The sequence below is a fragment of the Neovison vison genome, chromosome 13, assembly GCF_020171115.1.
Source record: "Neovison vison isolate M4711 chromosome 13, ASM_NN_V1, whole genome shotgun sequence".
NCBI lineage: Eukaryota > Metazoa > Chordata > Mammalia > Carnivora > Mustelidae > Neogale > Neogale vison.
Window position 1 is genome coordinate 95,008,142 of NC_058103.1, and position 72,089 is coordinate 95,080,230.

The 72,089-nt window shown below is 38.1% G+C and overlaps 1 protein-coding gene and 2 pseudogenes across 1 annotated transcript; all 3 read right to left on the minus strand.

Annotated features, from left to right (window-relative positions):
* Window positions 1-33,451: 33,451 nt before the first annotated feature.
* LOC122893337 (olfactory receptor 4K14-like) lies at window positions 33,452-34,393 on the minus strand. The gene has a single exon (XM_044230283.1). It carries the CDS (start codon window positions 34,388-34,390, stop codon window positions 33,452-33,454), a length of 939 nt encoding a protein of 312 aa, XP_044086218.1. The 5' UTR covers window positions 34,391-34,393.
* Window positions 34,394-45,727: 11,334 nt separating this feature from the next.
* LOC122894617 lies at window positions 45,728-46,897 on the minus strand (annotated as a pseudogene).
* A 1,619-nt stretch (window positions 46,898-48,516) lies between these two features.
* LOC122894618 lies at window positions 48,517-49,420 on the minus strand (annotated as a pseudogene).
* Window positions 49,421-72,089: the final 22,669 nt, after the last annotated feature.

Genomic DNA, 72,089 nt, shown 5'->3' on the forward strand with positions numbered 1-72,089 from the left:
CTTTATGTAAACAGATATAATCTACGTACACACTCAACCCACACATTGGCTTTGGAATGGACTTAGCAATTTTCTATCTTTGTTAAACCAGATTTCTCTCCCTAGCTTATTTTGTCTACAATATTTATATAAAATGAATTTTAATTTCCTAATCATAGTTCAGTACAGCAAGACTGTCAGTTTTTAACCTTTCAAGACATGAGACATTCAGCAGAAGCAAGCAAGTGTGAGAATAAAATGCTCTATCAGTCTTTCTCCTGGTTTTGAAAGTCGGAGAGAAGGAAAAAGACACTGTTTCAAAATCCTATTTATTTAAAAGTATACATTTTCCTGGAAATGTGTACTATACTTAAACTTTTTATTGAAAAAAATGAATGTATGCCAGTGAAATTCAATTACAGAAGTTAATTTTCACATGGGAAAAATTGCTATTTTAGGCTCAATATTTAATGGTGTAAATTGAGATATTGTGTAACAATTTAAAATGCATTGGAGTAGGAAAATAATAAAATTTAATGCATAGACTTTAAATAAACACTACATCAAATTATATCTTACAATGCTGATTCTGTCCCTTGGCAATTCCCTTAGGAAGTGTGTTTGAGTATAACAGAGTCAAATCTTATGCTGAGTTTTTAAATGTCCTTGGATCCTAAAAAGACTATTATAAGCAAGAGTTAACTTTTGTATTAACTAAACTAATGGTCAAAGAATTCAATTTTCTTGTATGTTGATTCTGAAACATCAAACGAAAGGAGAGAATTGGGCAATGATTGGGTTACTTGAGCAACCAAATGAAACTTCCAATAATTTTGGACAGTTTTTCAATAAGGAGAAGCATGCTCCTAGGTACTTCTGTTTTCTATTATGACTGTAATCTCATACATTTTCATGAACACCAGAAGAATACAGATTGAAAACTGCCTTGGGATAAATTTCTCAGGAGTTCTCTTGCTTGCTACTGCAATAATACTGAGTTTCGATTTTATAGACTTTGGAGTTGTTGAATTTTATGACCAATTACACCCCTGTATGTGAACAATTAAAGAGTTTAAAAGCTCCACTTTATTTGCACTACTGCATTATTTACAATAGCCAGCATATGGAAGTAATCTGTGTCCAAGGGGAGATGAATGGATAAAGAAGTGGTGTGTGTGTGTGTGTGTGTGTGTGTGTGTGTATACACCTTTACTGTATCCCAAAGATTTTGCACAGTTGTGGTTTCATTTTTATTTGTTTCCATGATTTTTTAAAAATTCTTCTCTATTTTCCTGATTGACTCATTCATTCTTTAGTAGGGCGCTCTTTAGCCCCCATGTATTTGAGTTTTTTCCAACTTTCCTAAATATATATAGAGATAGATGTAAAGATACATAAATATTATTCAAACATTTAAAAAGGATGAGATGTTACTCTTTAAACAAAATGACTGGACTTACAGTGTATTTTGTTAAGTGAAATATGTCAGAGAAAGTCAAATACCATATGATTTTATATGTGGAGTCTAAAAAGCCAAAAGAAACTAAAGAGAAAAAGTCTTACAGATACAGAGAACGAACTTGTGGTTGTCAGATGTGAGGGGGGTGGAGATGGGCAAAGCAGGTGAAGGGTATTAAGAGACACAAACTTCAGTTATAAAACAAATAAATCTCAGTGATGTGATACACAGCATAGGGAATATAGTCAAGAATATAGTAATGACTTTGTTAAGTTGACAGTAACTAGACTTCTTGAGGGGATAATTTCATAAAGTATAAAAATATTGAATCAATCTAATACATACTTAAATAGAATGCTGTATGTCAATTAAAACTAAGTGTGGAGGGTTTCTGGGTGGCTCAGTTGGTTAAGCCACTGCCTTCGGCTCAGGGCATGATCCCGGAATCCCAGGATCAGGTCCCTCATTGGGCTCCCAGCTCTGTGGGGAATCTGCTTCTCCCTCTGACCTTCTCCCCTCTCATGCTCTCTCTCTCTCTCAACTAAATGAATAAAATTTTAAATAAAAGAGTGGATACCAACATAGCTTTTAGGACGATGATACCTTATTCTTACATTGTTGAAGAGAGCAAAAGCAGGGTTAAAATCTGAAAGTGAAAATTTTTATTTATAAACATGCTAGAATACTGAGTGAAATAAGTCAAGCAGAGAGAGTCAATTATCATATGGTTTCACTTATTTGTGGAGCATAACCAATAGCATGGAGGACAAGGGGCGTTAGAGAGGAGTAGGGAATTTGGGTAAATTGGAAGGGGAGGTGAACCATGAGAGACTATGGACTCTGAAAAACAGTCTGAGGGGATTGAAGAGGCGGGGGGGTGGGAGGTTGGGGTACCAGGTGGTGGGTATTATAGAGGGCACGGCTTGCATGGAGCACTGGGTGTGGTGAAAAAATAATGAATACTGTTTTTCTGAAAATAAATAAATTGGAAAAAAATGCTAGAATACATTGAAATAAAAAAGGAAGAAAACATATTGTGTCTTTAGAGGTTAAATCCCATTATAAATGAACATCATGTCTATGGGAATCTATTTCATGTTTCCCTCTTAATGCCTTTATTTTAAAACTTTGCGGAGACATTTGAGTTTCCCTCTGAACAAAGGGGGAAAGAAGTGTTGGTTATCCCAACCTCCGACCCTCCCTCCTGCCCAGTAAGGCCCAGCTGGGAGGGCATTTCTGTTGCCTCTGAAATCTTGAAATAAACATCAAAAGAAACAGCATCAGGTGTCAATGTTGCGCTAAGGCAGGCAGTGGGTCCTAGAAACCTGTCTGCCAGAGCATCACCCACTCTGCACCGCAAGAACAGGAAGGGCTCCAGGCTGTGGTGGTGCCTGTGGTTAGCCAGGTGCGGGCGCAGCAGGGAGTCCGGGGCCAGGGCCGCGGGGGCTGCCGGGAGGTCCGCCAATAAAGCGTTTGGGAGGTGGTGCGGGGCTGGCATGCTTTGCTTTGGGCCTCGGTGCTTGCGTGTCTCCTGCTCCACTGGGCTGAGGTGGCTGGTATTGGTCAGAGGGCCTCGGGGCAGTGTCGGCCACTGGTCGAGCACACACCGGAGCCAGGCCTGGCTGCCTGTGTGAGACCTCAGGTGTGCCTTACTAGCTCCTTGAACGGCAGGGAGGTTTTCCTGACAAACGTGGGTGTGCTTGCCAGCGGAGACTCCGGCAACGCATGGCCTGCTTCCTGTTGCGGACTCCGTAGATGTCACCGGCCACTTGTCTGGGACGCTGGATCTGCATCAGGTAGGTGAGCCATCAGCACACTGGGGTGGAGGCGGCTCCAGATCTTGTTGAAGATACGGATCGCGTCTTCATTCTGGCCAGGTCGCCTTGTGGAAGATTATGCCTCAGGTGTTGTCCTTCTGCAGTGCCCCTCTTTGTGTGATGTTCCTGCAAGGCTCCTTCTTGATGGGGCCCACTTAGTGGCCCATCTTGAGTGTTCTCCGAATAGGCTTCTGGTATAGCTCTCCTTCCTCGGGCCCTGTAGCTGGGGCCTGTATTGTGGTGATGTCACAGCATATGCAAATAGAGAATGAGAACTTTGGATTCAGGAACTTTGTCCCAACCTTGGGCAACCATCTGTCGGGGATGGGGCAGTGATTTCAGAGTTGTGTGGGTCAGTCAGCAGTTGTGGTCAGTCTGGTCCCAAAACTGGGAAAACAAGTTGTCGTTGTTTCAGGGAGGGAGTGATGAATGCTGTTTTATAGGCCATCCTAATTAAAATGTCAAAATGGAGGGCTTCCAGAGAGTTCCTGAGAACAAGACTGAGAGAAGGGGCTAGTCTTTTAGTGTCTTCCATTTCAATTGAGACTGCATTCTTTAGGGAGAAGAATCCCATCATAGCCATTTCAGATTCTGCAGTGCTTTGTAGTGGGTTAACATGGAATTAAAAAAATAATAAAGAATAGGAGAAGTTAAAAGGAAATCTATCTGCCTTAGGATGTAATACTGATTTTTGATTTCATAGACTTTAGATGTAGCCACTTTTTATCAAAATATGCCTAATCCTGTTTATACACTTTATTCAATTAATGTCAAGCACCAGCTGTATTTCAGATTACATGAACAGAGCTTGTAGTGGACATAGAGAATTTAAGAACAGACATTCTCTCTGTAGTGGAATAAAAGCAAGGAAACGGTCACAAAATATGCTGTCAGATGATTGTTATGATCAATATAAAAATAATCTCTGAGAGCATAGGAGAGGGGAACTTAATCCAGTCCTCATGGCTAGGTAAGGCTTCCCTTATTACTTCAGTTTTTCTCTGATTTCTGAGCATGGTGTATTTGTCCTATTATCACACACACAGCATGTTTAGCACAGAACCAACCAGTCCTGTTGTAAATGCTGAAATAGATGCTAGATCCCATAAGTGTTTCTGACTTTTTAGAAGTACCCATGGCTCTTGTCTCATCCCCAGTCTCTGCTCAGGTCTCTGTCTTGCTCTGCCCAGATCCTTGAGGATGGATATGGACTCTTGTGCTGGCACTTTCAGAGTTTTGTTGTGTGGAGTGGATAAACATGCCTCCTTGATATGTTAATGAAACTTGAGTGAGTAATGTCACCAGTTTTCTGGGAACTATGAGCTTCTGTAGGTAATTTGTCATTGCCAGTGCACAGGCAGCCATAGATTTTAAATGGAGGAATTTCTTTGAATTTTGAGAAAGTGTTTATGAAACTCATTTTCCTGTTTTGAAATAAGGTAATTAAAATACAGAATAAAGTGTTTTTCAAAGTGTGCTTTGAAGACTGCTGATGCGAGCAAAACCCCTGCATCCCGCCAGGGGGTCGCAACGTAAATGAAAGAAAGGGAGCGAGAGAGAGACAGATATGATGTAACTCACTTTATCTTTATTGGGACGAGCTCCGCACCACAATCGTCGAGGTTTGGCAGCTCGTCAAGTTGTCACGATAAGGAGACGTCGCCTCACAATCTAGACAGAGAGGTCACCGCAGAAGTTGAGACTGGGAACCAGCGAGTGGTTGGCAATGAGACTGTCGGGGCGTCGGTAACACCGGCGATGATGTTCTCCCGACAGGGAACTCGCTTCGCTCAGTCCAACCCGATGCCTCTTTTTATGTACTGTGCTAAGTCTCCTTCATAAACATATTACATCACTTGTTTTTCTCATGCTTATACATCAAAACACACATAAACACGAAAACATGTTTTTGCAACATTTTTGCAATATCATTTCACTGGTCAAAATATTTGCAGCTTATTGCTCTACGTTCATCTTTATCACTGCACACACATTAGTCTTATCACTATACACACATTGGTCTAGGCTTACTTGCTATGCTTGTTTATCTGCTATAAATGTTTTTTTACTTGTTTATGTTTAGTTGGAGTAGGGGAGGCTTACTCCGTTTTTATTTATTTATTTATTGCATTTATTAATTAAAGGTTCACACTCACTACAATCCACCCCCTGACTCCCTGAGGTATGTGTTTTAGCATATCCGAAGGGGGTCATCTTATATTTCCAAAAATTTCTATAAAATTTCGTAAATTGGTTTGTATTGGGGTCGGTGGTTTGTTGTCCCACGACCCATTTTATGACAATATCCATCCAGTCACACGCAATAAAAATGCGCTTACATTTGTGGATTTTACTCTTTCCTGCAAGAAACCAAAATTTTACATGCGATACTAAAAAGAATAATCATCACTATCCAGAATCCGATCTCTTTAATCCAATGAAGGGGATTCCATCTTACAATACAAGTAAAGTCAGCTAGTACAGCTCTTCTAAATAAGTTAAAGAGTGTGCAATCATTAGGGGCTGAGAGCATATTGGGTTTTCTAGTGAGTAAAGTTTTATCAATGAAAATGTGGGTTTGTTGAATGTCTTCCTTAGCTTTGTGTAGATTTCACGTAATTTCATTATGTATCTTAAGCAATACTTTTTCGTTTTGTATGAAGATCTTATCGTTTGCCCTAATCTGTTCTTTAATGGTGTTGTAAGTGTCTTCGTCATCATGATTCAATTTGATAAAAGAGTGTAGACCAAAGGTGTGATTTGTGATGTATGTAACATGAGTAAGAACTGTCTTATTAAATGCATCAATTTTAATAACATTATTATGTATATAACATCCTGGTTCAAAGGTTTGTGTATAGTTATAAGTCAGATTAGCATGAATTCTAATTGTAGATGTGGTATCATGGCATGTTAGAATGCGATAATTACCTAGGTCTTTGAGTATGTTATTATCTACACTAGTCCATAGCAGTCCTGAAGTGGCTGTCTTAGATGGTATTAGAGATAATGCTAATACAGTGCTCTTACCTATTTCCAAATAATCTTCCTTCATGACATAATATCCCTGTTCTTTTGCTGTAAAGTAAAGGGTATCGGCAGATGGTATTACCCATCCATTGTTCACCTTTTGAGGGATAGGTTGCGTTCTATAACCAATAGAAACTTGATTTGTACTAATTTGTAGTAAATTTATTTCGCATACGCCTTGGTCACACCAAGATTCCTTTCAGGGTTCAGAATTGATAAGTAAGTGGCATGTTCTCGTCCTATGCCTGTTTGGAATAATGTCCTAATTTCTTCTGTGGCTGATTCCCATAGGGCATCTATATGTCTGCATTCTTGTAAATTTCTGTATTGATTCAGTGCCTGATTAAGGTGTTCTTCTATTGCTGTGTGTGCCTCATGTTCACTTCTAATCTGGTTTTCAATGTTAGTGATTTCTGCATGTGTTTTGTCCAAAATAATATTGATTGCATCTAAGTTGGAAGAAAGGGCAGATAAGGCCTTATGTTGCTGGATCTGTAGACCTTCAAGAGAGTTTATTCTAACTCTAAGTTCTTCCGTCATTGCGCCTGCAATAAGGGCGCCTAGGGCTGTGCCTAGCATGAAAGAACCAACTGCTGCTATTTGCAGTGGGCGTCTTAAGTTCTTTCCACCAGTAGTTTTAAAGTATAAATCTGGGAAAGTGTAGCCATCCTCCTTTCCACAGGTGTCTGATTTTCTCATAGTCCTTATGTTTAATCTGATAGAGATAGGTGTTACCCTGGGTTTTACCAAGATTCTAACAGACATATGGGTCAGTGGGGCATATGCTGGAGCCTTGTATGAGGCTGGTGCATTGAAAGGCGGATCGAGCACTGCTCGCTTATAATGCAAGGTGATCAATCCATGGGTTTCATTATAGCCACCTCTGTGTATAATGCAAGGTGTCATGGAATGTTGTGATATGTAGCAATCCTCATGTGTCATCATATATTCATAAATACCGATTGGGTCTAATTGGGTGTCAGTTTCATTTTTTAGTATGGTGTGTGCTATCATATCTACAGCGAGCCAATGTTTCCTATTCTCTATATCTGGGACCAACTTATAGTAGTAGTATGGGAGGTGTCCCAGGTATTTGACTGATTTAAACTTTTGGAAATCCATTCCACCATTTATCCAAAATCTAAGATCTCTGCCATCAGCTTCTTTGATGGAGTACCTAGCTTTAGTATCTTTCCAACCAAGAACATTACATCCTGTATTGCACCCGTCCACGCACTTTCGTTGCACTAATTCTGCATCAACTCTAGATGAGTAAAAGTCAATTTCATCGAGGACGGGGTGTTTGTAACTAAGTTTGCATACTGGATTCCTAGATTTAAGTAATTGTTGGTTAATAGGGGTATTATTATAATAGTCTGTGAAGTTCAAAATTCCATCATCTACAATATCAAGTGGTATATCATATAAATTAAGTTCTGATATAATAGATCTGTGTAGGCCATCAACTATTTTGTGTCCCATTGGGGACCAATGACAGTTTTTCCAGAGTGTATTTTGTTCTGTACTCGGTGGGGCATAACTAACATTATATTCATCCCTGTAAGATGTATGCCAAATCGAGCCTAGAGACATATTATGAACCTGCTTGCCTAATTCATTTATATTAAGTACAGGTATCATGTGGGTGAGATCAATCGCACCCTGGGGCTGGAGCGATGGGTCCGGGTACATGAAAGAAATATTTATGTGAGTACCATTTTCATTTGTAAATCCAATAAATACTGGTTCAAATAGTTGTTGTAGCCATTCTGTCTCTGTGGATGTTTCACAATTTGAGGAGTTGCCACAATTGTAGTTAAATGCATGCCTGCATGCTTTCCCTTTAAGGAGCAGGACTTTAGTGTTATTGAATATAGCTGTGGTATTAAGCCAATTCTTCATGTTTTGATCTATGCATGGGTAATCGCTGTCAGGCCTTTCAGTTAATGTCTCAGAGAAGTTTGCATGGAATCTGATACCTAGTGTCTGTGTACCTAGTGACTTGTTGTAATTGGATAGGTACTTGTGCCAATCTGCATATGTCTTAATGCAATTTCCTATATCCATAGTGTCTATGCATGTGATCTTAAGTGTGTGTCCAGTACGGTTATCCATATGCATAAGTGTAAGTGGTTGTATTGACCTCGTGGCTACTACTTGGTTTGTGATGTTAATGCATCTCTGTGTTGGTAGATTTGCTCGCAGGATTTGATTATCCTCTGGATTTTTATAATAAATTTTTGGAAGTTTCCAGCATCTATCATCTCTGATAGAGGGAAAACACCACCATCCTATATATCCTCGTGTCATTTCCTGTAATTGCCCTTCTAGGAACCATGTCCGCAGACATGCATAATGTGCAACGTTGGACACTTTATGTGGGATGTACATAGGGCATAATGTGTCCAGAACCAAGAGGTTCCTGCAGTTACTGCACTAAAATATTGTCTACTTTTAAAGTATCCTGGCACTGGAAATGACATATTGGTGGGGTCTATATATTGCTGCATATAGCGTATGTATGGATGTTGGGCCGTATTTGTAAGATTGACTACTTTGTGAATGGGCGGAAGTGTAGCTGTAGACACAGTGCCCTTCGCTCCACTAGCCGCGATGAACTTAATCATCATTTGTGTCATGACTGTCGGCACCATTCTAAGGCCTGTCACTCCTATCATGGAGGGTGCATCCATTAGGAATTGCACCAGACAGAAGGGCCACGTATGTGGTATCCAACGTGTCCCATGCAAATTTGATGCAGTAAGCAAAATCAAAGTGAATGTGGTTAGAAGCCTAAACATATTGTGTGGTTAGCGAGAAGTCCACACGTGTGAAATGTATACAAAGTTATGTTTGTAATAAGAGAACCTATTTCATGGATAGAAGTGTGAAGCGTGTATGTGGGAATAGAGGTGCACACCCTATGTTTGCACCACGTAAAGTGGAGTACTGTCCACAGGATGATGTAGAGCAGTGCTAACAGGAGTAAGGTTTTGACAAGCTTTAAAATACAATCCACTCCCTTATATAGACAGCAAAGTGTCATAATGGTGCTACGTCATCCGTTTTTGCAAGAGCTAGGTCACCTTTTCCTTTGGATACCCAAATAGTGCCACCTGTTCCTGGTCCTACTGCATCACCAATTTGAATCTTATTATCTTTCCTACTTTTAATAAATACCTTTCCGGTCCATGCGGGGCAACTGGGTCCTTCCGATGGAGTTTTGGGTGTTGCGAATTCCCTGTTGTAAACTTCTTCAAATGGTGATTGTCTATTCAATCTGGGCCTGGAATTTAACGCAAATACTGCCATAGGTAACGCTTTTTCCAGCGGTGTATCTTTTAGTAAATCTAATCTACACTTAAGTAAGCCATTAAATTTTTCTATAGACCCTGATGCTGTTGGATTATATGCTAAGTGAAAATCCCATTGAATGCCTAGACCCTCGGCTATTGTTTGTATGTTCTTTCCAGTGAAATGGGTTCCTTGGTCAGAGGAGATTATAACTGGTGTGCCAAATGTTGCACACCATTGTAATACTGCAATTATAGATGTATTCTGGTCTGGTTTCCGTGAGCTGATGGATTTTCCTAATCCAGTTTTACAGTCCACCATGTTACACAGGTATTTTCCCCTATAGGGTCCTGTGAAGTCGATTTGGACATGGTAATTAAATTCAGAAGGTTTAATATTATGTTGAAGCATTTTCCTATTAAAACGCTGTGTTGTGTTAATGCACTTTGGGCATTGTTTTATAGCCTTATTGACCTTGTGCCATGCCACCTGTATATTCCTGTCTGTGAACCACTTATGTGTTGCGTGGGTTCCCGGGTGCTCGAGAAATTCATGTACCTGTAAGATCTCCTGGGTGGTTATATCTGTTTTGCTGGGGTTAATCTTCCCGTAACCTTGGGGAGTTTGGTTTATATGTATGTTCCATTCCCCATTGTGTTTACTAAGTTTAATGGGTGGGACTTTATTCTTATTTGCTATCTTCCAATTGTCCTTTTCTTTTCTTAGAATCATGGGGCTAATGCAATCTGACGTGTGTTCCTCCTTCGCTATACTCCATTTATTCCCCTTTTTTACAATTTTAATGGGTGTTATGGCCATGCTTTCAAGTTTGAGTTTGCTAAGTTTGTCAATGATTGCGTTATGTTTTTCATGGGTTGAAGATTTACCTGTATGTGCATCTACATGTGATACCCATATTTTAATGTCATGACTGTCAATTTCTTTCCAGATTTCTCGTCCCCATACTGGTTTACCATTTATGTGATAATCAGTTTTTTTCCACTGCGCAGACCAAAGTGCTAAGCCATTACATACTGCCCATGAATCTGAGACAATATGTATATGTCGCATATTTTCTTTCAAAGATTGTTCAATTGCCAATTTAACTGCCATGAGTTCAGCTAATTGGGCTGAATGTGAAGTTCCTTCCTTGGTTATAATTCTGTTGTCACTTGGTCTGAAGGCTGCTGCCTTCCAATATGTTTTTCCTGCTATAGTTTTAGATGATCCATCGGTGTACCATATATTATGAGTCGGAGAGGCGTCACTGGTTACCCAATTTGCAATTGGTGAGGTTTTGATTTCCTCCTCCTTTTTGGGTGGGAGAATCAGAGGGGTTTGAGCAAATTCCTCAGTTAGTTTGCCTATTTTACTTTGTCCAGTGACGTTCTTATTTTGGAATAATTCCTGTAAATGCCATCTCCATTGTAATACTTTAGGATCAATAGGTAATCCAATCAATTTACTATCATCCATTTTAAGCCAAGGAAGGATCTGTATAGGTGATCTAATAATCGTGGGATTATTGCCTATGTCAAATTGTAAATTTGTGTATGCTATAAAATACACATATACATATTTCTCAAACAGAGAATACTTATTCTCTGAATATGGGAAACGTTTGCATGCAAATCCGATAGGATACCCTCTCTCTTGGAGTAGGTTCCCCAACATATATAGTTCATATGGCACAGGATATTGATAACGATAGTATCTCCATCCTGTGGTACAAAGAGATTCTTGTGGAGTAGCATCATATTTTTGGCTGTCTGAAATGCTGTTTGTTCTACACTTGTCCATTTAAAGTCTGCTGCTTTCCTAGTTATTTTATAGATGGGTGTAAGGATAGCTTGCATATAGGGGATATGTTTCCTCCAGTATCCAAATAATCCTAGTAGGTGTTGTGCCTGTGTCTTATTAGTGGGCTCTGGTATATTATTAATGATGTTAATTACCGAATCGGGAATACTGGGGCCTTCTGTTGTCCAAATAATCCCTAGAAATTTCACCTGATGGGATGGACCCTGGACTTTATCCATATTAATGGTCCATCCATTCTTGCGTAATGCATCAATAAGTATGTTCATAGCCAATTTCAATTCATTTTCCTCCTTTCCTAATATAATGATATCATCTATGTATGTTAGGACTTTAGTATTTTCTGGAATCTCGTTCCATGGGATTGTTTGCTGGATAACACTATGGGCAATAATAGGACTGTTTTTGTATCCTTGTGGGACTCTAGTGAATTGATATTGTTTGGCTTCCCATGTGAATGTGGTAATCTCCCTGCTATCTGGGTGTAAAGGTATTGCGAAGAACATGTCACTCAAATCAATAGTGACCATCCACTTCGGCTTAAAGTCTGTAATTTCTTTAGTTATGTTCTCTATGTCTGGTAATTGACCTGGCATTTTAGGGGAGTTCTTATTGATATTTCTATAATCTACCGTCAGTCTCCATTTTCCATTGGGTTTCTTAACAGGCCATACAGGGCTGTTAAAGTTAAAATTTTGTGTATGTTCTATAATTCCTCTTTTTAATAAGTTTAAAATGGTATCAGTAATTTCTTGCTTCCCTCCTTTAATGGGGTATTGCGGAGTAAAGCATGGTTTGATTTTAGGTAGGATTATGGGCTCTACTTTCACGGTTGCTAATTCTTTTATTGTGAAGCATAAATGTTCAGAGTCAGCTGGATCCATTTTAATGGGTTTTAGCCTTTTCAATGGTATCCAGTCTCCAAAGATTTTTATGATTTCTCTTATACCTAATATATTACATGGGGTGTATGCACATATAACTATATCTATGTTTATTACCTTATCATATATATACAAAGACATGTCTGTTTTATAACCCATCATTTCTTGTCCTGTTACACCTTTTATGCCCACTGGTGTGTAATATTTAAAGGTATCTTCACCAATAGGTACTATTTCTGGGCGTACTAATGTAATTTCACTACCAGTATCTATTAAAAATGTGTCATGGAATTTATTTCCATGTAGGCTGCCTGTAAGCTGTATATATGGTCTTATGTCCTTTTGTAGAAGGGTTTTCGCTGTAAAGGTAAAGATTGGTTGCGATTGCAGAAGCGGCTTATCCCTGACTGTGTCTGGCCATTCCTGTTTTGGTAGGCATTCTGTACTGGTCTTCTGAAATAAGATTGTTTTTGAGGGACTCCCGGGTAGGGGTTTTTCTGTGGGTTTCTTGGGCAAAAGTATTTCCGTGGCCCTACGGGCCCTCTGTTGGGCCCCATGGGTCTCCCTCGTTGGCCAGACGGGGGAGCCCCCATGTCGTTTTTTGTATTAGGCCCTTCATATTGCCTCCTGATGTTGGCCCATTGGATTGGGCTGCGGGGCGTTCTCCCATTAAATTGTCTTGTGTTGTTCCAGGTTTTACCACTAGGTGGCCTGGAATTACCACTAGGCGACCACCTAGTTACCCAGAAAGACAGTTTGGGAGTTTGTTTAATATCCCTCATATTTTTTAGGTATTCTATTAAGTCATGTCCTGTGTTCATCCCTGCCATAATGGCGTTGAGGGCCAGAGTCATGTTATCGGGTCCGCCTCTAATAAAAGCTTTTTTCATTGATGCTGTTAGTTGGAATCTACCTGGATGACTAGTTAAATCACCATAATAGATTATTCCTAACAGGCAGAGTTTTCTAATAACTTTAATACCTTCCTCTGGTGTTCTCCATCTTGTGTCTAGACTTCCAATATCTAAAACTGGGAATGCTTGTACCCATGCCATGGCTATCCATTCAAAAACTGTTCTAACAGTAACTTCTGTTTCTAGATAGAACTGTAGTGCCTCTGCCACATTTGGTTGATCTATTGATAAATTTAGATTTTTCATTTCCTGATTTGAGAGTCTGATGCCATGCATTCCTTTATTCCATAATTTTAATAACCATTCAGCATCATTAAGGCCATTTTGCGCGCAATCATTTCTCAAGGATGCCAATTCTTGTCTACCATATTCTCTGGTTTCAATGTCCCTGATCTGGACTTGGTCACCTGGCGTTCTCACAGGGCTAGATGTTTTAATTATCGTAACCGGGTTACATTGGGCTGTATTATTATTACCGCTGTCATGACAAGATTCTGCGAGAGCCATCTGCAGGAAGGGATTTTTTGATTTTCCGGTGGCTTCTCTTACTAGCCTTTTACCTTTGAGCCTATCATTGTTTATGTCATCGATGACTTTACATAAAATTGCTGGCACCTCTTTTCGGTGTGCCTTTTCTAATAATGGCTGCACCTTTCCTGGGTCAATTAATAGATGATCGAGTTTAGTACCTTTCCTGCACTCTGGAAATTTATCCTGTACAACTTTCTCTATATTTCTCCATGGAGATTGAGGCTTAAGTTCTCTCCAGTATTCCCTGACTGAGAGTTTCGCAAAGGCTCTTTTCATTTTAGTAAACATTGTGCCAGTCTAATTTTTAACATATATTGAAATCGAAACCAGTGCCAATTTATGTAGCTACAGTGTAATTTTTGTTCGAGGTTGTTAAGGTCTTTATGAATGCTATGCTCGAGCTTGTTTAGTCACCACCCCCTCATCTATTTTCGCTCGGCTGGGGCTCGCCTGAGATAGGCGGGTGCGTTCCCCAGGGTCCGTGGTGTCCTTTTCGCGTGCCCGGAGCTCACGGCCCACACGAAGGTGTCACCCTTCCCCTTTGCCTTGCGTCCTCCTGTTGGTTAGTTTGGGGTGGGGGTTGCCAACCTGGTTCAGTCGTCTTCTTCCTTCCCGGTTTCCAGAGGGATAAGTCCGCTGCAGTCCACTGAGTGAAGTCAGGCGTCCCAAACTTCCGCAATGGAAGGCGGTCTGGTAGACTGGGAAGGTCCAGTGTAGTCGATCTGTCCCGATGTTCTCTATCCTCTTCCTCCAGTAGTTTTAGGATCAGCTCTCCCGTCTGCCTCGCGTTCTGGAGGATCTTCTGAGTAGTCTTCAGGAGCTTAAGCAGTTGTCTTCTCCGGGTGTGTCGCTGCATCGGCTATCAGTCTCTCACAGGGACTGGCTGTCCATGACCACAAACCACAACTGTCGGTCCAGATGGCCAAACCACAACGACTGCCGATTACGCCACCTGATGCGAGCAAAACCCCTGCATCCCGCCAGGGGGTCGCAACGTAAATGAAAGAAAGGGAGCGAGAGAGAGACAGATATGATGTAACTCACTTTATCTTTATTGGGACGAGCTCCGCACCACAATCGTCGAGGTTTGGCAGCTCGTCAAGTTGTCACGATAAGGAGACGTCGCCTCACAATCTAGACAGAGAGGTCACCGCAGAAGTTGAGACTGGGAACCAGCGAGTGGTTGGCAATGAGACTGTCGGGGCGTCGGTAACACCGGCGATGATGTTCTCCCGACAGGGAACTCGCTTCGCTCAGTCCAACCCGATGCCTCTTTTTATGTACTGTGCTAAGTCTCCTTCATAAACATATTACATCACTTGTTTTTCTCATGCTTATACATCAAAACACACATAAACACGAAAACATGTTTTTGCAACATTTTTGCAATATCATTTCACTGGTCAAAATATTTGCAGCTTATTGCTCTACGTTCATCTTTATCACTGCACACACATTAGTCTTATCACTATACACACATTGGTCTAGGCTTACTTGCTATGCTTGTTTATCTGCTATAAATGTTTTTTTACTTGTTTATGTTTAGTTGGAGTAGGGGAGGCTTACTCCGTTTTTATTTATTTATTTATTGCATTTATTAATTAAAGGTTCACACTCACTACAACTGCCTATCTCAAAATCACTTGGGATGCTTTTCAGAATGCAAAGAACGTGGATCCATCATTGCTTTTCTGAATTAGAATTCTGGGAATGAATCCCAGAAATTGCTTTTTAAACTAAGCTGCTTCAGGTAATCCTTATCCATAAACATGACTGAGAACCACTGGATTATTGTTGACATTATCTATCTACAGGTGTAGTTGTTATTAACGCTTGGTTAGAAGAATTTGCTTACGTGAGAAGTCTCTCTTAATGGACCAGGATGCATTCTCAGAAATACATCATGAGGATATAGTAAATCAAAAACTGTGACCTCATAAAATATGTTGTTTATGGACAGAAGAGTTGGTTACTGAGAAGTTGCTTTGAAGTTGAAGGCTTCTAAAACATTTCTTCTTTACCTACAGTCATTAAGGGATCAGCAGCTTCTCTTTTATTTCTCTGTGAGATATCCATGTTTTTCTTTAACATCAATATTTAAATAGGTTTTAAATCAAATTGTTTTGTGTAAAGAAATGTTTAATGTAATTTCTAAATGCTAAATTCTCAAAGGGGAGCCCCCAAATTTAAGGATTTCTATTTGAAGTAAAATTCCATTCTTATACATGGGGAGATAAATTTTTTTCATTTCTCTCTCTTCTTCTTTGATCTCAGACGCAGTTTGAAGACGAACTTAGGGAGACTTTCATAGAAAGAAATGTATATCCCACCATTGGGTTTTCTGGTATTTCCCCCCCCTCCTCTATTAGGAGGGCCCAGAGGATCTTGACTAAGGAAGTGACACTTGCAGTTTTATGGTTCTGCTTAAGAAATACATTCTCCCTAGTTCATTTCTTTAAATCAATTATGAGCTTTGTTTGTATTTAAAGCTGTTTTTGTCCAGTTCCACCATTAGCCTGTAAACCTCCTGAAGTCAAGATCAGTGTTTTACTTTAGAACTTGATATAGTACTAGGCAAATGGTAGGTGTTTATTAGGGATATTAGTTAAGCTCATTAAGTACATCAGCAGACTGGATAAGTTAACACATTATTTTTTAAAAAAACACCTTATGGCTATTACTGATGATTTCTTTCTAAAATCAGATTTAATAAAAACCTAAATGTGTGTTTTTAATAATTTTTGATCAATTCTTTATTATTTTGATTCTTATCTTTTAGGTATCATTAGACAAAGCCAGTATATGGTGCAAATTACTCTGAAGGGTCTTAATTTGTCTTCCTGGTTCTCTGTATGAGTAGACCAGTGCAGCATTTTCCGCTTGCTTTCTCTCCTGTTTTATGTAAAAATCATTTTGGGAAACCTTGTTGTGCTTACAGTGACCTTTGACCCTCCTTTACATTCCCCCATGTACTTTCTTTTAGCCAGTCTCTCATTTATTGATTTGTGTTTTTTACCTTAGCAGTTCCTAAGATGATTCATGACCTGTTCTCTGGGCACAAAACCATATCCTTTCAGGGACGTGTCATCCAAATATTTGTGCTCCCTGTCCTGGGTGGATCAGAAATGGTGTCGTTCATCACCCTGGCCCCGGACTTATATGTCTGGCAATATGAAAGCCCTTCCACTACCTAACATGAGCCTGCAGATGTGCATTTTACTTCCATCTGGTGCTTGGGCTATTGGCCTCATTCATTTAATGGCCTTATTAGCTTTTGTTGCCCATTTGTCTTTTTGTGGTCCCAGTGAGATAGATAGCTTTTACTGTGACCTTCCTTGGTTTATCAAACTGGCATGCACAGATACCTACAGAATGGAATTCATAGTTACTGCCATCAGTGAGTTCGTTTCCATGGGCATCTTTTCATTGCTTATCTCCTATATCTTCATCCTGGTCACTGTATGGAAGTGTCCCTCAGGTGGTTTGTCTAAGGCCTTTTTAACTCTTTCTGCTCATATCACTCTGCTGCTTTTGTTTTATGAACCATGCATCTTTGTTTGTTTGTGGACATTTCCCACCATGTCAGTGGATAAGATTCTTTTCATTTTGTACCTTAAGATTACACACATTCTGAATACTTTTTTCTATACATCGAGGAAGAAGGACATGAAAATGGCAATGAAGAGATGGAGTTTGAAGATAATTTCCAAAAAGTTCAGGAGAAAACAAGTGGTGCCTTCTGTATGCAATACTATATGCACAAGTATTAAAAGGTTACATACTGTCTTTGAATAATTTATTTTCTTTATTTAAGCAGCTCAAAAATCTTGGATAATTTATTCCATGTTAATGGCCAATAGTGTGATTATACATGTATTTATGTATGTATGTATTAAAGTATGTATGTATGTATGTATTTTGTATTTTTTAAGATTTTAAAATTCTGAAAGTACGCTTTTTGTGTAGCTTAAATATTGACTAGTCTATAGAATCTTGGAACGTTTTATGAATTTCAAGGTGTATTTGCAGAGCTACTGGTGTAGCTGATACTTTTCTTTGTCACTGAGTTGAAAAATATTCTCATATAAAGAGAATGATTGGTTCTTGTAAGTTATTTTTGGCAAGCAAATCAGGCTTTTCTTATGTTGATTCAAGATGCTGTTATTTTTTCTTTATTTATGTTAATAGATATACTCAATTATATGAATACAATTTTGTCATAGATTAAATATTATCTCATTTATATATGCAGAAAATAATACAGTGGATAAAGAAATAGTTAAAGTTATTAGATTTGAAATCATATTAGCATGTGGTTGCTAAGAGGGCAAAGATTTCTTTTTTCCTCACAAGTTTGCTTTTAACTAAACCCTTTAAATACATAGTGACAGTAAAAGATATGAATTAAGAATTTATGTTCATTAAAGAGAGTAGAATGGTAATGGGATTTAGAAAAGTTAAATTAAAAAGAAGGAACTCCTATGCAGTATCTCTCAAACATGGATACAATGCATTCCTGAACACCACTCCATGCTTAAGCATTAAGCCTCTGCTTCTAGACTGGTGGCCCTGACAGTTTATTACCCCATGAAGCAAAACAATGCCTTTTGAAAAAGTTTACTTGCTGAATTATTTTTTGCTTATAATGAGATGGAATTTGCTTCCCTATGTATTTCAGATTGTGTTTCTTGTTTATAATCTATGATTGTGCAGAAGGAAATATCTTCCATAATTTCTCCTTTCATGGTTAAAAATTAAACATGTATATCTTCTAGCTTTAAAGATAAATATTCCTTCTGAGGGTAAAACTCTTGAGTTTTTTTAGGCACAATTCCCCAATTTGGAAATTTAATGAGAGTTATTTATGAGGCAACCTGAAATGTTGATTTAATTATCTGTTAAAATCTATTTCTTTTGGAACCTGGGTACAAGCTGATATTGCTTCCAGCCATTAAGCAGAGAAAAATATATGATAATATTGAATCATAAATGAAATTCCATTAAATCTGAAGTACAAGATAGATAAGAACATCTGAAAAAGAAATTCAAAATCTTTGACTGAAAATGACTAAAAATTTAGCAATAAAGAGTAAAGGCCAACTGAAACTCAGAGAAAAAATTTGAACAAGACTAAATTATAATATACGTTAGCCAAACTATCAAAGCAGTCCAGGTTTCATTTGATAAATGAATGGGTAAAGCAGATGTGGTATATATTACAATGGAATATTATATGGCCATCAAAAAGAATGAAATCTCACTAGTTGCAACAACATGGACAGAACTAGAGAATATAATGCTAAGTGAAGTCAGTTAGAGAAACACAAATATAATATGATCTCATTTATATATGGAATTTAGGAAACAAATGAGCAAAAGGGAAAAAAAAGACAAACCAAAAAAAAAAAATAGATTCTTTAAACTATAGAGAATAAACTGATGGTTACCAGAGGAAAGGTGGGTGGGAGATGAATGATTAAAAAGAATAAAAAGAATTAAAAAAAACCCCACAAACTCCTTTTCCAAAAAAACAGGGGAAAAAAAACAAACAATAAACAACAGACTTTACAGAATAGAGCTGGGCAAGTTTTCATTTGCTTGAAATTTTGGAGTCATACAGATGTTCCATTATGCTCTTGGGTTATTCAGGGAGTAAAATACTTAATTAATACTTAAAATACTTAAAATACTTAATTTTAACTCCAAAGTCATAGTATATGTTGCAGTATGAAACATTGTGAAATCACTCAAACTGCAGCAATTAAAATTTGTGTAAGGTTTGTCTTACTGTGAAGAAAAGGAGTGTAAAAGACACTGGTTGGAATTATTAGTTTGCTCTAAAGATGATTTTACTGGGCATCAATCAATCAGTAAGGAATCAGCTACTAGGTACCCAAAGAAGAACAGAATGGCCAAAATTACAATGAAGGATACAGGATATAAGGATTAAAAGAACCAAGAAAATGAAACCTAATTAAATATGGCAATATTTTTTTTTTTAGAAAGTTGTATAGAACCAGACAAGTGATCCTCAGTATTTCTATAATTTGAAAATGAGACAATATAACAGAATTAACATTTCAAACTTTTATTACTGTGTCAAATAAAAGGCTAGCATCTATATAATGAAATAGCTTGCAGTGAACTTGGGATAATTGTTATGTTTAGTTCCAAGGCATAGCCCAGTAAAATTTTTACATATTTAAAATACAGTATCTTCTGAGCCTCCCATCAAAATACCTGAACAACCTAAATAGGAGAGCAGATCAGATTGGCATCTGACTTCTTGATAGTAGTATACAAAGAAAGGTGACAATGGAGCTACATTTCCAAAAGATTCAAGGAAATAAAATGTGATATAAAAATTAGTGTATGTTGGACAACTGGGTGTCTCAGCTGGTTAAAACCTCTGCCTTCAGCTCAGGTCATAATCTCAGGGTCCTGGGATTGAGGCCCACATTGGGCTCTCTGCTCAGTGGGGAGCCTGCTTCCCCCCTCCCTGCCTCTCTTTGCCTGACTTTCTGCCTACTTGTGATCTCTGTCTGTCAAATACATTTTTAAAAAAATCTTTAAAAATTAACATATGTCATCAGAGAGGGAAAAAAAAAAACATGAGAGACTCTTAACTCTAGGAAACAAACTGAGGGCTGCTGGAAGGGAGGTTGGTGGGTGATGGTATAACCAGGTGATGGACATTAAGAAGGGCATGTGATGTAATGAGCACTGGGTGTTATATACAACTGATGAATTATTGAATTCTACATCTGAAACTAATGAGGTACTATATGTTGGCTAATTGAATTTAAATGGAAAAAAAAAACAATGTATAGCCAATCTATTTTTCAAGTATATTAGGTTAAAAAAATGATTTTATGTCTGCAAGCTTCTATAGCATGTTGTATGTATAAGCACTTCCTGAGATTACTAGAGGATTCTCCATGCAATTAAGAACCATTGGAGGGGGGAGACAAGATGGCGGGGAAGTAGGAGGAGGCGACTTTTCAACCTGTACCCTAAAGTGAGCTGATTACCTACCAAAGAAATTTGATCACCCATGAAATCAGCCTGAGATCAGAATTTTAAATGCTTGGATCTCTACAGGGGCAGAAGACACCAGTGAGCAGATAAAGCAGAGTGGGAACATAGGACTGATATCGGAAGATAAACAAAAGGGGGAGGGAGCCACCAGAGGCAACTGATTGGAAAGTAATACCCCTAATACTAGAGTGCCCTGTGTATGGGGACCAGCATTAACTTGGAGACTGATTGAAAGCACTCAGAAAGAACAAAGGATCATGGGGTGGAGGGGGAAATTGTGGGAATCAGGATGGCTAGGGACAGGGGCTTAAGAACCCGAACCCAGGACAGCCTCCCCTGGCGCTGAGCCAGAGAGAGTACTGAGGAAAAACCAGGTCTTGGTTCCTGAGCTGCCAGTGTGCCCAAGAACGCATGGGGTCCAGCTCCTGTGAGGGGCTGGGAGCTTCACCAGATGGCAGAACGGAGCCATGCTACAGAGCCTGAGACACACGTGCCCCTCACCCTCCTTTGAGAGAGGTGCACGAAGGCCCAGTCTGGCGCTTTTAAACCCGTGCCATTGTTTCAGAGCCTGAGACACGCGCGCGCCCAAAACTCTCCCCTGAGAGAGGTGAGTGAAGGCCCAGCCTGGTGCTTTCGGACCTGCGCCCTGCTCTCAGAGCCTGTGACACACGCGTGACCCACAGCCTCCCCTGAGAGAGGTGTGCGCAAGCCCAGCGCTCTTAGACCCAGAAAGACCAGGCACTCCCAGCCCGGGCCAGTGGGAAAATCTCAGTGCGAGATCGCTGCTTGGGACCTCTCTGGTGGTCTGGAGCTGCCCAGACAGCTCCTTTGTCATGATTTTGGGTACAAGCAGGAGTTCCTGCATCCCCAGGGACTGCAACTGGGGCCAAGGGGGAATTTATGTGCCCTGGAGCACCCAGAGGGGAACTGACTGAGGCTTCTCTCTGAGAGGGAGGTCTGGGTGCAGTTTGCTTTCCTCTAAACCTCCCAAAACCATCAAAAACCATCAAAGAAGTGGCAGGGGGGTGGGAGGTTGGGGTACCAGGTGGTGGGTATTATAGAGGGCATGGATTGCATGGAGCACTGGGTGTGGTGAAAAAATAATGAATACTGTTTTTCTAAAAATAAATAAATTGGGAAAAAAAAAAAAAAAACGTCAAAGCGAGAGAAAACAAATGAACAAAAAACCTCCAGAGAACAAACACCTGAAAAACCGGTTTCCTCAGAGCCCACCCCTTGAGGGGGGGCGGGAGGGCATAACTCAGGAAACACTGTCTGAAAACCAACAAGGCAGGCCCCTCCCCCAGAAAGCCAACCACGGGGGGGGTGGGGGAGCACACAAAAAAAGACAAGAACAACCACCACTACTTCATAGATACAACTTTTATTTTCAATTCGTTCCCACTATTCTGGTTCATTTTTCTTTTTTTTTTTTTCTTTTTTTTTTTTTAGATTTTATTTATTTATTTGACAGAGAGAAATCACAAGAAGATGGAGAGGCAGGCAGAGAGAGAGAAGCAGGCTTCCTGCTGAGCAGAGAGCCTGATGCGGGTCTCGATTCCAGGACCCTGAGATCATGACCTGAGCCGAAGGCAGCGGCTTAACCCACTGAGCCACCCAGGCACCCAATTTTTCTTTATAGATAATTTTTTAACCTACTTACCATCAAAGTGAGATGTCCAGTACATCAAATTCCATAATAACTTTTTAACCTGAACTTTCTGATAAATATGCCCATGTTTTTCTTTTGCTTTTCTATTCTTAATTTTTTTAAATTTTAGTTTAGTTTAGTTTATTCTTTTTTTTTAATATTCATATAGAGTTAAGCTTCAAGGTAATCCCCTTTCCCCAATCAATGCTACCCCTATAGGTAAACGAATTTTTAATCCCACTTTATCTTAGGAAAGTTGAGTCCTTTAACAAAGATATAAAGATACATCCAGGAAGAATCAAAATAAACTTCCTCACCCACACTGAGAATTTATAACCACTCTCTCATCTTTTTCTTCTGCCAGTGTTTCTGTGTATTTGTGTTTGTCCTGATAGTATATAAATCTTATACTTGGGGTTCATTTTGATGAGGTTCTTTTTTTGTTTCGCTTTTATATACATATATATGTTTTTTTTCTCTTGTCATCTACTTATCAGTCTTTTTGTTTGTCTGCTTTTGTTTGTATACTTCATAAATCTTGCCTTGGGGCCCGTTTGGGCTGGGCCTTCTCTTTTTATTTTATTTCTCTCTCTCTCTCTCTTTTTTTTTTTTTCTTTTGTTTGGGTGGGAACAATTGATTGCTCAGAAGTATTCCAGGGTGCACCTTGACTGCACCGCGATCAATACATTCAGCTACATGCGTTCAGCCATCTCTCACCAAAATGACTAGGAGGAGGAATGCCATAAAGAAGAAAAATTCAGAGGGCCTTCTACAACTAATGGCTAATCATGGCTATTAACATAGACAATATGTTGGAACAGGAATTCAGGCTAACAATTACCAGGCAATAGCTAGGTTGGAGAAAGCCATAGATGACAAAATGGAATTATTTAGGGCAGAACTGAAAGCCAACAGAGATGATGTTCACAATGTTCTCAGTGAGTTCCAATCAAATCTAAATTCTCTAAAAGCTAGGGTAACTGAGAGAGAAGATGGAATTAGTGATCTGGAGGACAAACAGATAGAGAGAAAGGATCAGGAGGAAGCCTAGAACAAACAGCTTCAAAGCCATGAAAACAGAATCAGGTAAATAAATGATACCATGAAACATTCCAACCTCAGAATAATTGGTATCCCTGAAGGGGAGGAGAAAGAAAGAAGTCTAGAAGATATAGTGAAACAAGTTCTTCATGACAATTTTCCCAATCCTGTGAATGGAACTAGTTTTCATGTACTAGAGGCTGAACGGTCTCCACCCAAGATTATAGATTCCAGAAAAACATCAAGGCACCTAATAGTAAAATTGAGGAATCATAAATGTAGATATAATCTCTTGAAATCTGCTAGGACAAAGAGGCTCCTTACTTATAGAGGAAAGCCCATCAGAATAACATCAGACCCATCCACAGAGACATGGCAAGCCAGAAAAGTTTGGAAAGATATATTCAGGGCAGTAAATAAGAACTTGCAGCCAAGAATACTTTATCTAGCAAGACTGACATTCAAAATGGATGGAGAGATAAAGAGTTTCCAAGACTGGCAAGGCCTAAAAGACTATGCAACCACCAAGCCAACACTACAATAAATATTAAGGGGGGTTCTATAAAAGAAGAAAAACCCAAGAGTAGCATTGAACAGAAATATAGAGACAATCTACAGAAATATAGAGACAATCTACAGAAAGACAGACTTCAAAGGTAACTCGATGTCAATAAAAAACGTATCTATCAATAATCATTCTCAATGTGAATGGCCTGAATGCACCCATCTAACGACACAAGGTTGCAAATTGGATAAAATGACAAGATCCATCCATATGTTGTCTACAAGAGACATTTTGAACCTAAAGATACACCCAGACTGAAAGTGAAAGAGTGGAGAAGCATCTTTCATGCCAGTGGGCCTCAAAAGAAGGCTGGGGTAGTTATTCTTATATCAGACAAATTAGATTTTAAACTAAAGACTGTAGTCAGAGATAGAGAAGGACACTACATAATTCTTGAAGGGACTATCCACCAAGATGATCTAACAATTGTAAATATCTATGCCCCCAATATGGGAGCAGCCAATGACTTAAGAAAACTATTAATCAAGATAAAGAGTCATATTGATAAGAATACATTAATAGTAGATCTTAACACACCTCTCTCAGAAATAGATTGAAGCAGAAAATCAATAAAGAAAAAAGAGCATTGAGTGACACATTGGAACAGATGGACCTCATAGATCTATACAGAACATTCCACCCTAAAACGGCAGAATACTCATTCTTCTCAAGTGCACATGGAACCTTCTCCAGGATAGACCACATACTGGGTCACAAATCAGGACTCAACCGATACCAAAAGACTGAGATTATTCCCTGCATATTCTCAGATCACAATGCTTTGAAACTGGAGCTCAATCACGAGGAAAAGATCTGAAGGAACTCAAACACCTGGAAGATAAAGACCACCTTGCTTAAGAATGCTTGGATCAACCAGGATATCAAAGAAGAACTGAAACAATTCATGGAAACCAATGAGAATGAAGACACTTTGGTCCAAAACCTATGGGATACAGCAAAGACAGCCCTAAGGGGGAAATAGATAGCAATCCAAGCCTCCCTCAAAAACACTGAAAAATCCAGAATACACCAGCTGTCTCTACACCTTAAAGAACTGGAGAATCAACAACAAATCAAACCAACTCCACACATAAGAAGGGAAATCATCAAGATTAGAGCTGAGATCAATGAGGTAGAAACCAGAGATACAGTAGAATGTATCAATGAAACTAGAAGCTGGTTTTTTGAAAGAATCAATAAGATCAATAAAACATTGTTGGCACTGATCCAAAAGAAAAGAGAGAAAGCCAAAGTTCATAAAATTATGAATGAAAAGGGACACATTGGGGCGCCTGGGTGGCTCAGTGGATTAAGCCGCTGCCTTCGGCTCAGGTCATGATCACAGGGTCCTGGGATCGAGTCCCCCATCGGGCTCTCTGCTCAGCGGGGAGCTTGCTTCCCTCTCTCTTTCTCTGCCTGCCTCTCGTCTACTTGTGACTTCTCTCTGTCAAATAAATAAGTAAAATCTTAAAAAAAAAAAAAAAAGAAAAAGAAAAGGGACAGATCACAACTAACACCAAGGAAGTAGAAAAAAATCATCAGAAGTTACTATCAACAGTTATATGCCAATAAGCTAAGCAACCTAAATGAAATGGATGCATTCCTGGAAAACTATAAACTCCCAAAATTGAAATAGGAAGAAATTGACAACCTGAATAGACTGCTATCTAGTAATGAGATTGAAATAGTGCTCAAAACTTCCCAAAAAACAAGAGCCCAGGACCTGACGGATTCCCTGGGGAATTCTACCAAACATTCAAAGAAGAAATAACACCTATTCTCCTGAAGCTTTTTCAAAAAATTGAAGCAGAAGGAAAATTTCCAGACTCTATCTATGAAGTCAGCATTACCCTGATCCCCAAACCAGGCAAAGACCCTACCAAAAAGGAGAATTTCAGACCAATATCACTGATGAATATGGATGCTAAGATTCTCAGCACGATTCTAGCAAACAGGATCCAACAGCACATTAAAAAGATTATCCACCATGACCAGGTGGGATTCATCCCTGGGCTACAGGATGGTTCAACATTCACAAATCAATCAGTGGGATAGAACAAATTAATAAGAGAAGAGAGAAAAACCACATGATCCTCTCAATTGATGCAGAAAAGTATTTGACAAAATCCAGCATCCGTTCCTGATTAAAATGCTTCAAAGTATAGGAATAGAGGGAGCATTCCTGAACTTCATAAAATCTATCAATGAAAAACCCACAACAAATATCCTCAATGGGAAAAAGTTCACAGCCTTCCCGTTGAGATTAGGAACTCATCAAGGATGCCCACTTTCACCACTCTTGTTCAACATAGTATTAGAAGTCCTAGCAACAGCAATCAGACAACAGAGAGAAATAAAATGTATCCAAATTGGTAATGAAGAAGTCAAACTCTCTCTCTTTGCAGATGACATGATTCTTTATATGAAAAACCCAAAAGACTCCACCCCCAAACTACTAGAACTCATACAGCAATTCAGCAACGTGTCAGGATACAAAGTCAATGTGCAGAAATCAGTGGCTTTCTTATACACTAACAATGAAAATACAGAAAGGGCAATTAGAGAATCGATTCCATTTACTATAGCACCAAGAACCATAAGATACCTGGGAATAAACCTAACTAAAGAGGTAAAGGATCTGTACTTGAGGAACTACAGAACACTCATGAAAGAAATTGAAGAAGACACAAATAGATGGAAGACCATTCCATGCTCTAGGATCGGAAGAATAAACATTGTTAAAATGTCTATACTGCCTAGAGCAATCTATACTTTTAATGCCATTCCGATCAAAATTCCACCGGCATTCTTCAAAGAGCTGGAGCAAATAATCCTAAAATTTGTATGGAATCAGAAGAGACCCTGAATCATTAAGGAAATGTTGAAAAACAAAAATAAAGCTGGCGGCATCACCTTACCTGATTTCAAGCTTTATTACAAAGCTGTGATCACCAAGACAGCATGGTACTGGCATAAAAACAGACACATAGACCGTGGAACAGAGTAGAGAGCCCAGATATGGACCCTCAACTCTATAGTCAATTAATCTTTTTTTTTTTCCAATTTATTTATTTTCAGAAAAACAGTATTCATTATTTTTTCACCACACCCAGTGCTCCATGCAAGCCGTGCCCTCTATAATACCAGGTGGTGGGTATTATAGAGGTCAATTAATCTTTGACAAAACAGGAAAAAATATACAGTGGAAAAAGACAGTCTCTTCAAACTCAGATTTTTAGAAATTCATTTCAAGTTACATTCTGAGAACCAGAAAAACCTTATGGCAGCTTTTAAATATCTTGCTTTTGTATTTACAGATGTAATCTTGCTGAAATCAACCACAAAATTTAATTTTGTTGTTTGCAGAATTACAATTTAATTTGTGAAATTAAGGGAATTGCTTTGTAAGAAGTGGAAACATATTTGGATTTAACATGCATAGAGCCTTCCAAACATCAAGAAATGTGTGTGATTTTTTTTTTTTTGTTTTTTAAATGCTGGCTTCCTAGGATTTTCTTCTAGATCAGAGTGGCTTATTTTTCAGGCAGTGTTTCTTCAGAAGTTGTGCTTCTATCCCCATGCCCTATGAACCTTCATCTTTCATTGGGTCTTTGTGTGGGGTGGGAGATGCTTTCAAGCTGGAATCATTCCTCTTGAGTGAGTAGCTCAGCACATAAATAGCCTTTCTGTCCCCCAGGTTTATGATCTCAGGAGGGTTCTTCTTGGCTGGTTCCTTCTGTCAAATGTCTAGCTTCTCTGCTGTTTTGTTTATGGCTGCCAGTATCATGGAAATTCCAACACCTTCTTAATTGCTCTTCACCAAGATACCCATGTTTTTGAGAATGTCCTTCATTATGGAATTCTCCATATCAAGGTCCAAATGAAGTCAGTTATCTCAGATAGGGTTGTAGGGGCGTTTTGTCTTTAAAGCCTTTTTCTCACCCAAAGAGAACCTTTGTACCACTGCATAGGAGTTGGAGAAGAGGATATATATATATATATATATATATATATATATATATATATATATAATTGTTTAAAACATTTTATTTATTTGAGAGAGAGAGAAAGAGCCCACATAAGCAAGGGAAGTAGCAAGCAGAGAGAGGGAGAAGCAGGCTCCCTACTGAGCAGGGAGTCTGACTTGGATTTCTATCTCAGGACCATGGTGTCATGTCCCAAGTGGAAGGCAGACACTTAACTGACTGAGCCACCCAGGTGCCCCAAGAGGATCTTAATTATAATTTTCTTTGCCACTATTCCACATTCTTTTTTCCACATTTTTTTTTTCTTTAGGCTAAGCATTTCTAAATTTTTAGAAGTGGTCCTCATATAATATGGTTCTGTTTCCTTACTCTCTTTGAATGGACTTTAGATTCTTGGTACGAAGTTTAGTACTCTAAACATAATCTGACCAGCACAGAGCCATTAAAGATGGGAAGAGAAGGAAGGAAAAGAAAGGAGTAGAAGGATTATGAATAAAGGTGTTGTCTGTCTTTCTGAATGACTATAGCATTTATGATTAGAAAATAATCTTATAATCTGCCTTATGCATTACTGTGTGGAACCAGGTCAGAGGAATGTGTCTGTTTCCTTTTGTCAAATATTACTTTCAGTATTATATTAAGAGAATTGTTTTGAGATTAACTTAATATAATAAGTAAACTATGTTGTGGATTTGTTTCATGGAGGCAGCTTTACATTTGTATATTTATTCACTTGAAGGCATACGTTTTGTTTGTATAGTTAACAGACTTCGAATTTATAAATATTGCAGATTTATAATAAAGACATATATAGATATAATCTTTATATAGATGTATAATATCTACATATATATAATGTTTATTATAAAGCTATAATACACATACCATAAAATTCATCCATTTGTTGTGTTTTGCAGAAATTTTGATCATTTTGATATTTCATCAAACATCATACCAGTCTACTACATCAATGTGGAAATTCTGTTTAGACCCAGTGAAAGGAAAAAAAATGCAAGTGTTATGGTTGCTATAGACCTATCTGAGTAGATACTGGGAAATAAACCACCTTAGTAAAGTTTCTATGGGTCCAGCAACTAGCATCCCACTGAGCTCTAGTAGTTATTAAATGCCTAAATTTGGGCTTCAAGTGATTGTGTGCTTTATGCTACCCATCATAACAAACTGAATGCTGTCTTATTCTTTAAGGCACAAGACTGAGATGCAGAAACAACATGATATCATTATGTGGAAATGGCAAGAAGTTGGGCTTAGAAGGTCCAGAGGCCTAAGAAGTTACATCAGATTAGAGTAGTCCTTTAACAACTACTACTGTCTGATTTCCTTCTCTTCCTAATTATACATCTTTGGCTACATGGGGATTTCCCTAAAACCCATGGACTAAAAATTTAAAAATTTAGACCTGAATATACAGTTGGTTTTGTTTGATATAATTGACAGCAACTAAAAGTGAAAGTCCACAGTTTTACTGCCTCAGTTTAGTGGATGGTTAGTTATTTGTTAGTTGTGGCAGTATTATGATTATGGCCCTGAAGGAGTGTGATGAGGAGAAATTCTCCCATTGGGAAGATTCCAAGCAGTACTTTTGGTTGTCGACTTTGTTTGACTAGGAGCATGGATATATATTTGTCCATGAATAGTTTCTAATGGTGTGATTAGATAGTCAGGGCTTGTAATGAATAGAATTGGAAGTCTACTGACAGAGAATTCCTGGGGGAGAGTTCTGGTGATACATCTCTCAGAATGGGCACAGGTTTTGAAAATATAGACGTCCCATGTGAATATATACTTCTGGGCATCTACTAGAGAGGAAACTTTAGAAGTAAGGTAGACAAAAACATATTATGACCACATTAACCTCTTTCTTCAGCCATCTCAGTGCTTGACAAATGAGTTCCTATGCAAAATGACCAGAGTTGGAGGTCACTCATTGCTAAACAACCTGGAATTCCTTACAAAGCTTGATCTGGCTATTAGTATGATTTACCCTTTAATGTTGAGCAACTAAGTGACACAGTTTACTGTGGGGATCCACCAATGTCCTGGTGGTAAGTAACTTTATTGAGAGTGTTCCTGGGTGGCTCAGTCGGTTAAGCATCTGCCTTGGGCTCAGGTCATGATCCCAGGGTCCTGGGATCAAGTCATGCATTGGGCTTCTTGCTCAGTAGGGAGCCTCCTTCTCCTTCTCCTTCTGCTGCTCACTGCTTATGCTCTCTCTCTGTCAAATAAATAACTTCTTTTAAAAAAATTGTATTGAGACATTTCCATTGTTGAAGAAGTACAGTTTTGACTACTGAAATGAACATGTATTATGGGTATGAAGTTTTTTCCTAACCAAATATCATAGGCTACTCTACCATCCATGGATTTAACAATGCTTTATCACAATGGTGGTATTCTGAATAACACTGCATCTGATCAGGGAATTTATTTTATAACCAAACAGGTTCAGCAGTGGTCTCATGACCACGGAATGCACTGATATTAACACTTGTTCACTCACAAACAAATGGTCTAATAGAATGGTAGAATGGTATACTGAAGACTTTATGGCTCTTTTCGAAGATGAGATCTTTCTTCTCTGAATTTGGGTATCAAACTGTAGATATGGTAGATCCTCTCACTGTTATACATAACAACTTACTCAAAAATTTTTGCTTCTCATCTCTATCACTCTAAGCTCTACTGTGTTGGAGGTCTTGGTGCCTAAGGAAGAAATGCTTCTACCAGAGTAGATGACATTTTCATTAAATGGAAATTAAGACTGATTATTGGCCATTTGAGTTTGACCAGAGAGCATGCTTAACTACAAGTCCTCTAGATTAATGTCTGCGAAGCTGATTCTAATAGAAACCACTCAGAATTAAGGAGATAAATACTAAACTTGGATAGCATGGAAGAAAGTGACTAAAACGTTTGAGTTGAGAGCATGTAGATCTTGGATTTTGTTATGGCAGATTATATTCTTAAGCCCTTCTACTTTTGCAATATTAGGAAATCAGTAAAATCATATTTAACACTCAGGTTTATCTAATAAGGATAGACAGAGAAAAAAGATTCTCAGTATTCTGGGCAGAAAAAAAGATTGCTTAAAACATATAGTGGTGCATCACCACTTCCTCATATCAGGGAGATCATATGATAGTTGTCTTTCTCCGCTTGACTTATTTCGCTAAGCATGATACGCTCTAGTTCCATCCATGTTGTCGCAAATGGCAAGATTTTGTTTCTTTTGATGGCTGCATAGTATTCCATTGTGTATATATACCACATCTTCTTGATCCATTCATCTGTTGATGGACATCTAGGTTCTTTCCATAGTTTGGCTATTGTGGACATTGCTGCTATAAACATTTGGGTGCACGTGCCCCTTTGGATCACTACATTTGTATCTTTAGGGTAAATACCCAGTAGTGCAATTGCTGGGTCATAGGGCAGTTCTATTTTCAACATTTTGAGGAACCTCCATGCTGTTTTCCAGAGTGGTTGCACCAGCTTGCATTCCCACCAACAGTGATGCAACATGGGGGCTTAAGTGGGTAGGAGAAGAATCCATGAAACAAGATGGGATAGGGAGGGAGACAAACCATAAGTGACTCTTAATCTCACGAAACAAACTGTGGGTTGCTGGGGGTAGGGGGGTTAGGAGAAGGGGGGTAGGGTTATGGACATTGGGGAGGGTATGGGTTTTGGGGTAAATTGGAAGGGGAGGTGAACCATGAGAGACTATGGACTCTGAAAAACAATCTGAGGGGTTTGAAGTGGTGGGGGGTGGGAGGTTGGGGTACCAGGTGGTGGGTATTATAGAGGGCATGGCTTGCATGGAGCACTGGGTGTGGTGAAAAAATAATGAATACTGTTTTTCTGAAAATAAATAAATTGAAAAAAATATATAGTGGTGACAGTATAGTGAATGAATGGTGTACTCATGAGAATGAATTGAGGCTACAGGCCAAGATAGAGACAACTAAATGGTTGACTCTTATTACTTTTCTACCATTTGTGTGCGGGCTTGTCTTTAGGTAAAGTTTCTCTCAGTCCAAGTTTATATTGCATGGTCAAATTGATTGCAAATTATGCTATTTCCAATATATTGTTTATTTTGTTAGGTTAATAGAAATACTCTGGTATTCTTGACATATTTCACTCTTTCACTTTCTTTGTGGGAAATAATTTTCTATCATATTGGGTAGTGTTATTTATTAAATGAACAGTCTTGGAATTAAAATTGATCTTTGAATCCTGAGTGAAGAAAAAAATAAGGCTGCATTATCTGAAGAACTTTAATTCACATATCTGAGTCTCATTTTCTTAGTCATACATTGGAAATAATAACATTTAAATTAATGCATATAACACAAAGGTATAGGGTAGACTTTCAAGGATAAGTGCATTATTTTTGTCACTTTGTTGTATTTTGTTTCCATGTTAAGAGAAAAAAACCTGTGCATATATCAAATATTTATTTTATGACTTTTATTGTTGATTGTTAGAAATGAATTTCAATCCACTTAATATATAATTCTGCAAGAAAGAAGGTAAATTTTAGTTGTAAGTGGAAACCTAGGAATTTTTTAAATACAAAAGACTGCACTTCAGTATGCCATAATCAGTACATGTTACAAGTTTTGAATGGAAAAATTGTCCTTTATATGTTCATTAAAATATACTGTTTACTATATATTAACCCATGTATTAGGTACTGCCATTTTAGGAATTAATCAGGCAAAAGCATGACTCTTGCTTTTGAGCTTACATTTCATGACTTTCACACAAATGGTTAATAACAGTGTAAGACAAAATAAATATTGGTCCTTAAGACTAAGATAACCAAGGGAAATATTAGCTTTTACCATTTTTTATGGGTACTGAGTTAATGGAAATGAAACACAGAATCCTTCCATTCCTATTCCCTACATATTTTCCACTTTCATTGCATTATCTTTATTTTTTTCTCCCCCTCCTTCCTATTAGTATATGAGTAGGAAGTTAAGTTAAAAAATAATTCATTTGCCTCTTGACAAGAGGTTAGATGAAGTTTTAAGGGAAGAAGTCAATGTCAGAGGAATACTTCTCAAATGAAGTTAGGAGAAGGTTTATTAAGATAACACTATCCATCAGGATGGGTGGATGGCTTTGGGCAATGAATTTTAGGTTCTCATTTAACATAGTTAAAGGCACAGGAAGGCTGATTAGATAATTCCCTCAGAAAGAAGGATCACTAATGTGGGGTTTTAGGAATATATTTTGGTGGTGGTCTACTGGTTGAGTAAATAAATGTGATTTTTTAAATTATATTAACCCTATTCCTGCTCTTGGAGACAGCCATAACATATAGAAATAAACTGAATTCCTAGATTTTCAACCTATTTTACAAGGTCAATGTATTATCAATTTGAAGTGCTTACAGTAAATTTTCTGGGCATTAAATACTTCCCTTGGAATCCATGTAGTAGTGTCTGAATCTTTTCATGGCATCTTTTATCTCTTTATTTCTCAGGGTATAAATAGCTGGGTTTAGGAGAGGTGTAATAACAGAGTAAAAGACAGCAAGAAATTTGTCCACCCAGGTGATGCTGAGTGGCCAGACGTAGATGAAGATGCAAGGCCCAAAGAAAAGCACCACCACTGTGATGTGGGCAGTACAGGTAGATAGTGCCTTAGATGCACCAGCTTTAGAGCTTTGGCAGATAGTAAGAAGAATATAGGTATAGGATATCAACAACAGAATAAAGCAGGTCATGGCCAGAACCCCACTGTCAGTGTTCATTAATATTCCCAAATTGTAGGAATCTATGCAGGCAAGCTTAATTACCAGGGGTATGTCACAGAAGAAGCTGTCAATTTCCCTGGGGCCACAGAAGGGCAATTGCACAATCACAGCCATTTGACTCATGGCATGCACAAAGCCAATGGTCCAGGAAGCCACCACCAGCCCAGTGCATTTTTGCAGGCTCATAATGGTTGAATAGTGCAGTGGCTTGCAGATGGCTACAAAGCGGTCATAGGCCATTACCACTAAAAGCACCATCTCACCCCCTCCAACAAAATGTACATAGAGGATCTGGCACATACACCCTCCAAAGGAAATAGTCTTGTTCTCCCTAAGAAAGTCTGTGATCATCTTTGGAGTGGTGACTGAAGAAAGCCACATATCAACAAAGGACAAGTTGGCCAACAAGAAGTACATGGGGCAATGAAGATGGGGGTCAGTGATGATTAGGATCATAATGACAATATTTCCAGATATAATAATCAGGTAAAGTATAAAAAATATTATTAAGAATAAGACCTGCATGTTCCATGAGTGGCAAAGTCCCAGAAGCACAAATTCTGACACTGTAGACACATTTGCTTTATCCATTCTATTCAGTGTGTCCTTTAAAATAACCTAGAGAGAAGGATAGATTGTCAGTTAGTGGCACTGGAAAGGGTATTTAATTTTTAGAATTCAGTTGAAATTTAATTTCATTGAAAGTTAAGTTTCACTGAAAATGAGCATTTATATCTGGAAGTGAAAATATAACTGGGAAGACAATTCTTGGCAAAATATTCATGCCATTATGCCTTTTAAAAGAAGCTAAATGTCTAAGATTGACTTTCCAAAAAGCAAAGTCTGAGATAGGATTTTCATGTAAATGATTTATTGAGAGGGTGCTCTTGTAAGAAGTGAGTGAGGAAAGCAGCACAGCTAAAGAAAATGCTAAAAAAAAAAAAAGAAAAAGAAAAAAGTTGTGGTGTCATCTGGAAATTAGCTTCAGTCCACCACCCCAGTAAAAAGCATCTGAGTGGGGTACTACCAATAACCATTACACGAAATAACTAAAATTTAAGTCATCTATTTAAGAAAATTATAGTGAGCAGATATCAAATCCAGAGCAATTGACATGGTACGAAATTACAGTTTCATTGTATTATGCATAATGATTCCTTCAAACCTCAGTTGAACCTCTTTTTATAAAATATCATAAAACTATTTTATTACTATAAAATATGTGTTGGAACAATCTGTTGGAGAGAAGTTATAGAAAGCCTTATAATATTTTGGCAGGATAATTCAAATTAAAAATCAGGCACATAATTTATTATTAAGACCACAATGAAATGAAATGCATTTAGTGAACTAAATGTATTAGAAAAAAATTTGGAGAGTTGTCTGAGAAAGGGATTAACCAAAGAGGAAGATAACTCCTACTCAGAGTCTAACGTGAAATCTGAATGATAGCAAATATATAACCAAAATATAATAAATAATCAAATTTATCAATATAAGATATTTGTGTTCATTTACAGTTGACTTTTGAACAACACAGGTGTTATGAACAACCCAGGTGAACTGTGTGGGGTTTTTTTTATATGCTGATTTTTTCAGTAGGTACAGTACTGTAAATATATTTTTGCTTATGACTTTTTAAATAATGTTTTCCTTTTTCTAGCTTCACTGTGGTAATTCAATATATAATAAATATACAAAATATTTTTGTTGTCAGTAGTGCTTTTTGGTCAACAGTAGACTATTGTTAAATTTTGGATGATTCAAAAGTTGTATACAAATTTTTTACTCCATTTTTCAAGGGTCAGCTATATATTCATGGATGCTAGGAAATCCCTAGGTTTACAAATAATGCCATACAGGTTTGAAATATCTACGTGTCATTTATAGGATATAAATATATTGTAGACTTATGGAAGTAAAAAGTACATCTGACAGCGCTGAGTGAGCACAAAGATAAAATTTGAGATCATCAGTTATATACCTCTAAATATAATATGTAAATGTTTATAATTTCTTTTTCAAAATATTTTATTTATTTATTTGACAGACAGAGATCACAAGCAGGCAAAGAGGCAGGCTGAGACAGAGAGAGGGGGAAGCAGGCTCCCTGCTAAGCAGAGAGCCCAATGCAGGGTTTGATCCCAGGATCCTGGGATCATGACCTGAGCTGAAGGCAGAAGCTTTAACACACTGAGCCAAACAGGCACCCCAATAAATATTTATAATTTCTTATTTTGTACAAATACTATGTAAGTATAATAATGACATTCTTTTTTTTTTTCAGCATGACAGTATTCATTGTTTTTGCACCACACCCAGTGCTCCATGCAATCCGTGCCCTCTATAATACCCACCACCTGGTACCCCGACCTCCCACCCCCTGCCCCCTCAAAACTCTCAGATTGTTTTTCAGAGTCCATAGTCTCTCATTGTTCACCTCCCCTTCCAGTTTCCCTCAACTCCCTTCTCTCCATCTCCCCTTGTCTTCCATGCTATTTGTTATGCTCCACAAATAAGTGAAACCATATGATAATTGACTTTCTCTGCTTGACTTATTTCACTCAGCATAATCTCTTCCAGTCCCGTCCATGTTGCTACAAAAGTTGGGTATTCGTCCTTTCTGATGGAGGCATAATACTCCATAGTGTATATGGACCACATCTTCCTTATCCATTTGTCCATTGACGGGCATCTTGGTTCTTTCCACAGTTTGGCAACTTGGCTATTGCTGCTATAAACATTGGGGTACAGATGGCCCTTCTTTTTATACATCTGTATCTTTGGGGTAAATACCCACTAGTGCAATTGTAGGGTCATAGGGAAGCTCTATTTTTAAATTCTTGAGGAATCTCCACACTGTTCTGATGTGAACAGACACTTCTCCAATGAAGACATACAAATGGCTATCAGACACATGAAAAAATGTTCATCATCACTAGCCATCAGGGAGATTCAAATTAACATTTTTTTCTACATTAACAAGCACACTCTTAGCAGGTTATACAGATGCAAAAGAAGTTCAGACCTGCTATCTGCTTTCAGTAGCTTTGTATCTTTTTTACTTTTCACTTCTGCTTTTGTCTGAGAGGGGTTATTCACATTTTAAGAAACCATACATGAGGCAGTAGCACATTTTATTAAAGCGCCTTTGAAATTCTTAACTTTAACTTGGAAAATTTTCATAAAGGAAGTAATGATAACCTTGGGATTAGTAAAATTGAGAAATCAGGGAAAGGAGACAAATTGAGCTACTTTTGTAGGAGTATTAAATATGGCAACACATTTTTCATGGTCTTCTACACTCAATGTTCATCCACTAAGATTTTTTAAACAATAATCATTCTAAAACTGAGATTCTCAACATTTATGTTTTTACAAGAGAAACTTGGACTCAAATAATTTAATGAATTGCCTGAGATGCACACTGGGTGAGGTGCACAGGGAGAAAGTCCAAGTTCCTTCTTCCAGCTTAAGATGCCTTCCTTTTCTTTCAGATTGTAGTTTTATCTTACTTCTCTAGTAACTGAATTATGTCATTTCTCACTTGATATATAACTGTTTTTACTTCTTTTTTTTTAATTTTTAAAAAATATTTTATTTATTTGACAGGCAGAGATCACAAGTAGGCAGACAGGCAGGCAGAGAGGAGGAAGCAGGCTCCCTGCTGAACAGAGAGCCTGATGTGAGGCCTGATCCCAGGACCCCGGGATCATGATCTGAGCCGAAGGCAGAGGCTTTAACTCACTGAGCCACCCAGGCGTCCCAAATGTTTTTACTTCTATCTCTATGTTAAAAGTTATCTTAGCATATAGTACTCTAACCGATATGAAAAAAACTTAATCCTCTAAAATGGCAAGATCCACTTGAGCCAAGATAAGTGGAAGTTGCTAATATCCAGTAGCCATCAAAGAACAGAGATCTAAAGCAGACCTGAGAACATCTCTGTGGGGTTGCATGATGGTGGTCTGTACACCTTTGTTAAAGGAACCATAGAAGCTCCCATAGGAATAGGATGGGAGGGAAAAAACTGTATTACCCTCTTTATTTTTTTTAAAGAATTTATTTATTTATTTGACAGACATAAATCACAAGTAGGCAGAGAGGCAGGCAGAGAGAGAGAGGAAGAAGCAGGCTCCCTGCCGAGCAGAGATCCCAATGCAGGACTTGATCCCAGGACCCTGAGATCATGACCTGAGTCAAAGGCAGAGGCTTAACCCATTGAGCCACCCAGACACCCCTGTATTACCCTCTTTAAAGGTCAGGAGTTAAACAAGCCACACTCAAGATGTCATGGATGAGCATGGGAAATACAGATATGTACAGATATTTTAAAAATTAAAGAAAAGAGTCACAGGGAACATGAGATAGCTTACCAAATATGAATTTTTTTCTAAGACTGGATTGCTTTTTCCTCTTCTCTTCTGATGTATGCTTGAGATGACGTCCACAGTTGGGTGGAGACAGTATCTGTAGAAGCACTTTCCCTCAGCCTGACATATATTCATCACTAGAAGAATCCCTTGGGTGAAATTTTCCTATTCTGTATTCTGGGTAGGACAAGAATTATGAAAATAATTTCTGTTGGACATCTCTTGGGAATAACATTTTCATATTCTAGAAATCAGAACAAGGAGATAAGAAAAATCACATATAAAGCAGCTATGCATTAAATATTAGTGAAGTTTTAAATTTTTATCATTTAACATAGAAGTACCAAGAAGATGTCTTCTGCAATCTTATTCTCTAACTAGATTTATGTCATCAAATTCAGTTAAGGTTTTAGTGCTAGTTGCAAGGGAAGTCATATTTTGACTAGTGTGTTCTATAACCACCATCATGGGTGGCTGCAAGATGAGTAGATATCTGTACCCACTGGCCAAATCTTTAGGTTAATTTAGAGGCCTTAAGTGGGTCCAGCCATGCAAGCACAAGGTTTTAGTGCTAGTTGCAAGGGAAGTCATATTTTGACTAGTGTGTTCTATAACCACCATCATGGGTGGCTGCAAGATGAGTAGATATCTGTACCCACTGGCCAAATCTTTAGGTTAATTTAGAGGCCTTAAGTGGGTCCAGCCATGCAAGCACAAGGTTTTAGTGCTAGTTGCAAGGGAAGTCATATTTTGACTAGTGTGTTCTATAACCACCATCATGGGTGGCTGCAAGATGAGTAGATATCTGTACCCACTGGCCAAATCTTTAGGTTAATTTAGAGGCCTTAAGTGGGTCCAGCCATATATACTATACAGACAGTGTCAACACCACATCACTCTTTAAAGGCTGTATCCTTCAGGCAGCTAGCTTCTGGGAGTAGGGTAGGCAAGTAGAATGCACATTCCAAGGACAGGTAGGTGGTGAGAAACCTCCAACTGCCCTGGTCCAGCTCATGGGTGAACTGGTGGTCACATCCTCTTTATGACCTTCCCCTCCAGTTTGCTGATTATATTTAAAAAAAAAATTATTTCTCCTTGCAACTCTTTCAGTTTTTGTTTTTAATTCTGTTATCAGGGACATAAATAATTAAATCATTACTACTTCCTGATTAATTGATTTCTTTCTCAATATGAAATTGCTTTTTTTAAAAGATTTTGTTTATTTGAGAAAGAGAACACATGCAAGAGCCTAAATGGGGGAGGGGCAAAAGGGGAGAGAGAGAAGCAGATTCCCCGTTGAGCAGGGGGCCTGGGTGGCAAGGGGAGGTAGCCTCAATCCCAGGATTCTGGGATCTCGACCTGAGCCTACAGGAGACACTGAACTGACTGAGCCACCCAAGCACCCCATGAAATGACATTCTTATCCCTGGTATTATTCTTTGCTCTGAAATGTACTTTGATATTAAAATGGCCTCTGATGAATTCTTTTGATCTGTGTTCATATGATATATCTTTTTTCTATATTTTTCTGTCCTTTATTTTTTTATTTTTTTTAAATAGCCTTTTTCTTTAGAATAGTTTTAGATTTACACCAAAATTTAGTGGACCATACAAAGAGTTTTCATATACCTCCTGAGCACCCCCCATATGCATAATTTCCCTCATGGTCAACAGTTGATACCACAGTGACATATCTTTCCAATCAGTGAACCCACACTGACATATCACTATCACTCAAAATCCATTGTTTATATTAGGGTTCACTTTTGATGTTGTATACACTATAGGTTATTACAAATATATAATAACATGTATTCACCATTGTAGTGTCATACAGAATAGTTCCACTGCTCTGAAATCATATGTGCTCTGCCTATTTACTTTCCCCTCTTTCTTAATCCCTGGCAACTACTAATTTTTTTTTTCTTCAGTGTTCCAGAATTCATTGCTTATGTACCACACCCAGTGCTCCATGCAATATATGTCCTCCCTAATACCCACTACCAGGCTTACCCAACCCCTCTCTCACCTCCCCTCCAAAACCCTCAGTTTGTTTCTCAGAATCCAAAGTCTCTCATCTTTCATCCCCACCACCAATTTCCCCAACTCACTTTTCCGCTCCATCTCCCCAATGTCCTCCATGTTATTCCTTTGCTCCACAAATAAGTGAAACCATATGATAATTGACTCTTTCTGCTTGACTTATTTCACTTAGCATAATCTCTTCTAGTCCCGTCAATGTTGATACAAAAGTTGGGTATTCATCCTTTCTGATGGAGGCGTAATACTCCATAGTATATGAGGACCACATCTTCTTTATCCTTTCATCTGTTGAAGGGCATCTTGGTTCTTTCCACAGTTTGGCAACTGTGACCATTGCTGCTATGATCATTGGGGTACAGATGGCCCTTCTTTTCACTACATCTGTATCTTTGAGGTCAATACCCAATAGTGCAATCCCTGGCAACTACTAATTTTATGGATTGCATAGTTTGACCTTTTCCAGAATGGCATATAGTTGGAATCATACAACATACATTCGTTTTTTTCCCTTAGTAATACGCCTTTCAGTTTCTTACATGTCTTTTTGTAGCCAGATAGCTTATTTCTTTTTAGCACTGAATAATATTTCATTGTCTGGACATACCGTGGTCTATTTATCCATTCACCTTCTGAAGGAGATCTTCAGTATGGAGGTTTTTGTTCCAATGTATTTGGGTAAATGCTAAGCAGCACAGTTGGTGGACTGAATGGTAAGTGTTTATTTAGTTTTGTAAGAAACTGCCAATTGTCTTCCAAAGTAGGTGTACCATTTTGGATTCTCATCAGGATTAGAGTCCCTGTTGCCCCATATCCTTGCTAGCATTTGATGTTATCAATGTTTTAGATTTAGTAATCCTAATAAGTTTATAGTGGATCTCGTTTTAATTTTTAATTCTTTGATGATACATGATGCTGAGCATCTTTTCACATGCTTATTTGTCATCTGTATATATTCTTTTTTTAAAATATTTTATTTATTTATGACAAAGAGATAGCAAGAGAGGGAACACAAGCACAGGGCAGCTGGAGAGGGAGAAGAAGGCTCCCTGCTGAGAAGGGCTCCATCTCAGGACCCTGGGATCATAACCTGAGCCGAAGGCACACGCTTAACTGACTGAGCCACCCAGGCACCCCTATATTCTTTAGTGAGGTTTTTAATCAGGTGTCTTGATGACTTTTTTTCTTAATGAGGTTGTTTCTTTGTTGTTGAGTTTAAAGAGATCTTTGAGTATACTGGATAGCAACACTTTATCATATAGGTCTCTTGTAAATATTTTTTCCCAGAGTGGCTGTTTTTCTCATTCTCTTGGCATTGTCATTTGCAGAGAAAATGTTCTAAATTTCCACGCAGTACAGCTTGTCAGTTATTTCTTTCATGGATTGTGCCTTTGGTGGTGTATTTTTAAAAGTTACTGCCACACACAAGGTCATCTAGACTTTTTCCTATGTTATCTTCTAGGAGATTTATATTTTTCACTTCACAAAAGGTCTGTGATCCTTTTGGGTTAAATTTTGTGAAAAGTGTAAGGTGTATGTTGGTTTCTCTTTTTCTTTTCTTTTCTTTTTTCTTTTTCTCCCTCCTCCTCCTCCTCCTCCTCCACTTTCTTCTTCTTCTTCTTCTCCTTCTTCTTCTTCTCCTTCTTCTTCTTCTTCTTCTTCTTCTTCTTCTTCTTCTCCTTCTTCTTCCTCCTCCTCCTCTTCTTCTTCTTCTTCTTCTTCTTCTTCTTCTTCTTCTTCTTCTTCTTCTTCTCCTCTCTCTCTCTCTCTCTCTCTCTATTTTTTGGCACATGGATGTCCAGTTGCTCAAGTAGCATTTGTGGAATAGACTCTCTTCGCTCCCCTGCATTACTTTTGCTCTTTTCAAAGATCAGTTGTCTAAATTTATGTGAGTATATTTCTGGACCTTCTATCTCTTCCCATTGATATATGTCAATACCACATTATCTTTGTTACTATAGCTTTTTAGTTAAGTTCTGAACTTGAGTAGTGTCTGTTCTTTGACTTTGTTCTCTTCCTTCATCCTCACAGATTTAACCTATCTATGACTTTACATTTAAAATGTGTTTCTGTTCTGTAGTATATACTTGAATGTGCATTGGTAAGAAGTATTGGTCTATAGTTTGTTTGTTTATTTATTTATTTATTTATTTATTTATTTTTGTGCTGTCTTTGTCTGGCTTTGGTATCAGGGTAAAATTGCCCTCATAGAATGAGTTGTGAAATGTTTCCTATTTCTCCATTTCTTGGAAGAGTTTTAGAGGAATTGGTCCTATTTCTTTAAAAATTTGGCAGAATTTACCAATGAAGCCATCAGAGCATGGAGTTTTCCTTTGGGAAATTAAAAAAAAATACTAACAATGTCTATTTCTTATATGTCTCTTTAGATTTTCTATTATTGTATATTTTTAGGCATTTGTCCCTTTCATATGATTTCTCTAATTTGTTGGTACATAGTTTTCCTTAGTATTCCTTTAAAATACATATATTTTTTATTTTTTAGGATCATTAGAGATGTTTCCACTGTGACCCTGATCATTTCAAATAGTAGGCCACGGACATAGATTTTTTGCATTGCTCTCCAAATAAAATCACCTTCCTCGGGCAGGGCTTCCATGTTTCTCTTTTCTGTAATGCTCACCTGGGCAGATCTCCACACCATGGGCATATCTCCACAGTGTGGAGCCAGAGCCAAGTTGGGGAGATGGGAGCCATCAGTTATCATGGCCAGCCTTAGTAACACCTGGGATATAATCTCTTTGTCTCAGTTCTGGAGCTTGGAAGGATAATGGGAGCTTTTCCTTATGGGATGCAGCACGTATGTAGCAGAGAACTTTGACATTAGAGAACTGGGAGAAATAGGTGCAGAATCTGGCTTAATGTCAGAGACTTCCTCTGTTATTACTGAGATTCTTTTTTTTTCTTTTAATTATTTATTTATTTATTTATTTATTCCAATTTATTTATTTTCAAAAAAACATTATTCATTATTTTTTCACCACACCCAGTGCTCCATGCAAGCCGTGCCCTCTATAATACCCACCACCTGGTACCCCAACCTCCCACCCCCCCCGCCACTTCAAACCCCTCAGACTGTTTTTCAGAGTCCGTAGTCTCTCATGGTTCACCTCCCCTTCCAATTTACCCAAATTCCCTACTCCTCTCTAACGCCCCTTGTCCTCCATGCTATTTGTTATGCTCCACAAATAAGTGAAACCATGTGATAATTGACTCTCTCTGCTTGACTGATTTCACTCAGCATAATCTCTTCCATTCCCGTCTGTGTTGCTACAAAGTAGGGTATTCGTCCTTTCTGATGGAGGCATAATACTCCATAGTGTATATGGACCACATCTTCCTTATCCATTCGTCTGTTGAAGGGCATCTTGGTTCTTTCCATAGTTTGGCGACTGTGGCCATTGCTGCTATAAACATTGGGGTACAGATGGCCCTTCTTTTCACGACATCTGTGTCTTTGGGGTAAATACCCAGGAGTGCAATTGCAGGGTCATAGGGAAGCTCTATTTTTAATTTCTTGAGGAATCTCCACACTGTTCTCCAAAGAGGCTGCACCAACTTGCATTCCCACCAACAGTGTAAGAGAGATTCTTGAATAAATATTTCTCAATTTGTTGTATGCCCTCTGGTTATTTTCCTTAGACTTGAAAAAGTTTAAAGGTTTTCTTTGGTTTTGGGTACTTTTGTCTGAAAACTTTTTCCAGTTTTATTGCTGTTTCTCTTGGAAGATGATTTTTAAATCCTATTTTATTCCTTTTTATTGCTCAACTTATGGATATGTCACAGTTTGCTTATCCATTTATGTTTTTACAGATGTTGGTGATTATGAACTGAGCTTCTATCAACATTTGCAAAGTCTTTGTGTAGAATAGAGACAATATAATATTGTTGAACCTTAAACAAAGCAGGGATTAAGGGTGCTAACCCCTTGCATAGTCAAAAATCCATGTCAAGCAGAGTAAGTCAATTATCATATGGTTTCACTTACTTGTGGAGCATAAGGAATAACATGGAGGACACTGGGAGTTTGGGGGAAATCGGAGTGAGGAGATGAAGCATGAGAGACTGTGGACTCTGAGAAACAAACTGAGAGTTTTGGAGGGGAGTGGATGGGGGGTCGGGTGAGCCTGGTGGTGGGGATTATGGAGGGCACGTACTGCATGGAGCACTGGGTGTGGTGCATAAACAATGAATTCTGGAAGACTGAAAAGAAATAAAAAAGAAAAAAAAATCCATGTATAAATTTGAGTCTTCTAAAACCTAACAACTAGTAGCCTAGTGTTGACTGGAAGTCTTACCAATAACATAAAATGTTGATTAACATGTATCTTGTATGTTTTGTGCATTATATACTATATTCTTATAATAAAGTAAGCTAAACACAAGAAAATGCCATAAGGAAGAGAACATATATTTATAGTAGCATACTTTATTTTTCAAAAGAAATTGGCATATAGGTGGGCCCAGGCCGTTCAAAATCATGTTGTTCAAGGGTCAGCTGTAATCAGTACATTTTAATGTGAATGTCCCAAATAGCAGTGCCTGCAGAGTCTGGGATTCTCACTAGGACCCCAGATCTTCATGTGCAGTTTCTTAGAGTTAGACACATTTTCCTGTTACACAAATAGAACTTCAAAGTTGTTCTCACCTCTTGGCCAGTGCTCTTCAATTCATTATAGTATGAGCAAAGCTTGTCTAAAAAAGTTAGAAAATATGTAAAATCTTTGCTTCCTATGCCATTTTTCCTGTCGTTCTCTATCTTTTCTCTGTTCTTAGTATCTACCCCCATCAGGCCACCATTTCTGCAAGGGTTTGACCTCAGCTGGTTGTCATAGAAGAGAATAATTAAACTCATTCATGCTATGATATGCATGACTGAAAACAAGCAAATATGTTACCATTTGTATTTTTGTATATCTAAATAATGAATTTATTAAAAGCAAATGGTTTTATCACTAAAAGAATGAAAAAATATAGTGGAATTTCAGGTCCTGTGACAAGCTATACTGAGTGAAGATTTTGGGCAAGGGACTCTTTCAGGCCCATTGAACACATCAGCAGATATGTCTACATTTGTGTGTGTGTGCATGTATGTTTTGTTTTGTTTCATTTTGAAGAAGATAAAGCCAGGGTGCCTGGGTGGTTCAGTGAGTTAAATCCTCTGTCTTTGGCTCAGGTCATGATCCCAGGGTCCTGGGATCGAGCCCCGCCTTGGGTTCTCTGCTCAGCAGGGAGCCTGCTTCACCCCCATCCCCCTGCCTGCCTCTCTGCCTACTTGTGATTTCTGTCTGTCAAATAAATAAATAAAATCTTAAAAAAAAGATTAAGTCTACTTTTATTGATCCATCAACATATAGACCTGTGATTTGGAAGGGACAGCAACATTAATACAATACTCATCATTAACACACCTGAAACACAAAGGGGTCTGATATGTCTTTACAGTGACATGATGCCTTAATAAGTTAGGGAAATAGACTACTCACTAACTGCTTTCTCATTTCATGTTCTTCATGAACTCTTCCCCTTTTTTGATGGACACCTTCAGCTCAGAGATGACTTCGACTATCATCTTCTCTGGGAAAGGAAAGTGGTGCTGATGCCTAGATTCTTTCTGTTGCCCTTTTCCCCCAGCAGTAATGGTGTGGAGAAATAGGGGTACTCCATTTCTTGGGACTTAAACATTTGACAACTCCTTCCTTTCCATTCATTGCATCCACAAGGGAGAAGACATATTGGGCTCCAGCATACACCACAGACGGTGTGGTAGAGCCTGCTGCATCTGTGGCTTTTACTACCCTGGTGCTGGCCTCCTGGATCCTCCCAATGACAGCTGTCAGCTGGTCCTGGGGAAGGTCCATTTTTAGAGTGGTTGGGGGATGATGGTTTCTCAGCATGGCCACCAGTGACAGAAACACTGACTGGAATTGGATCCAAAACCCTTCAGTTCTATAATTAGTGTTGGTTTTGATAATGCCCAGGGTTGTCACCCCACAGATTTTATTGGGGTTGTATGTTCCATGTTTCTTGAAAATGCTGTTGTGATTGGGATGGTGGAGTTACTCATATTTAAAGTGGTGCAGCTCATGGCCTCAGGGCAATGCTGGGCACAGGCAGTAGTCAGGGTGGCCACAACTGTGGCATTGGTCTGGAACAGATATCCTGTGTCATGCCTGGTTTTCTCAAGACTCCTACTGGAATAACTACCATATCACAATCTTTCAGGCAGTCTGAAAACTGCTTTGGTTCAAGGTAGCCTTTCATAGATGCTTTGGTCTCAATGTGGCTTTGATCTGTGGCTACTCAGGTACATGAGTAACATTGTAGACATTCAGGAGGCTTACCAAGGGTATGTTTTGAGGAGAAGTGAAAGGGGCTGCCCTATTCCTCCAAAAGTCCTAGCACAGCTACTTTACACACTGTTCTTGGCCCAGGTGCTGAAGCTGCTGTGGGAGCAATGTGGGCAGGCCAGGCAAGAGCACAAACCTGCAGGTGAAGGAGCTGGTGGTAGGCAGGTCATACCAGTGACTGCCACACTGCACAGGGCCTCATGGCTCCACTCCACAATAGAACATAAGGAAATAATCTCTGAGAAATTTGGAATTTATCAGAAATATATTTTGAGACAGTTTGACCATTGTATAATAGACTTACCTATCATAAACATTGTCTTGTTCTCAACTTGACATCATTAAAGTTAAATAAAACATTTGATTATTGTCATGTTATTCACATTATTAGTTTTCATTGAGTGAATACACAGGGTTATTTTCCTATTTCTTTTTGTCTCTATAACCACATTTGCTGCCACTACCTTAAATTTCTTCCCCATGACTTCAAGTTGTTTTTTTTTTTTTTGTAATCATTAAATTCTGGTTTTTGTAATTGTGGTTATATGATATGTAAATTGGAGAAAATTGTCTAAAGATACCTATTGATCTTCTTTTATTGTCAAAACTCTACTTGTGTCTACATTAGACTTGTTGAAAACATAAAACACAACTTCTTGGGGTACCTGGGTGGCTCAGTTAAGCGCCCTTGATTTAAGCTCTGGTCATGATATCAGGATCCTGAGAGCAAGCCCTGTCTTGGGCTTTGCACTTAGTGGGAAGTCTGCTTCAGAATTCTCTCTCCCCATCTGCCCTTCCCCTGTCCTCCTCTATCTCCCAAACAAACAAACAAACAAAACTTCTTATAGTCACTTTTTTTTTTTAATTTCATGTGTCAATGTATGTTTTACAGAGAGGACTAATGACAAGTTGTGAATGAATCTATTCAAATTCACAGCTGCAGAAACTCCACTGAACTGTGTCTTATCAATGGGAATTAGTAGTGATGTGATGATATCCAAATGTTGTTACATTAGTTTCCTGGAGAATGGTAACATGCAAAATGTAATTTATTATTTAATATCATATTGTAAATTCAGTTTACTCTTAAGGAAACCATGGGTGTATCCTGAATTTGGTAACTTTTTTTTTTTTTTTTTGAGTCAGGGACATAGATTCTGAAACTGAGAAATTTTGTAGTGAGAAGATGGAAATAAATTTTAATGATATTAGGAGCCTTAAAAGTATCTATGAAAACTCATTTTGGAGGCACAAGAAAAATGAGTGTACTGTGGCAGTATATCCATAGATACTGAAACTCAGAGTTACTGTTTTCTTAGGAAGCACCATGTGTAAGTGCTGACTCAGACATTAAAATTATTGAGGAGATAGAGAACCAACCTCGGGTGCACAGTAAGTGCCAAATCATTCTGACTATACAGAAAAATATGGTAGACTTTCTGGAGATTTGCTTTATTTTCCCTTTCAACCAATGCCGTTCTTACACTCAAATGAAGCATATATTTGATATATCTTAAATACAGGTGAATTTTTTTAAAGGTTTTATTGATTTATTTGTCATAGAGAGAGAGAGAAAGTGAGCAAGCGCAAGCAGGGGGGAGCAGCAGGCAGAGAGAGAAGCAGGCTCCCTGCCGAGCAGGGAGCCAGATGTGGGACTTGATCTCAGGACCTGAGGATCATGACCTGAGCCAAAAGCAGACACTTAACAGACTGAGCCACCCAGGCATCCCTAAGAGTGAATTTTTAATGGACAATTTTTATAATTAGTTGGAATCGTATAAAATATCTAATGCCATTAATTTATTTTGTTGTTGTTGTTGGTACTAGATTTAAAATATCCTTGAAGGTCTGACATTTTTAAGTCTTATATACTCTGTATCATATCAATAACAGTTTTTAAAAGATCTAAAGTTTCCTTTAAAAATTAAATTTTAATCTAACTATTCTCTCTTGAACTCACAAAATCATGACAGAATTTCTTCATGGCTGTCTTCATTTCTTTGTTTCACAGTGTAGATAATTAGATTCAAGATGGGGTAACAGTGGTGTAAAATACAGCAAGGAACTTATCCTCAGAGTGGTTGCTGAAGCGACAGATACAGATGAAGATACATGGGCCAAGAAAGAGAATTACCACTATGATGTGATCAAAGTGGAATGAGCTTTGGATTTCTGGTAGAAGAGTGACTCTTAGTGGTTATGAGGAACAGACTGTAGGAGATAAGCAAAATCATGAACAGGCTCAGAGATTATCCCACTGCTGCCAACAATGACAATCTGTAGGTATCTATGCAGGCAAGCTTAGTAACCAGAGGGAGATCACAGGAAATGCTGTCCACCACATTGGGACCACAGAAAGGCAAATTCACAACAGAGTATCTAAAGCCCTAAATGATACCTAAGAATCATGAGGTCACTACCAGCAGAACATACACCTTCCTGTTCCTGATGGTTGTGCAATGTAGGAGTTTACAAATAGCCACATATCTGTCATGTGCTATGTAGACCAAAAGTTCCATTTCAGTTCTTCCCAGTAAGTGAAGGAGAAAGATCCAGCAAAGGGAGTGGTCTTATTTTATTATTTAAATGAAAAAAAAAGTCAAGTTACAATGCACTTTGCATAGTATAATCTTACTTTGTAGACATTAAGTCTAATTAGAAATATTTACATATAGAATTATTATAAAATAAAATAAAATAAAATATAAATAAATAAAAATATAAATATAAATAAATAAATTAAAATATAATAATAATTAACACAGATTTTTGGTTGACACATTTTTTTGTATGTGTCCCATATTACCTGTCTATACTCCCTTACCCTGACTGGTGGTCATAGAGGATCCACTGCCAAGTGTGGCTGTGCACAGTGACTTCCCTTCTGAAGAGTCTTGGTTCTGCCAACTAGCATGTGCACTTCAAAACAAGTATCTGTGGCAACTCAAAATCATTAAAAAAACGCTTTTTATAATCCACTACTTTATTTTTTATTTTTTTCCATTTTATTTTATTTATTTTCAGTGTTCCAGTATTCATTTTCTTATGCACCACATCCAGGGCTCCATGCAATACATGCCTTCCATAATACTCACTACCAGGTTCACCCAACCCTCATCCTCCTCCCCTCCAAAACCTTCAGTTTGTTTCTCAGAGCCACAGTTTGTTTCTCAGAGCCACATCTTTCATCTTTCGTCTTCCCCTCCAATTTCTCCCAATTCATTTCTCTGCTCCATCTCCCCATGTCCTCTGTGTTATTCTTAATGTTCCACAAGTAAGTGAAACCATATGATAATTGACTCTCTCTGCTTGACTTATTTCACTCAGCATAATCTCTTCTAGCCCCATCCATGTTGATAAAAAGTTGGGTTGGGTATTCATCCTTTCTGATGGAGGCATAATACTCCATAGTATATATGGACCATATCTTTTTTTATCCATTCGTCTGTCAAAGGGCATCTTGGTTCTCTATCCACAGTTTGGTGATTGTGGCCATTGCTGCTATGAACATTGGGGTAGAGATGACTCTTCTTTTCACTACATCAGTATCTTTGGGGTAAATATTCAGTAGTGTAATTGCAGCATCACAGGGTAGCTCTATTTTTAATTTCTTAAGGAATCTCCACACTGTTTTCCAAAGTGGCTACACCAACTTGCATTCCCACCAACAGTGTAAGAGGATTCCCCTTTCTTCACATCCTCTCCAACACATGTTTACTGTCTTGTTAATTCTGGCCATTCTTTTTTAAGATTTTATTTATTTATTTGACAGAGATAGAGAGATCACAAGTAGGCAGAGAGGCAGGCAGAGAGGTGGAAGCAGGGCTCGATCCCAGGACCCCAAGCTCATGAGCTGAGCCAAAGGCACAGCCAAAGGCAGAGGTGTAACCCACTGAACCACCCAGGCTCCCCAAATTTGGCCATTATAATTGGTGTAAGGTGGTATCTCAGTGTGGGATGGCTAATGATGATGAACATTTTTTCATGTGTCTGTTAGACACTTGTATGTCTTCTTTGGAGAAGTATCTGTTTATGTCTTCTGCCCATTTTTTGACATGATTATTCATTTTTTGTGTGTTGAGTTTGAGGAGTTCTTTATATCTTGGATATCAGCCCTTTGTCTGTAGTGTCATTTGCGAATATCTCCTCCCATTCCACGGGTTGCCTCTTTGCTGACTGTTCCTTTGCTGTGCAGAAGCTTTTGATCTTGATGAAGTCCCAAAAGTTCATTTTTGTTTTTGTGTTTTTATTCTTTGTTTGTTTTTAATTTATTTTTTATTTTCAGCATAACAGTATTCATTATTTTCGCATCACACCCAGTACTCCATGCAATCCGTGCCCTCTATAATTCCCACCACCTGGTACCCCGACCTCCCACCCACCCCGTCCCTTCAAAACCCTCAGATTGTTTTTCAGAGTCCATAGTCTCTCATGGTTCACCTCCTCTTCCAATTTCCCCCAACTCCCTTCTCCACTCTAACTCCCCATGTCCTCCATGCTATTTGTTATGCTCCACAAATAAGTGAAACCATATGATAATTGACTCTCTCTGCTTGACTTATTTATTTATTTTTTTGCCTTTGGAGACATATCTTGAAAGAAGTTGCTGTGGCTAATGTCGAATGTATAATCCACTTCTTTAAAATACAATTTTTTTCTCTGATATAAGGTGATTGTGAAACCCTAACTAGTATTTTAATTAAGATTCCACCTAAAACAGCTCAGTGTACCCATATTTTTATGTCTCGCTCTATTATATTCTTACACATCAGGATTTCTCACACCTTTAGCATTTGGGGCTGAATAATTCTTGGTTACAGGGGCTGTCTTTTACATTGTAAGGTACTTAATACTATCCCTAGTCTCTACTTGCTAGTTACCTGCAGCTCCTCTTCACTGTGGCTACCAAAAATGTCTCCAGGGACTGCCAAATATCCCATGGGAGGCAGAATTGTCTCTGGTTGAGAACCATTGCTTTATTGTTTTCACTTTCAATCATAAGTCTGTTACCTTAGATCTTGGTCACATTTCTCTAGTTAGATCTACATGCATTCTGCAGCTCACAGATAAGGAGTAATTTCAATTTTAAAGTCTTTTTCTTATTATCATGTTCAATTAGTCAGCATATAGTATATCATTAGTTTTTGATATAGTGTTCAACAATTCACTAGTTGCATATAACACTCAGTCCTCATCACCGCATGTGCCCTCCTTAATACCCATTACCCGGTTACCTATCCGCCACCCTCCTCCCTTCTGTGTCAAGTTTTAATATTTAAGAAATATACTGTATAAGCCTATAGCTACTGTAGATATTGATTTCTCTGTTGGATCTGGGCAAAGTCAATTGAAAACTTTTTGGAAAGTGTTCACCATTCTTTATCTCATTAATAATATCTGTGATCCATGGGAAGAGGTCAAAAGAGCAACATGAACATGTATTTGGAAGAAGTTTATTCCAACCCTCATGGATGACTTTGAGGGGTTTAAGATTTCAGTGGGGGAAGTAACTATAGATATTATACAAATAGCAAAAGAAATAGAATTATAAGAGGGGCGTAAAAAAGTGAATTAATTGCTGTAATCTTAATAAAACATTAGCAGGTGAGGTGTTGCTTCTTTTAGATGAGCAAAGAAAGTGGTTTCTTTAGATAAGGATCCACCCCTGGTAAAGATCTACTTTACCTACTGTGTATTCCTGATAAACATCTACATAGCCTATTGTGAAGGTTATGGAAATGACAACAAAAGATTTATAATATTACATAAACTTGGTTGATAAAGCAGCAGAGTTGGGAAGAATTAACTCCAATTTTGAAAGAAGTCTTATTATGGGTAAAATGCTATCAAACAGAATTGCATGCTATGGAGAATTTGGTAATGAAAGAGTCAGTTGATGTAGCAAACTTCACTATTGTATTTTTTTAAGAAATTGCAACAGCCACCCCAGCCTTCAGCAACTACCACCTTGATCAGTCAGCAGCCATCAACATGCAGGCAGGACTGCCCACCAGCACAAGTATTAAAACTTGCTGAAAGCTCAGATATGGTTATTACTTTTTTAGCAGTGGTTTTTTAAAACTAAGGTATAGACATTGTTTTCTTTAGACATAATTCTGTTGCATACTGAATAGTCTGTAGTATAAACATAGCTTTTATATGCACTGGGAAACAAAATTCTTGTGAGTTTATTGTAATATTTGCTTATTTTAGTCATACCTCAGGATCTCTAAGATAATCTTTTTTTTAATTTTGTCATCTTTTATTCCTTTTTTTTCAATTTATTTATTTTCAGAAAAACAGTATTCATTATTTTTTCACCACACCCAGTGCTCCATGCAAGCCGTGCCCTCTATAATACCCCAACCTCCCACCCCCCGCCACTTCAAACCCCTCAGATTGTTTTTCAGAGTCCATAGTCTCTCATGGTTCACCTCCCCTTCCAATTTACCCAAATTCCCTTCTCCTCTCTAACGCCCCTTGTCCTCCATGCTATTTCTTATGCTCCACAAATAAGTGAAACCATATGATAATTGACTCTCTCTGCTTGACTTATTTCACTCAGCATAATCTCTTCCAGTCCCATCCATGTTGCTACAAAAGTTGGGTATTCATCCTTTCTGATGGAGGCATAATATTCCATAGTGTATATGGACCACATCTTCCTTATCCATTCATCCGTTGAAGGACATCTTGGTTCTTTCCACAGTTTGGCTACCGTGGCCATTGCTGCTATAAACATTGGGGTACAGATGGCCCTTCTTTTCACGACATCTGTGTCTTTGGGGTAAATACCCAGGATCTCTAAGATAATCTTATATGTGTTCTCTAGTGTATTGTTTTTAAATGTAGGAATTAATATTTTGTTTCTGAATTCATAGTTTCCGAAGAAGGAACTAACACTTACCAGTGTTCAGGATTCCTCAATCCCTTTCCTTACTAGAACTTCTCCACTCCCAGTAACTCTCCCTTTCTGCCTCCCACCAAGCCCACCCAACTATAAATATTATATGCCCACTTATTGACTCCCATTGTTTTCCTCTTTAGATAAACGGTAAGGTCTAATTTCTTTTCCTTACTTTGACCTAGCCAGTCTTATCAGAGCTCCATTTCTCTTGTTTCCTAGCCCAAGATACAATGAAGAGAAATTAAGTAATGAAATTTTGTTCTTCCCATTAGTGAGAGGAATGGACAGGGCTGTTGAGCAGATCACACACACAAAAACGGAAGCCCATGCTTAGAGAAGTAGAGGTAATTATGGGTGAGGTCTCTGGAATACAGCTGATCTCAAGTGATCTCATTCTGGTGTTTATGCATGTTCTAACAGTAGTTCAGGAAAGGTCGGTATTTCTTGTCTAGCACATTCTTATATTTTCTAAGCTCTCTTTATTCTTTCCAGTGTCATAAAAAAATAGTCCAAGATCAGCAATGGTAGCAGTTTCTTTATTGGAGCTGGTAGAACTGAAGCAACCACACCAAAACAAAACCCCATATACAGCTACCTGTTGGATAGAAAATACTTAGATTTTCTTAAATTAACCTGGGTTATTGAGAGTTGGCTATATGTTTTAATAGTTTAATTTAGATGCAGGTGCACTCTTTTTGCAAAGGCTTCTAGAAATGATGATGTCAGGAAATTTATCTCCGTATAAGAAGTAAATGCATCTGCGTATATGAATCCACTTGACATTCTCACTTCTATTTGTCATTAATGCCTGTATCAAATAATAGATTCTCAGTAGATTTTTTCCTAACAAGCCAAGTTGGAATTAAAGCTTCTCTTCTGTGTACCCTCATGGTATCTACCTGCCTTTTTAATAGTGATGTAGTTATTTTTATATATTTCTGTCTCACAAGATTATGAATTTTTAAAATTTATTTATTGTCCTTTTAAGACCTAGCACAGTGCCTGGCAGAAAAATCTTGTGACAATAAATGCAGTCATTTATTGGGGTTCTGCTATTTGTCAGATTACATTTTTAGGAACTTCACATAAATCATCTCACTTAATTTTCATAGCTCTGAGTGAAATTTTCTTTCTGGCTTATTATCCAGAATATAAATCATCTCTCTTAATTTTCATAACTCTAAGTGAAATTTTCTTCCTGTCTTATTATCCATAACCTATGACATGTTTTCCCAAACCTGAGATTGTGCCTTTCACTGCTGATTGTAACAAACTCAGTTAACATTTGCTATTTTGTGTGAGCTTAACAGGCAAATGTATTGACTGTATTATGTTTGCAACATCTCCTTTGCCTACCAGTCCAGAAGCAGTTATAGGGAGTGTGTTCAGATGGGAAAATATCTAGATGGCCAGGAGTTCTGAATTCATAGTTCTTTAAGAAGGAACAGATCGCTAAGATGTATCAGTGCAGGGACTTCCTAATTCAGTTTCTGTTAATATTAGGTAGTGTCTAATAAGTTTTGGGAATACTCAATAGGTGATTTTAATACGGAATTCTGTCTGGTAAGAGGATAATACTCACAAAAAGGGTTTTGTGGTGGTTTTGTCTTTTAGAATCAATAACAGCTTGAAAGGATGGATAGAGTTCCACCCACTATAGAGATGAGAGAGATTTTTAGAGCTAGTGGTTTGTTTTCTTCTCTTGTTTCAGGTGGCTGTGAGACCATTAACTTTTTAAAAAATGTTGGTTGTAAAATAATCATATTAAATAAATTTTGTTGCTGCTGGTACCAGCAAAATGAATGACTGTTTCCAGCCTTCTTATTTATAAGACTCATTTTCAAATAAAACTCCCACAGAGGTATAGATTGATGGATTCTAACCCATGTACCTATACCTTGGCAATGAGTAAGTTTGGGAAATGAATCTTTTAAAAAAAATCCTTGATTGGCAAGTCACTGTTATTCTGGTGGGATTACCAAAATGTGAAGGTATTCAAAACTTTTAAGAAGCCACAACACAGGGGCACGTGGGTGGCTCAGTTGGTTAAGCATCTGCATTTGGCTCAGGTCACAATCCCAGGTTCTGGCATGGGTCCTGGGATCCATTCTGGAATAAAGCCCCATGTCTAGCTCCCTGCTCAGTGGAGTCTGCTTTGCCCTCTACCTTCTCCCCTCCCTGCTCATGCCATGCTCCCTCTTTTTCAAATAAATAAATGAATGAAATCTTAAAAAAACAAAAAGAAAGCACAAAACCTAGAAGTCTCTACATATAAATCATTTACAATGACCTCAGATATAAACACAGATACATGTCACTTCCTACCCAAGGGAAAATATGATCAGATTACTTCCATGGAATTCAAATGTGGATCAATTCCTCTTTCTGTTAGCATCGAACAGTTAGATGGGAGAGGTAAGGAGCAGTTTTTTAGTGTTTGTACTTTGAATTAATTATAGAGTCAAACCTCATCAGTAGAGAATAAGGAATTAATTCATATAAAATGTTGGTAGAGCTTAATCTTTGAAAACAAAGAAGTTATTTCTTTTTTTTTAAGATTTTATTTATTTATTTGACAGAGATCACAAGTAGGCAGAGAGGAAGGCAGGGACAGAGAGGGGGAAGTAGGCTCCTCACTGAGCAGAGAGCCCAATACAAGGCTCTGTCCCAGGACCCGGGAATCATGACTTGAGCCGAAGGCAGAGGCTTTAACCCACTGAGCCACACAGGCACTCCCAAAATCATTTATTTCTGACAAGCTGACAGCAAACTATTGAAACTATAGTCTCTTTAATTGAGGTCCAAACCAGAAATGAGACAAAAATGAGAAGAAAATAAATGATCTAAGAAACTAGAATAAGAATTATGAGACTATCCTAGTGAAGCATATGGTAGCACTTATCTGACATGGATACTTTAGTCCCAGGCTAATGAGGTTTTGCTAGGATTGTGTGATATGCTTCCAGAGAGCATTTGACTTGTGTTGCTTTGTTCCTTTTTTGCTTTTCTTTCATATTTATTAGGGTATTTGAGATGCATATCTGTGATGAAGGATGAAGAAGATGTTTATGACCTGGTATGGCAGTCATACAACCTGATTTTTCAGGATAGAGAGTTAAATAAAAAGACCAAAATAATGTGTATAGGAAGAAAGCAAAGAGAAAAACAAGAAGAGAAGTAAACATATATCTGAACATTTGTGCAGTATGAAACATAGGAAATAAACCACTAAACAAAGAGATTGGTTACCTATGAACAGTGAGTGGCGTGGAAGTTAAAGAAATATTAAGGAATTGTTAAAGATAAAGTAAAAAAAGAAACATGGTAATACATAACTTGTGACCCTGGATTGGTCCTGTACCAGAGACTTTCTTTTCTAAAAGGACATTATTCACGTAATAGGCAAAAAAAAAAAAAAAAAGAATTTGAAATTTGAAAATTTAAAATTACATTGATTCCATTGACTATAGCACCAAGAATGTTAAGATACCTGGGAATAAACCTAACCAAAGAGGTAAAGGATCTGTACTTGAGGAACTACAGAACACACAGGAAATAAATTGAAGAAGACACAAAAAGATGGAAGACCTTTTCATGCTCTTGGATCGGAAGAATAAACATTGTTAAAATGTCTATAATGCCTAGAGCAATCTATACTTTTAACGCCATTCTGATCAAAATTACCCCAGTATTTTTCAAAGGGCTGGAGCAAATAATCCTAAAATTTGTATGGAACCAGAAGAGACCCCGAATTGCTAAGGAAATGTTGAAAAACAAAAATAAAACTGGGGGCATTACATTACCTGATTTCAAGCTTAATTACAAAGATGTGATCACCAAGACAGCATGGTACTGGCATAAAAACAGACACATAGACCAGTGGAACAGAGTAAAGACCCCAGATATGGACCCTCAAGTCTATGGTCAAATAATCTTTGACAAAACAGGAAAAAATATACAGTGGAAAAAAGACAGTGTCTTCAATAAATGGTGCTGGGAAAACTGGACAGCTATATGTAGAAGAATGAAACTCGACCATTCTCTTACATCGTGCACAAAGATAAACTCAAAATGGATAAAATACCTCAATGTGAGACAGAAATCCATCAGAATCCTAGAGGGGAACAAAGGCAGTAATCTCTTTGATATCAGCCACAGCAACTTCTTTCAAGATATGTCTCCAAAGGCAAAGGAAACAAAAGTGAAAAGGTATTTTTGGGACTTCATCAAGATCAAATGCTTCTGCACAGCAAAGGAAACAGTCAAAAAAACAAAGAGGCAACCCACGGAATGGGAGAAGATATTTGCAAATGACAGTACAGACAAAAGGTTAATATCCAAAAATAAAAAAAAAAAAGGTTAATATCCAGGATCTATAATGAACTTCTCAAACTCTACACACACAAAACAGATAATCATATTAAAAAAATGGGCAGAAGATAGAAACAGACACTTCTCCAATGAAGACATAAAAAAGACATGAAAAAATGTTCATCATCACTAGCCATCAGGGAGATTCAAATTAAAACCACATTGAGATACCACCTTACACCAGTTAGAATGGCCAAAATTAGCAGGACAGGAAAAAACATGTGTTGGAGAGGATATGGAGAAAGGGAAACCCTCTTACACTATTGATGAGAATTCAAGTTGGTGCAGCCACTTTGGAGAACAGTGTGGAGAGTCCTCAAGAAATTAAAAATAGAGCTTCCCTATGACCCTGCAATTACACTACTGAGTATTTGTCCCAAAGATACAGATGTAGTAAAAAGAAGGGCCATCTGTACCCCAGTGTTTATAGCAGCAATGGCCATGGTCGCCAAACTGTGGAAAGAACAAAGATGCCCTTCAACGGACGAATGGATAAGGAAGATGTGGTCCATATACACTATGGAGTATTATGCCTCCATCAGAAAGGATGAATACCCAACTTTTGTAGCAACATGGATGGGTCTGGAAGAGATTATGCTGAGTGAAATAAGTCAAGCAGAGAGAGTCAATTATCATATGGTTTCACTTATTTGTGGAGTATAACAAATAACATGGAGGACAAGGGGAGATGGAGAGGAGAAGGGAGTTGAGGGAAATTGGAAGGGGAGGTGAACCATGAAAGACTATGGACTCTGAAAAATAACCCAAGGGTCTTGAAGTGGTGGTGGGGTGGGAGGTTGGGGGAACCAATTGGTGGGTATTAGGGAGGGCACAGATTGCATGGAGCACTGAGTGTGTTGCAAAAACAATGAATACTGTTACACTGAAAAGAAATTAAGAAAAAAATTACATTGTTGAATTCAAATACATTGAAAATTGAAAATTAAAAATTACAAATTTGAAAATTATATGTTTTGGGAGAAATACTCACCAAGGTAGTCAGGGCTAAAAGAACACTATGTTTATAACTTATTCTCAAGGTTCAGAAATAAAATTATATATGTATATAATTATATATGTAATATAGACATATTAATATATCTGTATTAATAATTATATACAGGTAAATTTAATATACTTATATATCAGGATTGGAGTCAAGATGGCAGAGAAGTAGCAGGCTGACGCTACATCAGGTAGCAGGAAATCAGCTAGATAGCTTATCTAAACATTGCGAACACCTACAAATCCTATGGGAGATTGAAGAGAAGAAGAACAGCAGTTCTATAAACAGAAAATCAACCACTTTCTGAAAGGTAGGACTGGCGGAGAAGTAAATCCAAAGCGACAGGAAGATAGATCTTGTGGGGAGGGGCTGGCTCCTGGCAAGCATTGGAGCAACGAAGCACAAAAATGGGACTTTTAAAAGTCTGTTTCGCTGAGGGACATTGCTCCAGAGGCTAAACAGGGGTGAAGCCCACATGGGGTTAGTGTGGCCCCAGGTCCTGCAGGGTCACAGAAGGATTGGGGGTGTCTGAGTGTCACAGAGCTTGCAGGTTTTAGACTGGGGAAGCCAACTATAGAGACAGAGCCAAGGAGTGAGGTCTCAGCTTGAGGTTACCTTGAACCAGTTGCAGCCTGGGTGAGCTCAGAGCGCGGCTGGAGGCCAGGGAGACGGGAGTTATTGGGCGCTATTCTCTGAGGGCGCACTGAGTAGTGGGGCCCTGAGCTCTCAGCTCCTCTGGGCTGGAGACTGGGAGGCCCCCATTTTCATTCCCGTCCTCTGGAACTCTACGGAAAGCGTTCAGGGAACAAAAGCTCCCGAAAGCGAACCCGAGCGAATTACTCAGCCCGGCCCCTGGTAAGGGCGGTTCGATTCCACCTGGGGCAAAGACACTTGAGAATCACTACAACAGGCCCCTCCCCCAGAAGATCAACAAGAAATCCATCCAGGACCAAGTTCACCTACCAAGGAGTGCAGGTTCAATACCAAGGAGAGCAGCAGAACTCCAGAGGATGAGAGAGCAAAGCACTGAACTCATGGCTTTCTCTCCATGATCCATGATTCATTAGTCTTGTAGTTAATTTAATTTGTTTTTTCAATTTTTTTTCTTTCTTCTAAATTTTTTTTTGAGTTTTACCCTTTTCTTTTTTAACGTTTTTAAACTAATTTAATATATATATATATATATATATATATATATATATATTTGATATTTTTTCTTTATTCATTTTCTTTTTTTAATTGTTTCTTTTTTTCCCTGAACCTCTTTTTATCCCCTTTCTCCTCCCCCTTATGATTTGGGGTGTCTTCTGATTTGGTTAAAGTGTATTTTCCTGGGGTCTTTGCCACCCTTTTAGTATTTTACTTGCTCCTTCATATACTCTTATTTGGACAAAATAACAAGATGGAAAAATTCCCTACAAAAAAAAAAAAAAAAGAACAAGAGGCTGTACCAAAGGCTGGGACCTAATCAATACAGACATTGGTAATATGTCAGATATAGAGTTCAGAATGATAATTCTCAAGGTTCTAGCTGGTCTCAAAAAAGGCATGGAAGATATTAGAGAAACCCTCTCCGGATATATAAAAGCCCTTTCTGGAAAAATAAAAGAACTAAAATCTAAGCAGTTGAAATTAAAAAAGCTATTAATTAGGTGCAATCAAACATGGAGGCTCTCACTGCTAGGATAAATGAGGCAGAAGAAAGAATTAGTGATATAGAAGACCAAATAACAGAGAATAAAGAAGCTGAGAAAAAGAGGGACAAACAGCTACTGGACCATGAGGGGAGAATTCGAGAGATAAGTGACACCATAAGATGAAACAACATTAGAATAATTGGGATTCCAGAAGAAGAAGAAAGAGAGAGGGGAGCAGAAGGTATATTGGAGAGAATTATTGCAGAGAATTTCCCCAATATGGCAAAGTGAACAGGCATCAAAATCCAAGAGGCACAAAGAACCCTCCTCAAAATCAACAAGAATAGGTCCACACCCCGTCACCTAATAGTAAAATTTACAAGTATTAATGACAAAGGGAAAATCCTGAAAGCAGCCCTGGAAAAGAATTCTGTAACATACAATGGTAAAAATATTAGATTGGCAGCAGACTTATCGACAGAGACCTGGCAGGCCAGAAAGAACTGGCATGATATATTCAGAGCACTAAACAAGAAAAACATGCAGCCAAGAATACTATATCTAGCTAGGCTATCATTGAAAATAGAAGGAGAGATAAAAAGCTTCTAGGACAAACAAAAACTGAAAGAATTTGCAAACACCAAACCAGCTCTACAGGAAATATTGAAAGGGGTCCTCTAAGCAGAGAGAGAGCCAAAAAGTAGTTGATCAGAAAGGAACAGAGACAATATACAGTAACAGTCACCTTACAGGCAATACAATGGCACTAAATCCATATCTCTCAATAGTTACCCTGAATGATAATGAGCTAAATGCCTCAACAAAAGACACAGGGTATCAGAATGGATAAAAAACAAAAGCCGGTGGAATTTTGATCGGAATGGCATTAAAAGTATAGATTGCTCTAGGCAGTATAGACATTTTAACAATGTTTATTCTTCCGATCCAAGAGCATGGAATGGTCTTCCATTTTTTTGTGTCTTCTTCAATTTCTTTCATGAGTGTTCTGTAGTTCCTCAAGTACAGATCCTTTACCTCTTTAGTTAGGTTTATTCCAAGGTATCTTATGGTTCTTGGTGCTATAGTAAATTGAATCAATTCTCTAATTGCCCTTTCTGTATTTTCATTGTTAGTGTATAAGAAAGCCACTGATTTCTGCACATTGACTTTGTATCCTGCCACGTTGCTGAATTGCTGTATGAGTTATAGTAGTTTGGGGGTGGAGTCTTTTGGGTTTTCCATATAAAGAATCCTGTCATCTGCGAAGAGAGAGAGTTTGACTTCTTCATTACCAATTTGGATACCTTTTATTTCTCTCTGTTGTCTGATTGCTGTTGCTAGGACTTCTAATACTATGTTGAACAAGAGTGGTGAAAGTGGGCGTCCTTGTCTTGTTCCTGATCTCAATGGGAAGGCTGCAAGCTTTTTCCCATTGAGGATGATATTTGCTGTGGGTCTTTCATAGATAGATTTGATGAGGTTCAGGAATGTTCCCTCTATCCCTATACTTTGAAGCGTTTTAATCAGGAACGGATGTTGGATTTTGTCAAATGCTTTTTCTGCATCAATTGAGAGGACCACTGGGTGTGGTGAAAAAATAATGAATACTGTTTTTCTGAAAATAAATAAATTGGAAAAAAAATAAAAGCCATCTATATGTTGCCTAGAAGAAACTCATTTCAGACCTGAAGACACCTCCAGATTTAATGTGAGGGGGTAGAAAACAATTTACCATGCTAATAGACATCAGAAGAAAGCAGGGGTGGCAATCCTTATATCAGATCAATTAGATTTTAAGCTAAAGACTATAATAAGAGATGAGAAGGGACACTATATCATACTCAAGGGATCTGTCCAACAAGAAGATCTAACAATTTTAAATATGTATGCCCCTAACATTGGAGCAGCCAACTATATAAACCAATTAATAAGAAAATCAAAGAAACACATCAACAATAATACAATAATAGTAGGGGACTAAAAAAAAATAGTAGGGGACTTTAACACTCCCCTCACTGAAATGGACAGATCATCCAAGCAAAAGATCAAGGAAATAAAGACCTTAAATGACACACTTGACCAGATTGACGTCACGGATATATTCAGAACATTTCATCCCAAAGCAACAGACTACACATTCTTCTCTGGTTCACATGGAACATGCTCCAGAATAGATCACATCCTGGGTCCTAAATAGGTCTCAACTGGTATCAAAATATTGGGATCATTCCCTGCATTCTGGCCACAATGCTCTGAAGCTATAACTCAATTACAAGAGGAAATTTGGAAAGAACCCAAATACATGGAGACTAAACAGCATCCTTCTAAAGAATGAATGAGTCAACCAGGAAATAAGGAAGAATTGAAAAAATTCATGGAAACAAATGATAATGAAAACACAACAGTTCAAAATCTGTGGGACAGAGCAAAGGCAGTCCTGAGGAAAAAAATATATAGTGGTACAAGCCTTTCTCAAGAAACAAGAAAGGTCTCAAGTACATAACCTAAGCCTACACCTAAAGGAGCTGAAGAAAGAGCAAGAGGGAAACCCTAATTCCACCAGGAGAAGAGAAATAATAAAGATCAGAGAAGAAATCAATGAAATAGAAACCAAAAAAAAAAAAAAAAAAACAAAAAACCAAAAAAGAAACAATAGAACAGGTCAATGAAACTAGGAGCTTGTTCTTTGAAAGACATAAAAGATTGATAAACCCCTGGCCAGATTTATCAAAAAGAAAAGAGAAAGGACCCAAATAAATAAAATCATGAATGAAAGAGGAGAGATCATAACCAACACCAAAGAAATACAAACAATTATAAGAACATACTATGAGCAACTCTACGCCAACAAATTTGACAATCTGGAAGAAATGGATGCATTCCTAGAAACATATAAACTACCACAACTGAACCAGGAAGAAATAGAAAACCTGAACAGACCCATAACCAGTAAGGAGATTGAAACAGTCATCAAAAATCTCCAAAGAGGGGCGCCTGGGTGGCTCAGTGGGTTAAGCCGCTGCCTTCGGCTCAGGTCATGATCCCAGGGTCCTGGAATCGAGCCCCGCATCGGGCTCTCTGCTCAGCCGGGAGCCTGCTTCCTTCCCTCTCTCTCTGCCTGCCTCTCTGCCTGCTTGTGATCTCTCTCTGCCAAATAAATAAATAAAATCTTTAAAAAAAAAAAAAATCTCCAAAGAAACAAAAGCCCAGGGCCAGACAGCTTCCCAGGGGAATTCTACAAACGTTTACAGAAGAACTAATTCCTATTCTCCTGAAACTGTTCCAAAAAATAACAATGGAAGGAAAACTTCCAAACCCATTTTATGAGGCCCACATCACCTTGATCCCAAAACCAGACAAGGATCCCATCAAAAAAGAGAACTACAGACCAATATTCTTGATGAACACAGATGAAAAAATTCTCACCAAAATACTAGCCAATAAGATTCAACATTACATTAAAAGGATTATTCACCACAACCAAGTGGGTTTTATTCCAGGGCTGCAAGTTTGGTTCAACATCCGGAAATCAATCAATGTGATACAATACATTAATAAAAGAATAAATAAGAACCATATGATACTCTCAATAGATGCTGAAAAAGCAGTCTTCAAAGAGCTGGAGCAAATAATCCAAAAATTTGTATGGAATCAGAAGAGACCACGAATCACTAAGGAAATGTTGAAAACCAAAAATAAAACTGGGGGCATCACGTAACCTGATTTCAAGCTTTATTACAAAGCTGTGTTCACCAAGACAGCATGGTACTGGCATAAAAACAGACACACAGACCAGTGGAACAGAGTAGAGAGCCCAGATATGGACCCTCAACTTTATGGTCAATTAATCTTTGACAAAAGAGGAAAAAATATACAGTGGAAAAAAGACAGTGTCTTCAATAAATGGTGCTGGGAAAACTGGACAGCTATATGTAGAACAATGAAACCCGACCATTCTCTTACACCGTACACAAAGATAAACTCAAAATGGATATAATACCTCAACATGAGACAGGAATCCATCAGAATCCTAGAGAAGAACACAGGCAGTAATCTCTTTGATATCAGCCACAGCAACGTCTTTCAAGATATGTCTCCAAAGGCAAAGGAAACAAAAGTGAAGATAAACTTTTGGGACTTCATCAAAATCAAAAGCTTCTGCACAGCAAAGGAAACAGTCAAGAAAACAAAGAGGCAACCCACGGAATGGGAGAAGATATTTGCAAATGACAGTACAGACAAAAGGTTAATATCCAGGATCTATAATGAACACCTCAAACTCAACACATACAAAACAGGCAAACATATCAAAAAATGGGCAGAAGATATGAACAGACACTTCTCCAATGAAGACATACAAATTCAGGCACATGAAAAAATGTTCATCATCACTAGCCCTCGGGGAGACTCAAATTAAATCCACATTGAGATATCACCTTACACCAGTTAGAATGGCCAAAATTAACAAAACAGGAAACAACATGTGTTGGAGAGGATGTGGAGAAAGGGCAACCCTCTTATACTATTGGTGGGAATGCAAGTTGGTGCAGTCACTTTGGAAAACAGTGTGGAGATTCCTCAAGAAATTAAAAATAGAACTTCCCTATGACCCTGCAATTGCACTCCTGCGTATTTACCCCCAAGATACAGATGTCGTGAAAAGAAGGGCCATCTGTACCCCAATGTTTATAGCAGCAATGGCCACGGTTGCCAGACTATGGAAAGAACCAAGATGCCCTTCAACGGACGAATGGATAAGGAAGATGTGGTCCATATACACTATGGAGTATTATGCCTCCATCAGAAAGGACGAATACCCAACTTTTGTAACAACATGGATGGGACTGGAAGAGATTATGCTGAGTGAAATCAGTCAAGCAGAGAGAGTCAATTATCATATGGTTTCACTTATTTGTGGAGCATAACAAATAGCATTGAGGACAAGGGGTGTTAGAGAGGAGAAGGGAGTTGGGGTAAATTGGAAGGGGAGGTGAATCATGAGAGACTATGGACTCTGAAAAACAATCTGAGGGGTTTGAAGTGGTGGTGGTGGTGGGAGGTTGGGGTACAAGGTGGTGGATATTAGAGAGGGCACGGATTGCATGGAGCACTGGGTGTGGTGAAAAAATAATGAATACTGTTTTTCTGAAAATAAATAAACTAATTTAATAATAAAAAATGCATTTGACAAAGTACAGCATCCCTTTCTGATCAAAACTCTTCAAAGTGTAGGGATAGAGGGCACATACCTCAATATTATCAAAGCCATCTATGAAAACCCACTGCATATATAATTCTCAATGGAGAACAACTGAAAGTTTTTCTGCTAAGGTCAGGAACATGGAAGGGATGTCCATTATCACCACTGATCTTCAACATAGTACTAGAAGTCCTAGCCTCAGCAATCAGACAACCAAAGGAAATTAAAGGCATCCAAATCGGCAAAGAATTCAAACTATCACTCTTCGCAGATGATATGTCACTATATATGGAAAACCCAAAAGACTCAACTCAAGAGCTGCTAGAACTTGTACAGGAATTCAGTAAAGTGTCAGGATATAAAATCAATGCACAGAAATCAGTTGCATTTCTCTACACCAACAACAAGACAGAAGAAATCAAAATTTAGGAGTCAATCCCATTTACAATTGCACTCAAAACTATGAGATACCTAGGAACAAGCCTAACCAAAGAGGCTAAGAATCTATACTCAGAAAACTATAAAGTACTCATGAAATAAATTGAGGAAGACACAAAGAAATGGAAAAATTTTCCATGCTCCTGGATTGGAAGAATAAATATTGTGAAAATGTCTATGCTACCTAAAGCAATCTACACATTTAATGCAATTCCTATCAAAATACCATCCTTTTTTTCAAAGAAATGGAACAAATAATCCTAAAATTTATATGGAACCAGAAAAGGCCTTGAATAGCCAAAGGAATATTGAAAAAGAAAGCCAATGTTGGTGGCATCACAATCCGGACTTCAAGCTCTATTACAAAGCTGTCATCATCAAGACAGCATGGTACTGGCACAAAAAGAGACACATAGATCAATGGAACAGAATAGAGAGCTCAGAAACAAACCCTCAATTCTATGGTCAACTAATCTTTGACAAAGCAGGAAAGAATATCCAGTGGAAAAAAGCCAGCCTCTTCAACAAATGGTGTTGGGAAATTGGACAGCCACGTGAAGAAAAATGAAATTGGACCATTTCCTTACACCACACATGATAATAGACTCAAAATGGATAAAGGACCTCAATGTGAGAAAGGAATCCATCAAAATCCTTGAGGAGAACACAGGCAGCAACCTCTTCGACCTCAGCCACAGCAACATCTTCCTAGGAACATCACCAAAGGCTAGGGAAGCAAGGGCAAAAATGAACTATCGGGATTTCATCAAGATCAAAAGCTTTTGCACAGCAAAGGAAACAGTTAACAAAACCAAAAGACAACTGACAGAATGGGAGAAGATATTTGCAAACGACATATCAGATAGAGGGCTAGTGTCCAAAATCTATAAAGAACTTAGAAAACTCAAAACCCAAAGAACAAATAATCCAATCAAGAAATGGGCAGAAGACATGAACAGACATTTCTGCAAAGAAAACATTCAGATGGCCAACAGACACATGAAAAAAATGCTCCACATCACTTGGCATCAGGGAAATACAAATCAAAACCACAATGAGATATCACCTCACACCAGTCAGAATGGCTAAAATTAACAAGTCAGGAAATGGCAGACGCTGGCGAGGATGTGGAGAAAGCGGAACCCTCCTACGTTGTTGGTGGGAATGCAAGCTGGTGCAACCACTCTGGAAAACAGCTTGGAGGTTCCTCAAAATGTTGAAAATAGAACTATCCTACCACCCAGCAATTGCACTACTGGGCTTTTACTCTAAAGATACAAACATAGTGATCCGAAGGGGCACGTGCACCCGAATGTTTATAGCAGCAATGTCTACAATAGCCAAACTATGGAAAGAACCTAGATGTCCATCAACAGTTGAATGGATGAAGAAGAGGTGTTACATATACACAATGGAATACTATGCAGCCATCAAAAGAAATGAAATCTTGCCATTTGCAATGACATGGATGGAACTAGAGGGTATTATGCTGAGTGAAATAAGTCAATCAGAGAAAGACAACTATCATATGATCTCCCTGATATGAGGAAGTAGAGATGCAACATGTTGGGCTAAGGGGGTAGGAGAAGAATAAATGAAACAAGATGGGATTGGGAGGGAGACAAACCATAAGTGACTCTTAATCTCACAAAACAAACTGAGGGTTGCTGGGGGGAGGGGTTTTGGGAGAGAGGGGTTTTTGGGTTATGGACATTGGGGAGGGTATGTGCTATGGTGAGTGCTGTGAAGTGTGTAAACCTGGCGATTCACAGACCTGTACCCCTGGGGATAAAAATACATTATATGTTTATAAAAAAGAAAAAAATATACTTACATATTTATATACCTAAAAAAACAATATTGACTATTAATAACAAAATAAAAGTGTTAATTATAGTAGGCAAACTTAAAGCAAATTGATATTTGTGATTTGAAAATAACTGGATTTTTTAAAAGATTTTATTTATTTATTTGTTAGAGAGTAGAGAGAGCCCTCAAGCAGGCAGAGTGGCAGGAAGAGAGAGAAACAGGATCCCAGCTGAGCAAGGAGCCCAATATAGGACTTGAACCCAGGACCCTGGGATCATGACCTGAGACGAAGGCATCATCCTAACGAACTGAGCCATCCAAGTATCCCAAAAATAACTAGATATTAAGTCATATGCCAGTTGATGGTACCAAAATATTAAGGTAGGTAAAATGAAAGACAAAAAATGGAAGTGAATAGAAAACTAAATGTTATATTTATATGCACGTATATATATTCTGAGATATATTCACACACATAATATGTGTATATATGAAATGTACATATATGTTCATATGTGTATATACATATATGATACACATATGTATAGTGTGTGTGTGTACACACACACACACACACACCCCTATTTAATGGCAAAGTAAAATAATGGAGAAAGGACACATTAATTTGTAGTTGGTGCTGAGGCCAGTGATTTCCTAAAAGGAGAAAAATAAAGTTGGGTTCCTACATTCCCAATACACAAAGGTGGGCTCCAGAAATATTTAACAACAAAATACGAAAAATGTGATATGATAGGAAGAAAATGTTGAAGAATATTTTTGTGATTTTTGTTTTAGGAAGGATATCTTATAAGCAAATCTTTAAAAAATGAATGAAAAGGTAAGCTTTTAATTAAATTTCAGAATACAAACTTTTTTTTGCTATCAAGGAAACTAGAGATTGGTATACAAATGACAAATTCAACAGAAATATTTGTAATATATTAAATTAATAAGTGATCAATATCTAGATGACTGCTGCCCAAAGGACTTTTCTATAATGATGAAAGTGTTTATGAAGATGTTTTATATCTGTCTTACTCAATAGTGTAGCCACTGTTCACATATAACTGTTGAATCCCAGAATGAGACTGGTGGGAGGAACTAAAATTTCAGTGTTGTTTATTTTTATTTATTCAAATTAGTATTTAAACAGACATATGTTACTAGCTACTGTATTGAACCGTGCAGATGCACAGGATGCCAATCAACAAGAAAAGCACAGAAAACCCATGTTATGTGGACCAAGATCTTACAGGAGTAGTTCATAGAAAAGTTGAAAAGCTAATAGGTATGAGAGGGGCTCCAAATTCACTGATAACAAAAAGAAGGTGAATTAAATCAACATGGTATTATTTTATATGGAAACAAAAATTTAGGAAGGCAAATTATATCAAATTTTGTAGTGGGAAAATTTTGATATGAGATATGTATCCTGCTCTTTAGATGAAATTAGAGTCATTCTGAAAAGCAGTATGAAATATTTAGTCAAAATTAGTGGATAAGTGCTTTATTGTACAGTTTTTTTTTCACTTCTGGGTATTTATCTTAGAGAAATTCTAACACCATAGGGCTATTGGACAGTTATTAATCATGAAATCATTTATAGTAATAGAAAATCATAAGCAGTTAAGCTGTCCATCGTTTGGTGAATAGACAGTAAAGTGAATTTTTTTGTACTACTGAATAATAGCAATGCTTTGAAGTACAAGCTCCCTCTCTCTATAAAACAGTGTGAATTATATTTAGGGGTAAAGGACATACAATGGCATTTTGTAAATTAAATCATGTACATTCATAGAGCAGTGGTTCCTATATTATGAAGAAATTGACATATTTAAAGGGAAATAGTAAATACGTTTAGAATGGTGACTATTTGAAGAGAATTGCAGTCAAGAATTTAGAAAGAAAATACTAGGAGGGGAGGAGTTAAATGGTGAGGTACTAGGGGGACCCTGAGCTTTCCTTGCTTCTCAGACAGTTGGATAAACATCAAACTATTTTGAACATCTAGAAATATGGGGATTAAGAAAGGAATCCGAACAATTGGAGAGAGAGATTGTGACAGATGCAAGACTTATATTAACAAATCAGGGGTGCTTGGGTGACTCAGTTGTTAAGCTTTGACTCAGGTCCTAATCCCAGGATCCTGGGACTGAGCCCTGCATTGGGCTCCCTGCTTGGTGGGAGGGCTGCTTCTCCCTCTCGCACTCCCCCTTGGGTTCCCGCTCTTGCTGTCTCTCTTTCTGTCAAATAAATAAAATCTTTAAAAAAAAAATCAAAGCCCACCTAGTTAAAGGTCCATACACTACTCACTATAAGCAAGGAAGAACTCCACAGAGGACAGAAGAGTGGGAAAGAAAAGCCACAACACAACAGCAGAGTTCACACAACATACACCAGAAACACTTCCTGAAGTCCCAGGCCCGGGACAGTGTATGACCTCTTTTTAGATTTAGAGGACTCAGTGATTCCATAGATTGAGATAGTATCTGTGTTATGGGAGTTCCAGAAGAGGAAGAGCCAGGGTGGAGGAAAAGGGCAGAAGGTTTATTTGAACAAATAATAGCTGAGAATGTCCCTAATCTGGCGACGGAAATGGGCATTCAGGCCCAAAAGGCATAGACAACTACCCTTAAAACAACAAAAACAAGCCAACATCACGACACATCATAGTGAAACTTGCAAAATACAAAGATAAGGAGAGAATCCTAAAAGAAGCTCCAGAGAAAAAGTCCTTAACTTATAATGGCAGACACATAAGGCAGGCAGCAGACCCATCTACACAGATCTAGCAGGCCAGAAGACAAGTGGCATGATATATTTAAGGTGCTAAATGGAAAAAAATATGCAGCCAAGAATACTTTATCCAGCAAGGCTTTCATTCAGAATAGAAGGGACACCTAAAGATTTTCTAAGATAAACAAATTCTAAAGGAGTGTGTGAACACTAAGCCTTCAGGAAATATTAAAGGCTGCACTTAGAGTAGGAAAGAGAGATCAAAAGTAACAAAGACTAGAAAGGAACAGTCTTCAAGGGGAGCTACTTTAGAGATGATACAATGGCCCAAAATTCATATCGTTCAGTAATTAACTCTGAATATAAATGGGCTAACTCTTACAATCAGAACCCATAGGGCATCAGAATAGATTTAGAAGCAAAACAAAACAAAACAAAAACCAGACCCACCAATATGCTGCTTACAAGACTCATTTTAGACTCAAAGACTCCTCCAGATTGAAAGTAGAGAGATATTTATCATGCTAATGGACATCAAAAGAAAGCTGGAGTATCCATCCTTATATAGGACAAACTAGATTTTAAACCAAAGACTTTAATAAGAAATGAAGAAGGGCACTATATCATCATAAAGGGGTTTTCCAACAAGAAGATCAAGCAATTGTAAATATGTATGCCCCTAACCTGGGAGCAGCCAAATATATAAATCTGTTAATAACAAACTTAAATTCATTGGTAATAATACAATAATAGTAGAGGACTTTAACATCCCACTCATAGCAATGAGCAGATGATCAAAGAGGAAACAGGGCTTTGAATGACACAGTGGACTATACTAACAGATATATACAGAGCATTTCATCCTAAAGCAGCAGAATATACATTCTTTTTGAGTGCACGTGGAACATTCTCCAGAATAGATCACATTTTAAAGGGTCACAAATCAGGCCTTGACCCCTACAAAAAGACTGAGATGATACCTTGCATATTTTCAGACCACAGTCCTATGAAACTTGAAGTCAACTACAAGAAAAAATTCAAAGGGTCACAAATTCATGGAGATTAAAGAACATCTTACTAAAGAATGAATGATTTGGGTTGCCTACGTGGCTCAGTCGGTTAAGTATCTTGAGTCTTGATTTCAGCTCAGGCCATGATCTTGGGGTCATGAAATCCAGCCCCACATTGGGCTGGGCATTAAGTGTAGAATCTGTGAGAAAATTTCTCTCACCCTCTCCCTCTGCCCACTTATATGCTCTCAAAAAATAATATTTTTTAAAAACAGAACTAAAGAGGGCATGTGATATGATGAGCATTGGGTGTTATACTCAACTAATGAATCATTTGAACATTATATCAAAAACTAATAATGTACTGTTCCTTGGCTAATTGAATTTAAATAAAA

Bases quoted from the DNA above. Each gene is read 5' to 3' on its own strand.
- LOC122893337 (XM_044230283.1), bottom strand. From the start codon at position 34,390: ATGGATAAAGCAAATGTGTCTACAGTGTCAGAATTTGTGCTTCTGGGA.